Here is a 72089-nt window from a genome sequence, read left to right as displayed (position 1 = left end):
GGCCCCAAATTCTTCCTCCCATCGAGAGGTGGGCTCAGCTGCGTGAATTGTTTTAGCCAACTCAGAACGTGGCAGAAGTGGCACCGTGAGACTTCTGAAGCTGAGTCTTAGGACATCTGTAGCTTCCATTTATGCGGGCTTGGAACGCTCCCTCTAGGAATCCATCAACCATGCTGTGAGAAGCCCAAGCCAAGTGGAGGAGAGTCAAGATGCTCTGGTCAATAGCTCCACTGACAACCAGCACCAAACTCCCACCCACGGGAGGGAACCATCTGGAAGGTCCAGTCCAGTCAATGCTTCACATGACTGTAGCTTCAGCTAACACTTTGTGGCCAGAAGAATTTCCCGCATCAGCCCAGACAAATCATGGGACCATGAAATGTTGGATGGTGGTTGTTTCAAGCTGCCACATTTTGGAGTTTTTTGTTTGCTTGCTTGTTTTTTACATAGCAATTGACAGCAGTAATAATGTTAACAAGCAAAGATAAACAAGTTCTCCTTGGGTACTGTTGGTAGGAAGGTAAATTGGTGCAGCCACTATGGAAAACAGTATGGCGGTTTCTCAAAAAGTTAAAAATAGCACTACCATATGATCCAGCAATTCCGCTTCTGGGTATTTATCTGAAGGAAATGAAAACACTAAATCAAAAAGATATCTGTGGGACTTCCCTGGTGGTGCAGTGGTTAAGAATCCGCCTGCCAATGCAGGGGACATGGGTTCGAGCCCTGGTCGGGGAGATCCCACATGCCGCGGAGCAACTAAGCCCATGCGCCACAACTACTGAGCCTGTGCTCTAGAGCCTGCAGGCCACAACTACTGAGCCCATGTGCCACAACGACTGAAGCCCACGTGCCTAGAGCCCTGCTCCACAACAAAGAGAAGCCACCGCAACGAGATGCCCGTGCACTGCAACGAAGAGTAGCCCCCACTCTCCGCAACTAGAGAAAGCCCACACAGCAACAAAGACCCACCACAGCCACACACACACACACAAAATAAAATAAAATAAAGTGCAAATTTTGTTTAAAAAAAAAGATATCTGCACACCCATGTTCCCTGTAGCATTATTTACAATAGCCAAGATATGGAAGCAACCTAAGTGTCCATCGATGGATGAATGGATAAAGAAAATGTGATATATATATATGTGTGTGTGTGTGTGTGTGTGTGTATACATATATATACATATATATACACATATATATATAATGGAATATTATTCAGCTGTAAAAAGAAGGAAATCTTGCCCTTTGCAACAACATGGATGGATCTTGAGGGCATTATGCTAAGTGAAATAAGTCTGACAGAGAAAGACAAATATCATATGATCTCACTTGTATGTGGAATCTAAAAACAAAACAATAACTCAGAGATACAGAGAACAGATTGATAATTGCCAGAGGCAGGGGGTAAGAGATGGGCAAAATGTGTGAAGGGGATCAAAAGATACAAACTTCCAGTTTTTAAATAAACAAGTCCTGGGAATGTAAAGTACAGCATGGTAACTATAGTTTATAATAATGGATTGTATATTTGAAAGTTGCTAAGAGACTAGATCCTAAAAGTTCTCTTCACAAGAAAAAAAAATTGTAATTATGTGGGGTTATGGGTGTTAGCTAGGCTTACTGTGGTGATCCTTTGCAATATATACAAATATTGAACCTTTATGTTGTACACCTGAAACTAATATAACATGTTAATTATGTTGCAATTAAAACGTAAAAAAAAATAAATTCTTACTCTCAAATATATTCACAGACATTCAGTCTCCTCAACCAAAACACACTTTTCTAACAGATACTCTACACAGGAACCCCCAGCTCCCTGAATGTACACCCACAAATAAGCAACACAAGGAACTGACCCCCAGATACTGAATGACCCCCAGGCAAACCGTAGCATCACTCACCCACTGATCAGCACATAGATTTAACCACAAAGAGGACAGAAGTTTGTATATTGACATATACCAATTCATGGACATGCCCACACTCCCTTAACTACCCATACATATGTACACCAAGATCTTAGTGAGGAGACAAATATACATGAGACCAAGGGCGTTGACAGACAAGCAGGGAATGTTCTGATCCCTCTCAAACTCTAGCCAGGGACACTTCACTCATTCATTTATTTATTCTTTCAACAAATACATATTGAGTGCCTACTGTGTGCCAGGAACTGTTTTAAACATTTAGGAAACATCAACAAGCAAAACAAAGATTCCTGTCTTGGAGGGTATCAAAAGTAAAAAGTCCTGGGATATCTTGTACCAGAAAGTAAGGAAGTGCTCATATATTAATGGGGACATGTTGATAGGACAAAGGAGGCATCCTGGAAGAGCTCCTATTGGCTAAAGCTGAGATCATTTGAGCATCAGCATAAATAATGATAGCAACCAATGATACTCCATTGAATGCACTAAGAATCAAGAGTTTATGCTAACATAAATTAATAATGAATAATATTTACCTAAATGAAGGAAAAGAGAAAGCTTTCCTCACAGTAGAATACCAGCCAATAAATGCAGAAGAAATGGTAGAGCTAGAAAACCAACATGTTGCAACCATCTGTTGAATAACAGATTCAACAAGAATCATCAATGTCTTCTGTGATGGTTAAGTGTATGTGTCAGTTTGACTTAACCACGAATGCCCACATGTTTGGTCAACATGATTCTGGATATTTCTGTTAGGGTGTTTTTGGATGAGATTAACACTTGAAATGGTAGACCAAGTAAAGCAGATTGCCCTCCCTAAAGTGGGTGGGCCTCATCCAATCAGTTGAAAGACTAAAGAGATCAAAAGCCTGACCTTCCCCCAACTAAGACAGAATTCCTCCTGCCTAACTAGCTTTGGAGCGAGACATGAGCTTTTTCCAGCCTTTGCACCCAAACTGAAACATTGGTTGTTCCTGCGTCTCAAGGCTTTCTTACGGGAACCACGTCATTGGCTCTCCTGGTGCTCAGACCTTCAGACTCAGACTGGAACTTATACCATCTGTTCTCCTGGGTCTCCAGCTTCCTGACTCACCCTACAGATTTTGGAACTTGTCAGCTTCAATAACTGTGTGAGTCAATTACTTAAAATCTCTCTTTCATTCTCTCTCTCTCCACTGAGCTCTATTCTCCTGTACCAGACTGCTTGACATCTCTTTGCGGATGCCTACGAGGCATCTCCAACCCTGGATGTGTAGAACAAAACTTCAGTTGAATGTTTGCTTCCACCTAAAATTCATATATTGAAGCTCTAACCCCCAGTGTGGTGGTATTTGGAGATGAGACCTTTGGGATCCATTTAGGATTAGATTAGGTCATGAGGGTGGGGTCCTCATGATGGGATTAATGGTCTTATAGGAAAAGATTCTCTCTCTTTTCTCCACGAAGGCACAGAGGAAAGGCCATATGACAACATAGTGAGAAGCTAAGAAGATAGCCACCTGCAACCCAAGGAGTGAGCTCTCACCAGACACCAACGCTGCTGGCACCTTGATCTTGGACTTCCAACCTCCAGAACTATTAGAAAATAAATTTTGATTGTTTAAGCTACTCAGTCCATTTTGTTCTGGCAGTCTGAGAAGACTAAGACATTCAGATTCTCCACTGCTGCCGAAAATTGTCTCTCTTCTCAGCCAAATTCATCACTGTGTCCTTAGCATCTGAAGCTGTCCTGGAACACCGTGAAGCCATTCCTCCAAGGAGTGGTAATCCCAGGGCTCAGCATAAAGCGTGGCATATAGAAGGTCTTTTAGTGCTCTGAGACTCAAATTCCAATATGGTGAGGGTATGTGGGGGTTTCCTCCCACACCTACAAGCAGTTCTCAGACACCAGCAGATTTCAACTCAATTCAACTCAATTCTGACACTATCTCCCCAGGGGTAGCATCAGGTTAAGCGTTCAGTTCTACAAGACTGCCCGCCTCCCCGCCCCCACCCCCTTCAGAAGCACAGTCGTTACCTGTGCTTCCAGCCAACTGGCTATAAATCAGAGGTTCCCATGACCCCTTTTTGGGGTTTGAGTAATTTGATAGAAATGATGGCACACAAAACTCAAAGAAATAGTTTACTTACTAGATCACCAGTTTATTATAAAAAGATAAAACTTAGGAACAGCCAGATGGAAGAGATGCACAGGCCAATGTATTGCGAAAGGATGCAACTTCTACTCTCTCTCCAGGCTTGCCATTTTCCCCAAATCTCCTCTGACCCAGAAACTCCAAACCCTGTCCTTTTGGGTGTTTATGGACACTTCATTACATAGGCCTGACTGACTAAATCATTGGCCATCGGAGACTGATTCAACCTCCAGCCCCTTACCTCTCCCCCTCTAATCAACAGTTAGGTGTCCTTGGCAACCAGCCCCCATCCTTAGGTGAGGACCAAAAGTCACCTCATTAACGTAACAAAAGACAACTTGATCACTTTCAACACTTCCAAGGGTTTTAGGAGCTCTGTGCCAGAAACTGGATGAAGACCTAATATATACTTCTTATTATAAATTACAATATCACAGAAGGCTAGCTGGGTGGTTGGCTGGTGACAAAGATTCTTTGCTTGACCAAACTTTAATCAGACTTCAGAAACTTCTCATAGCCGCATGTGTGCACTTCCTTGGAAAATTATATTTTAGCAAGAACCTCTCCGCCCTGATCACTTTCAATATCTAATGCCTAATATAGTAATATAATATAATAATATCTATTATCTAGCTGGTTTTGCCAAAATCCTCCTTGCCCCTGATGTTTCCTCTTAGTAATTTTTTATCCATTGACCCTGCCCCACCCCCATCCTGCTCTTTAGCTATAACTTTCCACTGGCCCATGTTGTTTATGGAGTTAAGCCCAATCTCACTCCCCGAGTGGAAAATTCATTCACAGTGGGCCCTATACCTGATAGTCCTCCCCTTGTGTAAAGTCTTTTTTACCACGTTTTAAAAATGTCATTAAGTATTTTTTTTCTTTAACACTGGCAGAATATATGAAGGAAGGAAGGAAGGAATGAGCAACCTTTCAAAAATAGGTGTGCCAGCCATTACCTTTACCTAGGGATGCTAAGCAGACTGGAGAGATAGATTGATGAATGGAAAGAAGAAACTAAAGTTCATAGTCAGCAATGAAAGTAGGTCTGGGAAAATCTGCCCCAGGGTAGGAGGGGAGGATACTGTGCCACCTTCCAATGCAGTGCTCTGCCTTAGAAATATGAGCCCCAAATGCCATATAGATAATTTAAAATTTTCTACTGTTAAAAGAAAAAATATTCCAACACTTGTTAAAATGGTGAGGACTACTTTATTTAATAGAAGAATTCCAGTAGGGGAGAGAGAACAGGGTTAACTCAGAATACAATAGGACAAGTGGGGATTTATAGCCAAGGAGTAGGGTCAGGGGGGTCCATGCACGGAAAAATCACTGAGGAGACTTCAAGGGGAGGGGGATTCCTCCTTAACTGGCCTACCAGGATTCTTGCTAAAGGTAGGTCAAAGATTTGTACAGCAAAGGTGAGGGATGAGGAAACTGATCAGATGTCAGGGATGATCAGATATCAAGGATGGGGGGATTCTTGATAAACTGCCTTAGCCAGATTCTTGCTAAGACTGGGCTAGGCAGCCTTGACAAGGATAGAATGGAAACAGAAAGCCAAGGTCAAGGTCAACTCAAGAAGAGGACTCCGAAGAGCCTGACTAAAGTTTGATCGAGAAGAGGGTTTTTGTCACGATTATGATATTAGTTCAAATGATGTGTTTTATTGAACCTGACATTTCCAAAGTAGTATCGTTTTGACTTAATATCAACGTCAAAAAAAGTGTCAATGAGAAATTTTGCATTCCTTTACTCTGTTTAATTTTTTTAACTAAGCCTTTGTCTCACGCTCGGTTTGGACCAGCCACATATCAAGGGCTCAGTAGCCAGGGGAAGCTAGTGGCTATCTTAGTGGACTGCACAGCTCTGGCAAATGGACTCAGACTGCAGATGCAGCCTAGAAAGAACACAAGAGCCATCAGAGGGAAGCCAGGGGGAGCCAGGCAAACTGGAAAGAGAGGGAGCTGCCCCCAGCAAGCTGAGAACGCTGGGCCAGGGATGGAAAGAAAGGATATTTCAACTCTAGAGACCTCAACGAAGGTACCAGGTGGAGAACAGCCCTCACCCTGAGGACCAGATCTGTTATTACCTCCCTCCAGGAGCTTGAACCCACCAACAGAAGACTTTTAGGCAGGAGATGTCAGAAATCCAATGACTCTGTGATTCTGCTTCCAACACACCCGCCTCAGGTAAATTCCTGGCTGGTTTCATTCCACTTTCCTTCTGTCACTCACTATCCCTTTAGTTCCACCTGTTGTTATATATTTGCATCTTTGTTTAATATCCGTCCCTGCTTCCAGAATTTCAGCTCCAGGAACATGGAAGACTGTGTCTGTTTTGTTGAACCAGAAAGAGGCTATTAATTTGGGTATATTTCCTATGTGCTCTGACTCAGTTTTACTGATCTGGAAAATGGAGATGAGCATGGCTGCCACATTGGAGGGCTGTAGAGGTCATTAAATGAATTAATATCTTCTTTAAATCCCTCTGTGCATGCCCCAACCATAATGAGCGCTGAGTAAAAAGGATCTGTAGTTATCTTTCTTACTTGCCCCTTCCCCAACCTCACACATCTCAACAGATCCAGGATCTCCCAGTTCTTCACCTTCCATACCTACCTGGCCCCAGAGCTTCCTCTCACAGGCCTCTTGGACCATCTGACAAGGATGGAGGACATTTCCCATCACTCAAGAGCAAAGCCACACTTTCCCTGCTTCCATGAACGTGATAAAAAGCGTATGCTTGTTCCTTTTATCTACTGAGGGTTTTCACCCCACAGACCCTTCTGAAAATACTAATTTGTGGCACTGCTTAATTTCTCTTCTCAACCACCTGAATTCCCTGCATGCACGTACCCCATTTCCAGTGACCTGTCCATCAGCAAATCCTTCAAGGTCTTTAAAATCTATTCACAAGTCGACCGCTTCTCACTACCTCCCAAGCCCAGTCATCATCCTCTTTCTCCTGGATGATCACAGTAGCCTCCTAACGGCCTCTCTGCCTTCTACCCTTGCCCCCACCAATCTATTCTCCAGGCAGCAGCCAGAAGAACATTGTTTAAAAATAAGAATCAGAGCACCATGGGCCAAGCTTTATGGCCCTGCATTTCGGTCAGTGTAAAAGCCACATCCCTTACAATGACCTATGAGGACCTATTAATTTATCTCCCCACCCCAACCCCCAGCCTGTGTCCCTCCCCTAATTCCTTCTCTCCCACTCATTCACTGTGCCTTACTCTGATCTCGTTACTGTTTCTTAAACTCAGTCCTGCCTCAGGGCCCTTGCACCTGCTGTTCCCACTGCCTGAAACATCCTTTTGCCAAATACCTACATGAGTCCATTCTCACCCCGGTCAGTCCTCAGCTCAGATGTCACCTCTTCAAGAACCATCCCTACACCCCTGTCACCCACTGTCTCTCTTCTCTTTTTCCCAAAGCATTAGTACCACCAGTCATGATATATTTCCTTGCTCGTTTGTCGACCCCTTCTTCTCTGGAACATCAACTCCAGGACGGCAAAGGCAATGTCCATTTTGCTCACCACTACATTCCCAGTGCAGTGCCTAGCACACAGTATGCTCGATGAATGTTTGTGGAATGAATAAATGATGGAAAAGGGCTTCTACTCAAATTCTTCTCTCCTGTCCTCTTTCTCCCCTTCACCCCAGATCTTTCTCCTCCTCTTAGCCACCCCCAAATGTCCTCCCTTACCTTTCCTCTCCTGCTGAAGACAGATGTGGACCTGGACCCGCCCCACGGACCTAGACCTTCAAACCCCACCTCTGTCACCTGCTGGTTATGTTTCTTGGCAAGTTGTTTAATCCTTCTGAGCCTTGGTTTCTCTGACTACCAAACATACACAAGTGAGCAGTTGCAATAATATTTCTTACCTAAATATGACTAATAATTATAAAGATATACATAATCATTAATCATAATAGTTATACCACCTCTTATATTGACCTCTGAATCTGTACTTAGCATATTATAGATAATCAATAAACATTTATTGAATGAATGAATGAAGGAATGGTTATTGAACTTTTGTGGGGGGAGATTGTGGACCCCAGTGAGAACTAACAGATACACACATAACATTACACACAATTCAAAAGACGTCAGTTTCCTTTCATAATTCCACCCAAAACCCTTTGCCAAAGGTTTTTCCCACCATGGGGAATTGTTTCTATTTTCTCAAGCATCACAAAGATTTCTTAGGCATCAGGGTCCATTCCTCCCTCAAAAGCTGATGTCACAGCCTCTCCATAACCTAAGGCAACGTTTACCACTCTCTCCTCATCTAATCTCCTGAAATTGGGGTCGGTCTTGTTATCTCTGTGTGGACAATGGTAATAATCCAACAGTATTATTATCATCAACAACAGATTTTATTGAGCACTTGCGATGTGATAGTCCCTGTTCTAAGCACTTCTAATCATAGCAATGCATTTATACCTCGAACAAGCCCCTAAGGATTTCTCTAAGTGGATGTTCAGGAGGAGAAGGGAGGCAGAGGGAGAGAGGAGGAGCCAGTCCACTCAGGGGAGAGAGACCAGTTCACATAGGGCCGTGGTCTGACTTTGGTGATGTCACACACCTTTGGAAGCTCTCAGAGGCCAAAGGCATCCTAACATCCTTGTTATACAAATTCTTCTGGAGAAGATGCATTGTCAGCACCAGAAATTGGCACCCATAGTAAGACCTTCCTTGAAGTAAGAGTTTAAGCAAGTCCCTGGCCCAACAGTGCTGCAACGAGGTCAGAAAGAAGGCACTGAGGTGCAATCCTGATTCCACCCTTGGCCAGGTGCGTGGGCTTCTCTGAGCCTCAGTTTTCTCATCTGTAAAGTGGGAATGACAATAATAAAACCTTCCTCCAAAGGTTCTCGTAAGGGCTTTGTGAGAAGGACCATGGGCATTGGTCCCAGCAAATGGTTTTTGCTCAATAGTTGTGGGCTGCTCTTTTGACTGGCATAAACCAAAGGGCAAAGGGCTTTTTAAAAAGCCAAAGGGCTTTTTAAAGAACTATATTGCTCTCTAAATGAAGCCTTCAAATCCTCAGTCTGTTGCTCAATTTGTGGCTGGTTCCAATCACTCCTTATAGCTAAACTTTTACCCCTCCCTTCGGTGCCACCCCCCCTTCACATACCCTGCATTCCAGCAAAATTGGCCAGTGCACCACAGGCCAGACACACCTGGTGATGTCTACCCCAAGACATTTGCTTAGCCTTTCACCTGAAGAGACCTCATGGTAGAGTGAATAGGCAACAGCATCAGAATTTAACAATCTTGGACTTTATCCCAGTTACACCTTGCAGATGCTGTTGATCTTTAGCAAGTGACAAAACCTCTCTGATCTTCAGTTTCTTCATATGTAAGTATAGAGTGGATAATTTACACTCTGTATGAATCTAAATTTGTAAACTTTACAGATTACGAATGAGAGTTAAAAGGGGATGGGAAACTCATCTGGACCAGGGATGTCTATTACTAATCATTATTATTAGTGTAAAATAAATAATAATATTAGATGCTAATTAGTGTTATTACATATAAGTATATAATAGATTATTATAATTATTATAGCATATAATTATACATAATTTATAACAGTAAATAATTATCATAGTAAAATAAATTTAATGTTAATAACTAGATGTTAATTAATGTTATATTATGTTAGAATATAATTATAATAATAGGTTATTATAATTATATATAATAATACATGATTATATAATTACATAACATTTATAATATATAATAATATAATATATTACATTTATTATATATACTAGGTATTTGTTGTATATATTTAATTATATATTATAAATATTACATAATATAATACATAATTATTAAATTATATAATATATTATTATATAAATATATAATAGTATTAATAATAGATATTAATAATTATTTGTATTAATAACTTATAGATATTAAATGCTTTTACAATGTTAATAAGCATTTACCATGTGCCAGGCACTGTTCCAAAAGCTCTACATATATTGTCATGGAATTCTCACAACAACCCTTTGATGTCAGTACTATTGTTAAACAAAGCCATTTTACAGATGAGGAAACTAAGGCAAGGAGAGGTAGAGTACCTAGCCCAAGGTCACACAACTAGGAAGTAGCAAAGCAGGGTTTTAAACCCTGGAAGTCTCACTCCAGAGCATTGCTCTCCAATAGACCACTGGAGATTTCAGCAGCAATAGACATGTTTTGTACCATCGATAGAGTAACCACCAGTCCCACACAGCTACTGAGCTCTTGAGAAGTGTCTACTATGGCTGAGGAACGTAATTTTTATTTTTATCTAATTTTTATTAATTTAAATAAAAACAGCCACATGTGACTAGAGGCTATCGTATTGAGAAGCAGACTTTTGGACCATTTCTCTGAACCACACACTTCACCTCCTGACATATAGTGTCTGTGATTGAACAAGCTGTAAGAAAAGCAAACTTTGTATAAGAAATGTGGAGGAATAAACTTGACTTCTATAAAGAAATACTTCTTGTGTTCCTGGGAATATGAGACTCCCATTTCCCACTTGACTTGGAGATGCTGACTCTAAACAAATATTTCACCTTCTCCTAAACTTTATTCCAAAGAAGAACCAGCAGTGCAACTGTGAAGAGGAGGGAAATTGGGTCCTCCAACTCAGCATCCAGGGGGCAACAGCGAGTGGTGGGAACAGAGGCAACTTGAAAACCTCCTTCTGCTCCAACTAAAGGAACAGGTGCTGCTCTGCTTCTGCTGGGAGGTACACCTATGATGGCTGGAACTTCAAGCTTTTTTAAAAAAAATTGGAAACCTGGAAAGTTTATGGACTACCAGAGTTTGAAATATTGAGGAATACAAATATTTTTAAGACACTGTGCAGCGAAGCAAACACATCATCTTTAGGCCTGAATCAAGGCCTAGGCCATCATTTCAAAACTTTTGATTTTAATTCCCTGGCGGTCCCGTGGTTAGGACTCCACGCTCTCACTGCCAAGGGCCTGGGTTCAATCCCTGGTTGGGTAACTAAAATTCCACAAGCTGCGTGGCATGGCTTTTGATATTAATCAATGGTTCTCCATCCTGGCTGTGCATTAAAATCTCCTGCGAAAGCTTTTTTAAAAGAAGAATACCAGTCTGGGGTGGAGTGCTGATGTAGAACTGTTTTCAACGCTTCCAGGCATTCAGATATGCTTGAGAGACCCTGATTTAAATGCCTCGACTCTTCATCCAATAAACATTTGTTGCATGTCCCTGTGCTGTATTTTGTGACAGGGACAAAATAGGCGCTTGATAAATGGGATAGAAATGTAGAAAATCAGGCACCTCACTTTATCTCTCTCTCTTCTTTTTTTTTTTTCTTGGCGCTACGCGGACCTCTGACTGTTGTGGCCTCTCCCGTTGCGGGGCGCAGGCTCCAGACGCGCAGGCTCAGCGGCCATGGCTCACGGGCCCAGCCGCTCCGCGGCACGTGGGATCTTCCCGGACCGGGGCACGAACCCGTGTCCACTACATCGGCAGGCGGACTTTCAACCACTGCGCCACCAGGGAAGCCCCCTCTCTTCTTTTAAATTTTCCACTCCTCACGTCTGTCACCCCCAGTGGAAAGTGGGAGGAGGAAGACAAAGAGGACAAGCTCTCGTTTACTCCCATCCTTTTCTCTCTGCATTTTCACTGACATTTGAGGCCTGAAACCGCCCGGAGGCCTGGAGTATATGAATGACTTCCTGGCACGCCTTGGGAAGACTTGAGTAGTTCTGACATTCTTTAATCCTCATCAAACAGGATTGGTCAAGAGGCTTACAACACTGTAGAAAGCCTCCAGATAACTTCCTGCTGTGAGACCACAAAAGCAGCCCTGGGGACAAAACAATAAAGCAGTACGGACTGGGGTGTGGGGAGGTTCCCCCTCCTTTGCATGCAGGGAGCATTCATTTTTCTTTCAAAGACTGCAGAGGAGCAAAAAAAAAAAAAACAAAAACAAAAAAAACAACCAAACAAACAAAAAAAATTGTGAGCTGGAACAATAGAAACTTGAAGATAGAAATTTTCTGGCTTTGAGCCAAGGGCTGTGTTCCCCTCGGGCTGCTTAGAGCTGAGTCACCTGGGGCTCCCTTGAAATGAAACTTGGTTTTAAAGATCCCAACTCTTCAAAGGCAGACATGACCACATTTACTTAGATAATTTCTCTCCCATTGGTTTTATCTGATATTTGAGCTCTGAAGTGGGAGCTTGAGGCTGGGGGTATAAGCTAAGAAGCCCCTGGCCACCCCCAGCCAGGCTTTCTGTTTTGTTATAAGCCATGTCCAGAGCTCAGAAAGGTCTCAGTACTGCCCTTCTCTGCTCAAAAATCTGCTACCCATCTGCGTATCCATCCAATAAATATGTACTGAGTGTCTCACATAGGCTAAATTCTATGCTAGAACCTAAGGATTATATCATTATTACTATCGTAACAGCAAAAACAGCAGACGCTTAAACGTATAGTCCCTATTCTGTGTCCCCTACATGTTCTAAGAGTTGTTTATTTAATCCTTATTGAAACTCTTCTATGTTCCTCTTCTTATGGAGGAAGAAACAGAGGTTCAGAGAGGCCCCGTGTCACACATCTGAGCTGGGATTCCAGTCTAGGCTGTGGGGCCTCAGATGGGTGCCACTGTCATGGAACATATAGTCTAGTGAGGGAAGCATAATCATTAAACAAACAAGGTAATTTTAAGTATTTTGGTGCTCTGAGGATTCTAAAACAGAGTATTCCTGATTTATTTTTGTAAAAGAAGCCGGTCACAACTTGGATGATGAGAAGGAGCCGGCCCTGGGGGGAGAGAGAGAACACTCAGGCAGAGCAAAACGACAAGTGCAAAAGCCCTGGTGCCTGGCTCCAAGTTGCAAAATTACCTCCTGGCCCAGTGGTCCAAACTTCTCCAGAAACAGCAAAGGCCAGTGTAGCTGGAGGAAGGGGCTAAGAGGTGGGAGAGGGCTTCCCTGGTGGCGCAGTTGTTGAGAATCTGCCTGCCAATGCAGGGGACACGGGTTCGAGCCCTGGTCTGGGAAGATCCCACATGCCACAGAGCAACTAAGCCCGTGAGCCACAACTACTGATCCTGTGTGTCTGGAGCCTGTGCTCCGCAACAAGAGAGGCCACGACAGTGAGAGGCCCGCGCACGGCGATGAAGAGCGGCCCCCTCTCACCGCAACTAGAGAAAGCCCTCGCACAGAAACGAAGACCCAACACAGCCAAAAATATAAATAAATAAATGAATTAATTTTTTAAAATTTGCTATCTTAATCATTTTTAAGTACACAGTTCAGTGGCATTAAGTACATTCACACTGTCGTGCACCCATCACCACCGTCCATCCCCAAAACGTTTTTCATCTTCCCGAACTGAAACTCTGTCCCCATTAAACACTAATTCCCCATCCCCCTCCCCCAGCCCCTGGCAACCCACCAGCCTACTTTTTGTCTCTGTGAATTCGACTCCTCTAGGCACCTCCTATAAATGGAATTGTACAATATTTGTCCTTTTGTGTCTGGCTTATTTCACTTAGCATACTGTCCTCATGTTGAAGCAGGTGTCAGAAATTCCCTCCTTTTTCAGGACTAATATTCCATTCTGTATTTATACATTTTATATACATCCATTCATCTCATCTGTTAACAGACATTTGGGTTGCTTTCACATTTTGCCTATTACGAATAATGCTGCTATGAACATGGGTGTACAAATATCTGTTCATGACCCTGCTTTCAATTCTTTTGGGTATATATCCAGAAGCAGAATTGCAGGATCTTACGGTAATTCTATTTTTAAATTTTTGAGGAACTGCCATACCATTTTCTGTATCTTACATCCCCACCAACAGTGCACAAAGATTCCAATTTCTCTACATCCTCATGCATACTTGTTTGGGTTTTTTTTTTTTTTGTATTTTATTTATGTATTTATTTTTATAGTAGGCATCTTAATGGGTATGAAGTGGGGGGCTAATTCTTTTCATATCATGTCATTTTGAATAAAGGTGCCCTGGATTCTACCGTTTGAGTCCTGTACTTGATCTTCCTTCCAACACAGACTGCTTTTTGCTCTTAGCCAATTTAGTCCAACAGTTCCCCAGAGCTGCATCTTTAAGCCTGCTTGACCTTTAGAATCCCCGGACGATGCTTCCATTATGAAACTCACAGAGTACCAGGCATTGTTCTGCCAGCCTTTCAGAGCCTTAGCTCAGTGCTTTTCTAAGTGGTCTCCGGACCATCAGCATCACTAGAGATGCTGTAATGTCAGTTCTCCAAACCCACCCCAGACCTACTGAATTAGAAACGTTGGTGGTGGGGCTCAGCCCTCTGTACTGTAAACCTCTGCCCCACAGGTGACGCACCCTACCATTTGAAATCTACTCTGTTAGTTCATCAAATCCCCCAGACAAACTCATTTTAAGGGTGAGAAAACTGAGACTTGCATGGATGGTAAAAGAACTTGCCCAAGGTTTCTTCCCTGGAAATGTTTTTTAACTGACAGATTTACTTTTTTATTTTTTTATTGAAGTGTAGTTGATGCACAATGTTGTGTTAGTTTTAGGTGTGCAGCAAAGTGATTCAGTTATATGTACATATATAATATATGTATTGTTTTTCAGATTCTTTTCCCTTGTAGGTTATTACAAAATATTGAGTATAGTTCCCTGTGTTATATAGTAGGTCCTTGTTGGTTATCTGTTTTATATGTAGTTGTGTGTTTATGTTAATCCCAAACTCCTAATTTATCCCTCTCTTCTCCCTGGAAATTTGAGTTCAGCAAGTGGGAACCAAAAATCTGGATTTCAACACCTCCTTTTCCTATTCTCCACCCCCTTGTACACAGGGGTGATTCTTATGTGGGCAAGACTGGGGCCCCATGTCTCAGAGGAAGGCCTCTATGAGCTTTCTGGCTGGCACAGATTCATACAGGTATTGGTTTTCGTTTTCTGTGTGTGTGTGTGTTACGCGGGCCTCTCACTGCTGTGGCCTCTCCCGTTGCGGAGCACAGGCTCCAGACGCGCAGGCTCAGCGGCCATGGCTCGCGGGCCCAGCGGCTCCGCGGCATGTGGGATCTTCCCGGACCGGGGCATGAACCCGTGTCCCCTGCATCGGCAGGCGGACTCCCAACCACTGCGCCACCAGGGAAGCCCTCATTTTCTGTTTTGTTTGCAGAGTTAAGAGTGCCTCTGTTTATAAAGCAGACATGGACCCAGGCTGCAAAAGAGTGATTCTTGAAGTGTGGTTCCCTGGATGAGCCTGACCAGCCATATCAGCATCACCTGATAACTTGTTAGAAATGCAAATTCCTGGGCCCCATTCCAGACTTGCTCCCAGAAGCTGTGTTTTAATAAGCCCTGTAGGTGGTACTGATGTGCCCTCCATCTGAGAACCACTGGAGTGAAAGTTCCCTCTCACCTCACATCCCTCTGCAACGTGGATCTTGGGGACCATGAGTGGGCAGACCCCAACCTCCCTCAGTTGTTCTTTGACTTAAACCTCACCACCTGGGGCTGGGATTCCCACCCTTTGTCTCAAGCCAAGCTAGTGCAAGACCCTCTCTGACAACAGGGCTCAACTGTAAACCCACCTTCTCGGAGAAGGTTCCCTCCCACCCCACACCCCTAGCTCAGCTATCTTTACTTTCCCAATGCCTCTGTTATGAGTTTGTCTCCCCTTTGACATATGTCAATTTCATACATTGAAGTCCTAACCCTTAGGACCTCTCACAACGTGACCTTGTTTGGAAATATGGTTGGTGCTGATGTAATTAGTTAAGTCACAATGAAGTCATACTGGGGTAGGGTGGGTGTAACCGAGTAGGACCCTATGAAGTCTTCCCAGCATAGACCCCCACCCATGTCCTCCGCCTTCCTTTTTTTTTTTTTAAAACTTCTTTTTTTTCAAATTTATTTTTATTTATTTATTTTTGGCTGTGTTGGGTCTTCCTTGCAGTGCACGGGCTTCTCATTGTCGTAGCTTCTCTTGTTGCGGAGCACGGGCTCTAGGCGCGCAGGCTTCAGTAGTTGTGGCTCATGGGCTCAGTAGTTGTGGCTCACGGGCTCTAGAGCTCAGGCTCAGTAGTTGTGGCGCAGGGGCTTAGTTGCTCCATGGCATGTGGAATCTTCCCGGGCCAGGGCTCGAACCCTTGTCCCTTGCACTAGCAGGCAGATTCTTAACCACTGCGCCACCAGGGAAGACCCCGCCTTCCTTTTGTCTGTAGAAAATCTTTAGTCAAAGAGTAAATTAAAAAAAGAAAAAGTAAATTTAATCAGAGAAGAGAGAAAACGCAAAAAGAAAGGAAAACTGTCAAGCAAGACAAAATAACAATATTTTAGCCATCAAAGTCAAGGACCTTTATTTCCTCCTCCAGGGCTATAGATAATATTCTGTCCATATCCTTTGAGCTGTTTTGCAGATACTGAAACTCCCACCAGGTGGAAGAGGTTTACTGTATGTTGCCCACAGCACGTAGACTGGTTGCAACCAGAAGGTTGATGATGCTGACTCCCCATTACCTCACCACCAACCAATCAGAAGAATGTCCATGAGCTGACCACGCCCTGCTCCCTGAACACTATAAGACTCCTCACTACCCCCTCCAGGGTGGGACACACAGTCTTGAGGGCATTAGCCCAATGTGGCCCCCTTTGCTTGGCAGAGCAATAAAGCGATTTCTTTCTACTTCACCCAAAACCCTGTCTCCAAGATTTAATCCGGCACCGGTGTACAGAGGCCAAATTTTGGCAACGTGGGTCTCTAATCCAGCATGACTGGTGTCCTTATAGAAAAGAGAAATTTGGACACAGACAGGGACACATAGAAAACCATGTGAAGATGAAGACAGAGATGGAGTGAGGCTACCAGAAGCCAGTGAATGCCAAAGGTTGCCAGCAAATCACCAGAAGCTAAGAGAGAGGCATGGAACATTCTTCTTCAAAGCACTCAGAAGAAACCAACCTTGCAGACACCTTGCTCTCAGACTTCTGGCCTCCAGAGCTGTGAGACTACATTTCTGTCATTTAGGCCTCCAGTCAGTGGTACTTTGTTATGGCAGCCCCAGGAAAAGAATACAAACCTCTCATCTCTCTGTACTGTGCTTCTACTTTCCCTGTGCCATGGACCTGCTGTGTCCTCAAAGCCTGCAGGGGTACATGGCAGGGACTCAACAAATAAATGCCCAGTGAGTGACTGAATGACCCTCCCAGGGGAGGCAGAAAGAAGGTAGGACTGTGTTAAGGAAGAGGAATCTTGGACCTGGACCCACCTCCTCTGCTGTGTGGCTCTGGGAAAATCCTGATCCCCTCTGAACCTCAGTTTTCTCCTCAATAAAATGGGGCCTACATGGGCTGCCTCATGCAGCTCAATATCAAAAAAATAAATAATGACCCAATTGAAAAAAGGGCTGAAGATCTAAACAAACAGTTCTCCAAAGAAGACATACAGATGGCCGAAAACACATGAGAATGTGCTCAACATCCCTAATTACTAGAGAAATGCAAATCAGAACTACAATGAGGTATCACCTCACATCGGTCAGAATGGCCATCATCAAAAAATCTACAAAAACAGGGGCTTCCCTGGTGGTGCAGTGGTTGAGAGTCCGCCTGTCGATGCAGGGGACATGGGTTCGTGCCCCGGTCCGGGAAGATCCCACATGCTGCGGAGCAGCTGGGCCCATGAGCCATGGCCACTGAGCCTGTGTGTCCAGAGCTTGTGCTCCGCAATGGGAGAGGCCACAACAGTGAGAGGCCCGCATACCGCAAAAAAAAAAAAAAAAATCTACAAAAATAAATGCTGGAGGGGGTGTGGAGAAAAGGGAACCCTCCTACACTGTTGGTGGGAATGTAAGATGGTACAGCCGCTATGGAGAACAGTATGGAGGTTCCTTAAAAAACTAAAAATAGAACTACCACATGACCCAGCAATCCCACTCCTGGGCATATACCCTGAGAAAACCATAATTCAAAAAAACACATGCACCCTAATGTTCATTCCAGCATTATTCACAATAGCCAGGACATGGAAACAACCTAAGTGTCCATTGACAGAGGAATGGAAGAAGAAGATGTGGTACATATATACAATGGAATATTACTCAGCCATAAAAAAGAACGAAATAATGCCATTTGCAGCAACATGGATGGACCTAGAGATTGTCATACTGAGTGAAGTAAGTCAGACAGAGAAAGACAAATATCATATGATATCAGTTATATGTGGAATCTAAAAAAAAGGGTACAAATGAACTTATTTACAAAACAGAAGTGGAGTCACGGATGTAGAAAACAAAGTTATGGTTTCCAGGGGATAAGCGGGGGAGGGATAATTTGGGAGATTGGGATTGACATATACACACTACTATATATAAAATACATAGCTAATAAGGACCTACTGTATAGCACAGGGAACTCTACTCAATACTCTGTAATGACCTATATGGGAAAAGAATCTAAAAAAGAGTGGATATATGTATATGTATAACTGATTTACTTTGCTGTATACCTGAAACTAACACAATATTGTACATCAACTATACTCCGATAAAAATTTTTTAAAAAAAAGGGTCCATCAGATAAGCTGGTATCTCTAAGCTCCCTGTGTTATCATAAATCCTACTTACTGCCTCCCCTGAAGCCCACATGGAAAATGTGGTTTCTTCTGGGTCCCATGCAGAGATGGTCCTATCCATAACCCTCACCCCACTTGTGTGTGGCCTTTCCACTTCATAACAGTAACAGTCACTGCTCACTGACCTTTCAGCATGCCAGTCATCATCTCCATGACCCCATCAAATCCTCCCAACCTGCCCTGCAAGCCAAGTGCTGCTGTCATCATCATGTCCATTTTGCAGATTGGGAAAACCGAGCCTCAGAAGACCAAGTCAAGTGGCTTCAGGAGTCACAGTGAGTGACTGGTGAAGGTGGGATTCAACCTCCAAACTCAAGTCTTTGGTTGCTGTGTTTTCCACCCCCAGGCAGACTAGACCTAGGTTACAAGATGAATATTTATGGAGGGCCAACGGTGTGCCAAGCACTGTGACAGGCGCTGAGGACAAATCAGTGAACAGTTCAAAACAGTTCACTGTCCTCATGGGGCTCATAAGCTAGAGGGGGATATAGACAAATAAGTGAATCAATAACAGTGGAATGTAAAGTCAGGTGGAGAGAAGGAAAGTAAAGGGGAGAAGGGGAGGGAGAGTGGTCTTTGTTGGTGAGATGTTTGGAAACATGGAAGAAGGGATAGTTGGGTGGAGACCAAGCTGGAAAGGGAAATCCAGTGCGTTGACACTCAAGGCCATCCAAGAATGAGCCTAGGCCTTTGGGCACCTATATCACCTCCCCCACCAGAGGACCAGCACCAAAGGCCCTTACCTATGGGCAGCAGGTATCTCAGTGCCAGCAGCTCCAGGAGCCACTGCCAGCTTCCAGGGGTGCCCTGCCATGGGGCGGCCATTCAAGGCATCAGGAAGATGGGGGGGCCACTCTTGGCCCTTGGTACAGCCCCCCGGCTGAGCCCACAGACTTGTCCGGCACCTCCTCTCCAGGGCCAGGAGGCCAGGTGGCTGAGATCCGGCAGGTATCAAATGTACCCAGTCATTTTAATCCCTGTGAGGCCAGGCAGGGCTGGGAAAGATCCCCTCGCCTGTTCCCAGGCCCCGATTGTCTCCCGGGGCCCTTGGTTCAGCCTACCTGGGTTCTCAGGAAGACAGGGACTCATGCGCTTGGGGGTTGCCTGCCAGGCTTGACCATGGGTGTCAGGGAAAGACCCCCTGGCATGTAGGCGGTACTTCCTCGGCCTGTTCCCCAAACCCAGGGCCACCTCACAATTTTCATGAGCCCCAGGCACTTTTGCTGCCTTATTGAGCCCCCTCATCCATTAAAAAAATATATATATATATTTACAATAGCTTTGGTATAAAGGTAAGCATAATTCACAGTGGAGTTTATTCATTTTTATCCCCTTCTGATTTTAGAAGAAATGAAACATTTTTGTGAGCCCCTGAAAGGATCATGGGCCCCAGGCACTGCATTTTCTGTCCCTAAAGGATGAGTCAGCTCTGCCCAGACCATCAGTCCTGAGAAATGCTTCCTCAGAGGAAAGAAAGGGGTTGGATGCCTTTGAGAAATCCCATGGCCTCTTCTTAGAGGCTCAGAACATACATTAACAGCTCATAAAGGAGTGGACTCCTTAAATCCAGCACTTGCCAAAACTGTTTGACCAAAGACCAGTTTTAAGAACAGAGAGGTTGAGTAAGTTGCTAAGGTCACACAGCCAGTTTGAACATAGGTCCGTTGGGTGCCGCAGAACATGTACTTCATCACTGTCCTGTGCCACTACTTTCTGGCTGGAACAGAGCAGAAGAGTGTAGGCATCCTGTGTGATCTCAGGGCCCCAGGTTTGGAAGGAGAGATCCTGGAGGCAAAAGGGGCCAATAGGGGCAGCGGGCTGCGAGAATGAGTCAGGGAAGCGCAATTTGAGTCATAGTGGTGGGGCAGAGGGACGGGAACAGCCACTTGGTGGGTGGAGCAGAGTGGGCTTGGGGAGTGAGGGATGAGTAGGAGACAGGGGTGGAGCAGGGCTCCAGGATGGGAGTTTTGTTGGGCCGATGGCTGGTGGTAGCCCCCTGCTTCTCCTGGATCCATCCCCACACAACCTGGGATCTGGTCACTTAGTCCAACTCAAAAACTTTCAGTGATTTCTCATGACCCCAGGACAGAGTTTGATTCTTTAATTGGCAAAAAAGACCATGCAGGCATGGTTTAATGCTCTGCTGTCACTGTCTTGTAATTCTTCATCATTTTTGAACAAGGGGTCCCTGTTTTCATTTTGCACTGGGCCCTGTGTATTATGTAGCTGGTGTCTGTAAGAGGTGGTCTCTGCTACCTTGGCAGCCCAAAGTCCCCCTCCAAGCACTATTTCTCTCTCTCTCTTTTCACACACAGCTTATGTTCCTACGGTTCTGAACCTCTTGTCTTCCCCAAAGCTCAACATACTAATCCTTTCTATTCCTTCTGCCTCACATGCTGTTCCCTCCACCCACTAAGTAACTGGCTGCTTGTCCTACAAGATCCTATGATACTCCCTTGACCCTCTAAGGAAGTTGCTCAGACTGTCTCTTGTGTCAGCACCTCGCTGCTACTTCCCTCTCTGACCACCTGAGCTCATTTTTGCCACTGATGTGTTCTTAAGACTGCTCTGTTTCAAGCCTATGAGTTCCATCTACCCGTCCATCCATCCGTCCATCCATGTAACATGTAAGTATTGAGTGCCTACCGTGTGGGGGTCATTGTTCCAGGTACAAAAGACACAGCAACCAATGGACAAAACAGACAGACATCCCTGCCTCGTGGGCAAATAAATTTAAGTAAGGTCATTTCAGATATCAGTAACTCTTAGGAAGGGGGGAAAAAGGGGGAGAAGACAGTGATTAATCAAAGCAGCAGGTTGCAGAGGGGATACTTCAAGCAGGATACTTCAAAGCAGGAGGTTGCAGAGGGGATACTGAGGATGTGATGTGTACACATGACAAAGATCCAAAATGCCTGGGGAAGAGCATTGTTTGCAGCAGTAAGTGCAAAGGCGCTGCGGTGGGAATGTTCCTGAGGCCAGTGTGGGTATAGAACAGGGAGTAAGGGGGAGAGACACAGAGAAATGGATGGGGGGAATAAGATCTAATGGACAGGGCTCAGTCCTATTGCTTATGTCCAGCACCTATTTATTTATTCATTTGTTTGTTTGTTTGTTTATTTTTATTGAAGTATACTTGAATTACAATGTTGTGTTAATTACTGCTGTACAGCAAAGTGACTCAGTTTTACATGTATATACATTTTTTTTCATATTCTTTTCCATTATGGTTTATCACGAGATATCGAATATAGTTCCCTGTGCTACACAGTAGGATCTTGTTGTTTATCCATCCTATATATGCCAGTTTGCATCTGCCAATCCCAAACTCCCAACCCGTCTCTCCCCCAACCCCCTCCCCCTTGACAACCACCAGTCTGTTCTCTATATCTGTGAGTCTGTTTCTGTTTCATAGATAGCTTGATTTATGTCATATTTTAGATTCCACATATAAGTGGTATCATATGGTATTTGTCTTTCTCTTTCTGACTTACTTCACTTAGTCTGATAATCTCTAGTTGCATGCATCCATGTTGCTGCACATGGCATTATTTCATTCTTTTTTATGGCTGAGTAATATTCCATTGTATATTTGTACCACATCTTCTTTATCCATTCATCTGTTGATGGACATTTAGGTTGTTTCCGTGTCTTGGCTATTGCAGGACCTCACCTAGTAGTTTAGAATATGCTTGCTGAATGAATAAATACACAAATGAATTAATGAATAGATGGGTGAATGAATGGATGAATGAATGAAAATATTTGCTAAAAATGGAGTTGACATGAATGGCGGGAAATCAGAGAAGGCCACCCTGAGGAGGCACTTGATTCCTTTTGGCTGCAAATTGTCCCAGAGGCTCCTCTTTTCAAACACAGTACTTGGGGCAGGGGTGACTGGTGTTCCTTAACATGGATGACTTTTTTTAGCTAAAGCAGACCCAGAGCCCAGGAGGTCTGAGCAGAGGTTATGGCTCCTGGGTCCTCCAACTCCCTTGAGCCCACCAGGAAGCTGTACCTCCTTCTCCCCGCCTTGGAAATGCAGAAACCTTGCCCAGAAGTGGAATTAGTAACTGAGCTGTCCCATTGTCCTTGAAAGGCAGCTCCATTTTCTCCTCCCAGGTGACTAAGGAAAATGCCCAGGAGGATGGGGGAGGGGGCCTGACACTGCTCAGCTCCTCAAGATATAAATGCAGGATCTGGGTTTAGGTCCAAGAGAAACCAGCACCCCAAGGTCAGGCTAAGAAAGAATGGATTCCCTGGGTTTGGGTCTGTCTCCCCAAATTACGGTTTATTTGCCACACACATCAACCCCCAAATAAGCAAGTGGTTACGTGTACGGGCTCTGGAGCCTGATGCCGAAGTTCGAATTTTGACCTGTCTCCCTGCTAGCTGTGCGACTTTGTGCAAGTCACTCAACTTCTCTGAGCCTCCAGTCTCTTCACTTGTCAGTGGATATAAAGAAACCACCTCCTAGGGGAGCTGTGTAAAGAGGTTAGGACTGCCTGATGCACAGTAGGCCCGCTCTGTGAGTGAGTTTTAATAAATAAAATCAGTAAATGAGAAACTTGAACCTGCCCTTCCTGTCCTCATTCCGGGGAATACAGTTTGATGCTCATCACACGCAAAGGAATTCAGGGTCTAGTGCAACCTCATTTTGCACATAAGGAAACGAATGCTCGGAGGTCATGGGCACATGGCCAGTGAATGCTGGTGCCTCACGGGGCCAGGCCGGGAGCCCAGAGGAGAACTTGGTGTATGACACTCACCCTGGTGAGTTGCTCTAGCCAAAGCACAGTGGTGTGCAGCGCCCAGGGCAACCCTCCTTTGTGACCTTGGGTAAGTCACTTAACCCCTCTGAACCCGTTTCCTATCTGCAAGGTGGAGATAATTCCTACCCCAGAAGTCAAGACTTCAGTGAGATAAGGCACTCAGCTTAGCCTAGCATAATGGTTCTCAATGGGGTGTATGTGACTCTTGGCAATGTCAGGAGACATTTGGCAATGTCTAGAGGGGATATTTTGCAATGTCTGTAGACATTTCTGGTTGTCACAGCTGGAGGAGAGAGTGTCACTGGCATGGGACACTGTTCAACATCCTATAGTGCACAGGATGGCCCCACAACCAAGGATGATCTGGCCTCAAATGTCAAGAGTGTTGAGGCAGAGTAATTAACGACTCAGTGCATACTCTTATTACTATTATTAATAAATAAAAATCTTTTTCCTGATGTGTAGTACATTTTATATGTTCATGACAAATTGACCCCTGTATTTCCAGAACAACAAACCTTCTTCACCAAACAGATCTGGAACGTCTGACCCAGTGTTGTCCAATAGAAATATTAATTTTATTTTTTTTTTGACCACACAGCTTGCAGGATCTTAGTTCCCTGACCAGGGATTGAACCTGTGCCCTCGGCAGTGAAAGCATGGAGTCCTAACCACTGGACTGCCAGGGAATTCCCTTCCAGTAGAAATATAATGTGAACCATATATGTAATTTAAAACTTTCCAGTAGCTACAGTTTGAAAAGTAAAAAGAAACAGGTAAAATTAATTTGGATCATGAATTTTATGGAACTCAACCTATCTAAAAATATGGTTGTGTCAACACATAATCAACAAATTATTAATGAGATAGTTTACATTTTTTTCATACTAAGTTCTTCAAACTTCAGTGTGTATTTTACATGTTCAACACATCTTAATTAAGATGCTAGATTCTCATCAGAGTGTGAGTGAAAAATATTGTCTGCCATATCAGTAATCAAAGGATGTTGTAACCATCAAGCCATCACATTACAGCTGCCCAGATGGTGAGCCCTGAGGGGACTCAGGATGGAGACAAATGCGCTGCCCACTGCCAAGCCCTCGGCCATTGCTGTCCCCCTAATTGTGTACCCTGAGGGGATTCAGGATAGAGAAAAGCAGGATACTGGCCCCAGATAGCTGAGGTGCATTTCAAAGGAATGATTTCACTGAGCCCATACTCTTGCATGTTCCCATACATAGAAAAACGCTAAATTCCTTAACTTGAGATATCTAGTTTTCTTTAATTAGCAGTAATATTCTGATGCTCTGAATACCTGGTCTTTGTTGCAAAAACTCCTGTATTTCCTGGCACTCCCTTGCCTCTTCAGAGCAGTCCCTCAGAGTTATCTGAGATGCTATGTCCCGGGCTTGAAGTCCTCAGAATGCCTGCTGAGTAAAATATAATTCTCAACTTTTAGGTTGTGCTTTTTTTTTTTTTCAGTTGACAAGAGTCACTCGATTTGTATTTAAATTTCATAAAATTTACAGTTTAAAAATGTAGATTCCTGGGCTTCCCTGGTGGCGCAGTGGTTGGGAGTCTGCCTGCCGATGCAGGGGACGCGGGTTCGTGCCCCGGTCTGGGAAGATCCCACGTGCCGCAGAGCGGCTGGGTCCGTGAGCCGTGGCCGCTGGGCCTGCGCGTCCGGAGCAACGGGAGAGGCCACAACAGTGAGAGGCCCGCGTACCGCAAAAAAAAAAAAAAAAAAAAAGTAGATTCCTATACCCACGTTGTTTCCAAATGTACTTACGAGTCTTCCAATCACTGAATGGAGACTCCGTTTTCAAATTTAAGTTTAAATTAAACAAAACTATAAATTTAGTTATGCAGGCCTAGTATCCACATTTCAAGGGCCCAGTGGCCACATGTAGCTACTGGCTGCTGTCCTGGACAACAGAACTCTGATCCATTCAGGGAAGATTTTGGAAGGAGCCAATTAGAAGACAGGATAGCTCTTGATGGGCCAAGAGAACTAATTTCCAGAGTGCATTGTTGAATAAATAAGTAAAAATTTTAAATAAAAATTTAAAAATAGAATAAAAAATAAAAATAGAATTAGAAAGGGAGAGGAGATCAACATGTTTGATAAGATTCCTTTGAAACAAAAGAAAAACATCTTCCTCTGACCTTTATTTATATGTGTGTGTACAGAAAATATTCAGAAAGACACACAGAAAAGTGTGGTTACCCCACTATATGAGGAAATAAAAGGAGGGCTTTCACATCTTCCTAAAAATACTTCAATATTGTCTGGATGCTTTCAGCAAGCATGTGCTATTTGATAAATTAATTCATCCATTCAACAGATATTCATTGAATGTCTGCTATGAGCAAGGTCACTGCTGTGCTGCAGACAGCTCATCCCATCTCACAAGAGCCAGTTATCAAATTGTCAGGAGTTCTGTGAGCAAGTTTTTAAACATAGGCATCATTAAAAATTAAATTATATAAACTTAGGATTAAATATATTATATTACAAACAAAGGGAATAAATAAATATGCAAAACTCATCACTTCCTAATTGTGTGCTGCATTTTACCATTATAGGGTCTTGATGTTAAGTCTATTGTATGTTTATGATGAGAATTCTGGGCTACTGCCAATCCCTTCCCAACTTCAAGCTCAACGATGTCACACTGATTCTTGAAATCAGCCAATGAGGGAAATGTTTACACCACAGGAATTGGCAAACACTACAAATCAGGATCTCCGCTGCCACCCCAAGAGCTGGTTGTTAAACATTTACCAACACACCTGGACTCGGTCCTTCTGTAGATGTTGGTGTCACAGTAGAAAACAAGACACACGAGATCCTGCCCTTGTGAAATTTGGGGAGAGTTTAAAACACACCAATAATTATATTCTTTATAATTTTTAAGCTAAACACTTCATTTTTCTAAGAAAACTTTAAGTCATCTGCCTTGTAGACCCTGTTGGTGCTTTTAACCAACTTCCCAGACAATACAATTGTAATTTCTGGCCTCCATATGCACTTCTACCTGGAACGCTCTTTTTGCTTACCCACCCCCCACCCCCACCCCCCACTTTACCTGGCTAACTCAGCTCAGGGGATAATCTTCCAGAAAACCTTCTCTGTTTCCCCCACCCCCACATCTGGGCTGGGTTGAGAGGCCCTACTGTGCAGGACCTGCCCTGAGCACAACTCCAATCAAGGCCTTATTCATCTTTGGCACTTTCTCTGGAACCTCAAAGATGCTCCGTAAAAGAATGAATGAGGCTTATGACAGGGAAGGCAGTTACCAGAAGATACACCATACTCTCCGTTTGCTCTGGCCCAGGCAGACATCACCAATCAATCTTGCTGATTTTATTCCCACAGGAGGAGAAAATTTATTAACCACATGGTATTTGCTGGGGACTTCAGGTCTCCAAAGCCCTTTGACCCAGGGGTCCCCAGAACTGCTTCCCCCACCAGTGAGTTGTTCAGAGGTCTCCTCCTTCCCCAATAACCCCCTGCCCTGGTCCCCAAAGCCCACAGATTACCTTTCCTGCTGCCACCAAGGCTCAGACACCTGGTGTCCTTAACTTCCTGCTTTGAGACACTTAAAGCAGCACCTTTTGGATTTACCTCTGGTCTCTGTGGGAATCATCCTTGAGACTGAAGGATGGAAAAAACATAGATTCTTAGGATTGCCTTCCCCTGCTACTTACCATCCAGCCCTGGCTGCTGAGAAATGGAATATTTCCTGCCACATCAAGAAACAAAGGATGTTACAGTTGTCAACGAATGCAGCTACCGCAGATGGTGAGCTGGTGAGCCCTGAGGGAACTCAGGAAGGAAAGAATACCTGCCATCTACCAGCCATCAGACTGCAACCACTCGGTACAGTGAGCCCTGAGGAAACTCAGGATGTGAAAACACAGGATACTGGCCCCAGATAGCTGAGGTGCTTATCAAAGGAATGATTTCTCTAATGATTAATGATGTTGAGCATTCTTTCATGTGTTTGTTGGCAACCTGTATATCTGCTTTGGAGAAATGTCTATTTAGGTCTTCTGCCCATTTTTGGATTGGGTTGTTTGTTTTTTCGTTATTGAGCTGCATGAGCTGCTTGTAAATTTTGGAGAGTAATCCTTTGTCAGTTGCTTCATTTGCAAATATTTTCTCCCATTCTGAGGGTGGTCTTTTGGTCTTGGTTATGGTTTCCTTTGCTGTGCAAAAGCTTTAAAGTTTCATTAGGTCCCATTTGTTTATTTTTGTTTTTATTTCCATTTCTCTAGGAGGTGGGTCAAAAAGGATCTTGCTGTGATTTATGTCATAGAGTGTTCTGCCTATGTTTCCCTCTAGGAGTTTGATAGTTTCTGGCCTTACATTTAGGTCTTTAATCCATTTTGAGCTTATTTTTGTGCATGGTGTTAGGGAGTGATCTAATCTCATACTTTTACATGCACCTGTCCAGTTTTCCCAGCACCACTTATTGAAGAGGCTCTCTTTTCTCCACTGTATATTCTTGCCTCCTTTATCAAAGATAAGGTGACCATATGTGCGTGGGTTTATCTCTGGGCTTTCTATCCTGTTCCATTGATCTATATTTCTGTTTTTGTGCCAATACCATACTGTCTTGATTACTGTAGATTTGTAGTATAGTCTGAAGTCAGGGAGCCTGATTCCTCCAGCTCTATTTTTCATTCTCAAACTACAATGAGATATCATCTCACGCCGGTCAGAATGGCCATCATCAAAAAATCTAAAAGCAATAAATGCTGGAGAGGGTGTGGAGAAAAGGGAACACTCCTGCACTGTTGGTGGGAATGTAAATTGATACAGCCACTATGGAGAACAGTATGGAGGTTCCTTAAAAAACTAAATATAGAGCTACCATACGACCCAGCATTCCCACTACTGGGCATATACCCTGAGCAAACCATAATTCAAAAAGAGTCATGGGCTTCCCTGGTGGCGCAGTGGTTGAGAGTCTGCCTGCCAATGCAGGGGACACGGGTTTGTGCCCTGGTCCAGGAAGATCCCACATGCCGCGGAGCGGCTGGGCCCATGAACAATGGCCACTGAGCCTGCGTGTCCGGAGCCTGTGCTCCGCAACGGGAGAGGCCACAACAGTGAGAGGTCCGCGTACCGCAAAAAAAAAAAAAAGTCATGTACCAAAATGTTCATTGCAGCTCTATTTACAATAGCCAGGACATGGAAGCAACCTAAGTGTCCATCAACAGATGAATGGGTAAAGAAGATGTGGCACATATATACAATGGAATATTACTCAGTCATAAAAAGAAACGAAATTGAGTTATTTGTAGTGAGGTGGATGGACCTAGAGTCTGTCATATAGAGTGCAGTAAGTCAGAAAGAGAAAAACAAATACTGTATGCTAACACATATATATGGAATCTAAAAAAAAAAAAAAAGGTCACGAAGAACCTAGGGGTAAGACAGGAATAAAGACACAGACCTACTAGAGAATGGACTTGAGGATATGGGGTGGGGGAAGGGTAAGCCGTGACAAAGTGAGAGAGTGGCATGGACATATATACACTACCAAACATAAAATAGATAGCTAGTGGGAAGCAGCCGCATAGCACAGGGAGATCAGCTCGGTGGTTTGTGACCACCTAGAGGGGTGGGATAGGGAGGGTGGGAGGGAGGGAGACGCAAGAGGGAAGAGATATGGGAACATATGTATATGTATAACTGATTCACTTTGTTATAAAGTAGAAACTAACACACCACTGTAAAGCAATTATACTCCAATAAAGATGTTAAAAAAGAAATGACAAAGGAAAAAAAAAAAGGAATGATTTCAATGAGCCCAGACTCTTGCATCTTCCTATACACAGAAAAGTGCTAAATTCCTTAACTTGAGATATCTGGTTTTCTTTAATTAACGATAGTCTTTTGATGTTCCCAACCACCTGCCCTTTGTCACAAAACGCCTATATAACCTGGCTTACCACGCTTGCCTCCTTGGAGCAGTTCTCTCAGGATTACTTGAGATGCTGCCTCTTGGGCTTGAAGTCCTAAAAATTCCCACCAAATAAAACATAACTCTCAACTTTTAGGTTGTGAATAATTTTTTAGGTCCACACTGCAAACTTGTGCATCTTCCCCCCGACCCTAAAACAGGATATAAACAGCTCCATGTGCCCCTAGGAAACCAACAATGGGGTTCATCAGTAATAATAATAGTTATTATTTGCCACATGTGGTCTGAAACTCTCCACCACCTTATCGTGTTTAATCATCCAATAACCTAACCAAGTGGGTATGATTATTTTTTTTTTAAAGATGTTTTTGATGTGGACCATTTTATTTTAAAGTCTTCGTCGAATTTGTAACAATACTGCTTCTGTTTTATGTTTTGGTTTTTTGGCCACGAGGCATGTGGGATCTTAGCTCCCTGACCAGGGATCGAACCCACACTCTCTGCATTGGAAGGTGAGGTTTATTATTACAATTGCCCCCATTTTACAGAGGTATAGAGGTATAGAGGAAATTAGGGCTTTACCTAAGCTGACCCAGCTGGCTAGCGGTAGATCCAGGATTTCAGACCAGGCAGCCTAACCCCGGAGTCTGTGCTCTGAATCACTAAAACCACTGCAATTATGGGAGTGACCACGAATGTGCATTTCTCCAGGGAGGAGGCTCCCAGCTCCTGTCTGATTCTCAGTAGGGTCTGGGACCCCCCCCCCAAGAGGGTATGGGCACCTGCTTTAAGATGTCTTATTTCTCAAGAAGACCTACCATGTCCTTCTCTCTCAAAGACTGGGGAGGGGGCTACACGTCTTACTGCTAGTCCGCTCAGCTGGCACCCTCTGCACTATGTCCTAGGGACGCCCCTTGTTAATGCAAGTTCGTGTACCCGAGGCACAGCGAGGCCAAACAAACCAAAAAGTCAGAGTTTGGAGCAGGGAAAGTTTTACTGCAGGAGCCGGGTGGCTCACGCCCCAGAAAACCCCAAGCTCCCTGAAGGGTTTCAGCAAAGCATTTTTTAAAAAAATGCTTATTTATTTGGTTGCACTGGGTCTTAGTTGTGGCAGGTGGGCTCTTTAGTTGAGAGATGCATGCGGGATCTAGTTCCCTGACCAGGGATCGAACCTGGGCCCCCTGCATTAGGAGCACAGAGTCCCAACCACTGCGCCACTAGAGAAGTCCCCAGCAAAGAATTTTTAACAGCCAGGTGAGGACGGGGGTTCGTAGGGTATGTGATCTGCTTGTGCACAATTCTCTGATTGGCTGATGGTGAGGTAACAGGGCGGAGTCACAGGGGTTAACATTATCGATCCTTGGGCTCCAGGAGGCCTTGGGGACTATGTACTCTTGGTCATCAAGTAGTTAACATCTTCCACTTGGTGGGGGATTTTTACGTCTGCAAAACAACTCAGGAAATGTACATCAGATACTGTTATCCGGGTGGTTCAGAGAGGAGCTAAAGCAGAGGATATAGGGGGAGGGCCTGTCCCAGGAAGGCCCCATAGGGTCCTGCTCGGTTACACCCTCTCTATCCTAAAGGGAAATGCTTCTTCTCTTTCCCCTCACTTTGTTTTTGGGTACTCCCTGGAGTATAGTCCTTAGATTTGCCGAAACCTGATAGTTCAGACTTATTCCTGGACTCTTTGGACTCTCCCAGTTCCTTCCCGGCCCCACGGTGCTGAGAGTGAAAGCCTGTTCATAGTGAACCCTGACTGTTCTCTAGATTTTGTGGGCACTGGGAACAAAGAAATGAGGAGGACAGACTGTGGGGTTCATGTCTCAAGGATATTGGGTCTAGCAGGGAAATCTGACATCTTTCAGCAAATCCTCAGGTGGTTTGTTAATGACACCTGAGCCCTGCCTTCTGCCCAGATGGGGATAGGGCATTGTCAGGGATGCAGGACTTTTCAGCTCAGGTCTGAGTTGCTAGAGACTTTGAGGAGGAGGGTGGGTGGGATTCCAACTCACCAGGGGGAGTTCCAGGCCTTTGCAGCACTGGTGTCAGTTTCTAAAGCCCAGGTCTGCCCCTTTCATGGGCTCTGACCCCAGGGTAACACTTCCACCTGGCCATTTACCCTCCAATTGCTGAAGACTCACACTTCCTTCACCTCCACCCCCTTTCATTTTTCTCCATCCCTCTGCTCTCCACACCCTCCCCTGCACTTTTTCTTCATCATCTCTGGGAACTGCTCCGATTGTCTTACAGTAACAAAAACAAAAACAACTGTTCGTGGAATAGAGACACGGATGTAGGGAATGGCCGTACGGATACAGGAGTGGGTGGGGAACGGGGGGTGGGACGAATTGGGAGATTGGGATTGACATATATACACTACTATGTATAAAATAGATAACTAATGAGAACCTACTGTATAGCACAGGGAACTCTACTCGATGCTCTGTGGTGACCTAAATTGGAAGGAAATACAAAAAAGAGGGGATATATGTATACGTATAGCTGATTCACTTTGAAACTGAAACTAACACAGCATTGTAAAGCAACTATACTCCAATAAAAATTAATTTTAAAAAAAGACCAAAGAGGACTTCCCTGGTGGCGCAGTGGTTGAGAGTCCGCCTGCCGATGCAGGGGACACGGGTTCGTGCCCCGGTCCAGGAAGATCCCACATGCCGCGGAGCGGCTGTGCCCGTGAGCCATGGCCGCTGAGCCTGCACATCCGGAGCCTGTGCTCCGCAACGGGAGAGGCCACAGCAGTGAGAGGTCCGCGTACCGCAAAAAAAAAAGACCAAAGACCCCTGCTCATTATTTAGCTCTATTAATATGACCCAATCTTATTCTCAGAGTGATTCCTTGTACATGCCAGTGTGCTCACTCTCACCTCAGGGCCTTTGCACTGGTTGTTCTCTGTGTCCTCTGTATCCTCCTTCACCTTTTTTAAAAAATTAAATTAAAAAATTTTTTAAACATCTTTATTGGAGTATAATTTCTTTACAATGGTATGTTAGTTTCTGCTTTATAACAAAGTGAATCAGCTATACATATACACATATCGCCATATCTCCTCCCTCCCTCTTGCATCTCCCTCCCACCCTCCCTATCCCACCCCTCTAGGTGGTTACAAAGCACCGAGCTGATCTCTCTGTGCTAAGTGGCTGCTTCCCACTAGCTACCTATTTTACATCTGGTAGTATTATTAGTCCATGCCACTCTCTCACTTTGTCCCAACTTACCCTTCTACCTCCCCATGTCCTCAAGTCCATTCTCTACATCCACATCTTTATTCCTGTCCTGCCCCTAGCTTCTTCATAACCTGATTTAATTAAAAAAAATTTTATTGGAGTATAGTTGAATTACAATGCTGTGTTAGTTTCTGCTGTACAGCAAAGTGAGTCAGTTATACATATACATATATCCACTCTTTTTTAGATTCTTTTCCCATATAGGTCATTACAGAGTATTGAGTAGAGTTCCCTGTACTATATGGTAGGTCCTTATTAGTTATCTATTTTATATAGGAATGGATAAAGAAGATGTAGTACATATACACAATGGAATATTACTCAGCCATAAAAAAGAAAAGAACAAAATAATGCCATTTGCAGCAACATGGATGGACCTAGAGCTTGTCATAATGAGTGAAGTGAGACACAGAAAGACAAATATGATATTGCTTATATGTGGAATCTAAAAAAATGGTACAAATGAACTTATTTACAAAACAGAGAGTCACAGGTATAAAAAACAAACTTATGTTTACCAGGGGGGAAAGGGAGGGGGAGGGATAATTGTGAGACTGGGATTAACATATACACCTCCTTCACTTTTTAAGGTCCTTAAACCAAATGTCCCCTTCTCAGAGAGATCTTCCCTAACTACTTAATTTAAAACTGCCGTCCTATATACAGCATAGTGACTATAGTTAATCATACAGTATTGCATATTTGAAAGTTGCTTAGAAGTTCTCATCACAAGAAAAAATTTTGTAACTATGTATGGTGACAGATGTGAACTAGACTTACTATGATCCTTTTGCAGTATATTCAAACATTGAATCATTATGTTGTATCCTTGAAACTAATATAATGTTATAATATAGTCAATTATACCTCAATAAAGATAATAATAATATAAATCGAAAATCTTGTTTGTACAAAAACTTGTATGTAAATGTTCATAGCAGCATTATTCATGACATCCAGAAAGTGGAAACAATCCAAATGTCCTTCAACTGATGAATGGATAAACAAAACGTGGTATCTCGACACATGTATCCAAAATATAATGGAGTAGTATTTGGTTATATAAAGGAATGAAGTATAAACCTTGAAAACATTATGCTAGGTGAAAAAGGCCAGTCACAAAGACCATATATTGTGTATTCCACTTATGAAAAATGCCCAGAATCAGCAAATCTATAGAGACAGAAAATAGATTAGTGGTTGCCCAGGGCAGCGGGTTGTGGAGTTTGGGTGAAATTGGGTCTAAGGACTGTCATTGAGTATGGGGTTTCTTTTTGGGGTAAAGGAAATGCTTTAAATTTGATTGTGGTGTTGGTTGCACAGCTCTGTGAATAGATTAAAAACCATTGAATTGTATACTTTAAATGAGTGAATGTTATATGAATTATATCTCAATAAAGCTGTTAAAAAGAAAACTAGAATATACCCCTCCACCTTCATCCCTACTTTGTTCCTCAAAAGTGGGATCTTATATCTTTCTTAATTTGCTTATTGAGGGAATTCCTGATGGTCTAGTGGTTAGTACTCCGAGCTTTCACTGCTGAGGGCACTGTCGGGGAACTAAGATCCCGCATGCCCCGCAGCGCAGCCAAAAAAGAAAAAAATTTTTTGCTTACTGATTATGTTCATGGACTCCGACACTAGAATGTTAGCTCCTGGAGGACAGATTTTTTTGGGTTGTTTCACCAATGAGTCCATTGTATTCCCAGGCATTAAGACTTAGGAACATCGTAGGCGCCCAATGAATATCTGCTGTGGGAATGCTGAGTGTCCCAAAAGTCTAATTACTCTGTCAGTCTTGTCTCTCCACCTTCACCCTGGCCTCCTTCTCCAAATCCTGCCTTGATCCCCACCGCTCAGATGAAGTGGACACGACAATCAATCTTGTTCCAAGTTGGCCTCTGGGCTCCATACACGTTTGTTGTTGTATTTTTGATCAGGATCGCAGTATCTTCCTCTCTCTCTCTCTCTGTCTCTGTCTCTGTCTCTGTCTCTCTCTGTGTGTCTCTCTCTCTGTCTCTCTGTCTCTCTCTCTACCTCAGAAAGAACAAGAACCCTCTGTGCCTTCCCTGTTTGGACCCCAGACAGTGCTGGTCCTGGGTGCGGTGGGGAAAAGGGGGCAGAGATTTGGTAAATCCTGAGGATGGGATGGCTGGGAAACTCAGAACACTTAAGGTCACTTTCCTAATGTGCCCCAATTTGGGAAGCCTTTGGGAAGCTGAGTCTGTGGCTCCCCTGTGGTGAATGGGCTGAGGTGGGGGTGCGGTAAGGAACCAAGATCAGCAAGTCTGTGCCTGGTACCACTGAGACCCTTCCTGGAAACTTCGGTTCCAAGGACTTGAGGGGCATGAGACATCCTAGCTATGTGTTTCTGCTGTCCCCGTGTGTCTCAACTTGGAACTGCATGAATTCAGAGTGTCAATACCAGCACCTAAGCCCAGCTTTGAGAATGCCACCCTCAATCTCCCATGACACTGAGGGTCAATCCGCCTGAAAAGATGCCTCTAGGAGGATGTCGGTGCATCAGACAGCCTCTAAGGTGGCTAAGATCCCAAAGATCCCTGCCCGCTGGTATTTACTCCGTGTGTAATGGCATCTCCTTGAATATGGGCGGGACATGTGACTTGCTTCCAACAAATGGAATACGGCAAAAATGATAAAAACTCCTTCTGATACTGGATTGTAGAGATTGTGATTTCATCTTGTTGTACCCTCCTCCTTCTCATCTTCGCTCATCCCTTCCTCCCTCCCCCTCCTCCCTTTTCCCCTCCCTCCCTACCTCTCTCTCTCTGTCTCAGTCTCTTTCCCTTTCTGTCTCTGTCTTTCTGCCCTATAAAAAGGTCCATATGTCCAGGAACTGTCACCAATCAGCAGAGAACTGAGATCTGAGGTTAGAAACGGATCTCCTATCGTTGGTCAAGATATTAGATGACCACAGTCTCTGCTAGCATCTTTTTTTTAAACTTTTTATTTTATATTGGAGTATAGCCAATTAACAATGTTGTGATAGTTTCAGGTGCACAGCAAAGGGACTCAGCCATACATATACATGTATCCATTCTCCCCCAAACTCCCTTCCCATCTAGGCTGTCACATAACATAGAGCAGAGTTCCCTGTGCTATACAGTAGGTCCTTGTTGGTTATCCATTTTAAATATAGCAGTGTGTACATGTCATTCCCAAACTCCCTAACTATCCCTTCCCCCCAGCCTTTCTCCCTGGTAACTATTATAAGTTTGTTCTCGAAGTCTGTGAGTCTGTTTCTGTTTGTAAATAAGTTCCTTTGTATCATTTCTTTTTAGATTCTGCATGTAAGTGATATCATAGGATATTTCTCTTTCTCTGTCTGACTTACTTCACTCAATATGACAATTTTTAGGTCCATCCATGTTGCTGCAAACGGAATTATTTCATTCTTTTTAATGGCTGAGTAATAATCCATTGTATATATGCACCACAGCTTTACCCATTTCTCTGTGGATGGACATGTAGGTTGCTTCCATGTCTTGGCTATTGTAAACAGTGCTACAATGAATTTTGGGGTGCATGTATCCTTTTGGACCATGTATTTCTCTGGATATATGCCCAGGAGCGGGATTGCTGGGTCATATGGTAGCTCTATTTTTAGTTTTTTAGGGAACCTCCGTACTGTTCTCCACAGTGGCTGTACCAGTTTACATTCCCACCAACAGTGTAAGAGGGTTCCCTTCTCTCCACACTGTCTCCAGCATTTGTCGTTTGTGGATTTTTTTTTTTTTTTCCTTCGGTACGCAGGCCTCTCACTGTTGTGGCCTCTCCCGTTGTGGAGCACAGGCTCCGGCCGCGCAGGCTCCGGCCGCGCAGCTCAGCGGCCATGGCTCACGGGCCTGGCAGCTCCGTGGCATGTGGGATCTTCCCGGACCAGGGCACGAACCCGCGTCCCCTGCATCGGCAGGTGGACTCTCAACCACTGCGCCACCAGGAAAGCCCCACTATAACCACTTTTATTCAACATAGTTTTGGAAGTCCTAGCTATGGCAATCAGAGAAGAAAAAGAAATAAAGGGAATCCAAATTGTAAAAGGAGTTAAACTGTCACTGTTTGCAGATGACATGATACTATACATAGAAAATCCTAAAGATGCTACCAGAAAACTACTAGAGATCATCAATGAATTTGGTAAAGTGAGCCATGGCCTCTGAGCCTGCGCGTCCGGAGCCTGTGCTCCGCAACGGGAGAGGCCACACGGTGAGAGGCCCGCGTACCGCAAAAAAAAAGAAAAAAAAATTTTTGAAAAGAGGAAAATCTATTAATTGCAGAGACCTAAATACAAGAGTGATAAGACATGACATTTAATCCTATTACCAGTTTTACAGTGCAAATATGACCAAATAATGACAAATTCATAGGAGTTAAACTAATAGAAGAACATCAAAGAAAAGGATCAGTAAAAAAAATTCAGGATTCTGTTTGTCCCTGGAGGGGAGGGGGTGATGCAAGTGGGAGAACAGTTGCATTCTAGAATGTCGGCAGTGCTTTAACTTCAGGATAGGTATGTGCATGTTTATTATGTTACTATTCCTGCAGAACTACACATAGGTTTTAAGTTCTCCTTTGTATATGATATTTTAACAAGTAAAATTGAGGAAAGGCCCTTCCATATTCTTAATTCTAAATATATTTCCCATGTTCTTCTAATATGGGTCATGCAGCTTAGAATTTAGAGGTCATCAGAATCTCCAAAAGTATTCATTAAGAGTTCTATAATCCCTTACATGTCTCCCCAGAGGTTCAAAGTCAGTTGTTCTTGCTGGAGGTCAGGGAAACCTCAGTATGAACGAAGGTCTCAGGTGATTCATCTCTGCAGCTGTTCTGTGGACATCAATGGAGGAAGCTCTGCACTAGAGTGAACAGGAATGCCAGGCAGGGAGCTGTTTCCCATGTTGGAGCTGAAAATAAAACCACCCCTCAACCACCAGTGAACAGAAAGTTCTTCACCCACTCTTGACTCTCCCTTGACAGCTCCACTGTTTTCACCTCACCCACAGAGATGATTCTGACTGGTGGCCTCTTGTTTCTGTGCTTCTGGGGAAAGTGATCCTGCTTATTTTGCCAGCTTCCCTTTCTCCTCTTCCTAAGGAACGGCACCAAGAAACGGGGGAGAGCTTAAACAAGCTTTATTTAGGAACGCTCCCGGGCGAGGTTCACTGGTCCGAGAGAAAGGGGCCAGAGAAGTCGCGCCCGGGCGAGGGTTGGGCAAGATTTTATAGGGGAAGAAGGGAAAGGGGTGTGGCGAATCCGGGAGGGCGCAGGGTATTCCTTATTTGGTGGTCTTTTCGGGTATCGTGGCAATATCTGGTCCGGTCGCATCAGTCTTGGGAACGTTAGTCCCGCCCCGCGAAAGGCGGGAAGGCTGGGCCGGGTGGAAAGTCCCCAGGTCAGTTCCTGGAACTGGGTACTCCGGACAGTCTCCAGATCAGTGTCTGGAACTGGGTGGTCCGGAGAGTTTCGGTCTGATGCAACCTGTGAGTCTGATTGCGTTCCCCTGCCTCGGGCCAGTTGGCCTTACACTCTTGTCTTATTCTCAACATCTCCTTGTCAAAGGAAAGTAGTTCTCCATAGAATAAGACACATTTAATAATTTTCCATGAAGGCCCTAAGTCTGCACCCAATCTGCTAAGACATCAATGATACAATTAATTTTATTCAAGGATGTTTCTCTATGTGGACTCCACTAGAGATGTGTAAGAAACAAAGCAATAGGGACTTCCCTGGTGGTGCAGTGGTTAAGAATCTGCCTGCCAGTGCAGGCGACGCGGGTTCGAGCCCTGATCCGGGAAGATCCCACATGCCGTGGAGCAGCTAAGCCCGTGGGCCACAACTACTGAGCCTGCGCTCTAGAGCCCAGAAGCCACAACTACTGAGCCCACATGTCACAACTACTGAAGCCCACGTGCCTAGAGCCCATGCTCCACAATAAGGCAAGCCCCCGCGCTCCACAACTAGAGAAAGCCCGCACAGCAACAAAGACCCAATGCAGCCAAAAAATAAATTAATTTTTTAAAATGCTTAACTTAAATTAAAAAAAAAAGAAACAAAGCAATATAAGATGACTGAGGAGGGACTTCCCTGGTGGTGCAGTGGATAAGACTACGTGATCCCAATGCAGGGGGCCTGGGTTTGATCCCTGATCAAAGAACTAGATCCCACATGCGTGCCACCACTAAGGAGCTCACGTGTTGCAACTAAGACCCAGTGCAACTAAATAAATATTAAAAAAAAGTTGAGGAAAATAATATGACTAAGGAGAGAAGTAAAAGCTCAGATACAGTCTTACAAATAAGCCAGTGAAGCCCATCAACAGACAAATGGATAAAGAGGATGTGGCACATATATACAATGGAATATTACTCAGCCATAAAAAGGAATGAAATTGGGTCATTTGTAGAGACTTGGATGGACCTAGAGGCTGTCATACAGAGTGAAGTAAGTCAGAAAGAGAAAAACAAATACTGTATGCTAACATATATATATGGAATCTAAAACAACAACAACAAAAAGTTATGAAGAACCTCGGGGCAGGACAGGAATAAAGACACAGACGTAGAGAATGGACTTGAGGACACCGAGAGGGGGAAGGGTAAGCTGGGACAAAGTGAGAGAGTGGCATGGACTTATATATACTACCAAATGTAAAATAGATAGTGAGTGGGAAGCCACCGCATAGCACAGGGAGATCAGCTCGGTGCTTTGTGACCACCTAGAGGGGTGGGATAGGGAGTGTGGGAGGGAGATGCAAGAGGGAGGAGATATGGGGATATATGTATACGTATAGCTGATTCACTTTGTTATACAGCAGAAACTAACACACCATTGTAAAGCAATTATACTCCAATAAAGATGTTAAAAAAAAAAGAATGAGAAAAACAAATATCGTATAGTAATGTGTATATGTGGAATCTAGAAAAATGGTACAGATGAACTGGTTTGCAAGGCAGAAATAGAGACACAGATGTAGAGAACCAACATATGGACACCAAGGGGGGAAAGTGGGGGTGGTGATGGCGGTGGTGGGATGAATTGGAGATTGGGATTGACATATATACACTTATATGTATAAAATAGATAACTAATAAGAACCTGCTGTATAAAAAAGATAAAATAAAATTCAAAAAAAAGCCAATGAGAAGATTTCAAAGGAAAAACGATGCCAGAAGATTACCAAACTTTGCCCTGCTTACCTAACAAATATTTATTTTATCATATTATTCACACCAACGGAAAAGCCTGATAAATATAACAGTAAATGAAAACAAATCTAACTGCTGAAGCAAGTGATAAAGTTATGTGAAGACAATAGGATTATAAGAGTTAAGAAGATATGCAAGATATGGAACACAGCAATACTAGTTAAATTTTATTGAAGCATTGTCCTGTTTTTGTCCAGTAATTACACTACATATGATAAGAGTAAGGTTCTCATAGTAATCATTTCCCCTATACCAGGAATTAGATTAAGTAGGTGGCGTATGATCCTGTTCTCAGTGATAAGATTGAAGGTAATACCTTATGGATGATGCCACGGAAATATCCGTTATAAATAGTCCCTCAATTAACCTCAGACCCAGGGAAGGTCAGTCAGGGTTTTTTGTTATTTGGGTTTTTTTCCTCTGGGAATCATATCTAGATATGATACCTGCATCTGTGAAGCCATCTGGGTCCATGAGGGGAATCAGCCCTAGCACGAAGCCACTTCCTGGAGGAATGAATGAATCTCTACTTTCCTGCTCCTGCGCAATTTTCTACCTCTGAGATCCTTGTAATGAAGATATCTTTATTGTTTGCACATATTAGACTCAGGATTAATTTCTCTCATTAGGAAGAAAGTCTTCCTCACTGATCAGTTTCAAACATCACACAATCATTTCAAACTACTGAGATAATCTAATCACAAAAAATTGTATACAAAATAAAGCTGAGTGTTCTGGGTGCTAATGTTGCCCCACACATGTACAATTTACCAGTGACCAGTCTCAAGGATTCCTGATCTGGGGTATGAAAGATCAACCACTACGTCCCACAGTAGGCTTAACTCTGGGGTGCAATTCACACGGTGCTACCCATAGAATCGAGCAGAATCTACTTCTGCATGACCACAGACTTCTTTAAATCATTTCCTTGACCTATCCACCTTTTCCCACTTCCCTTGTGCTCAGAACATTCCCCACAAAATTACTATACCATGAACCTCTGCCTCAGATTCAGCTTCCATAGACCTTAACTGAAGAAACTTTTCTTAGAGAATGGAAATCACAGTGCTAAAAAAAAAAAAAAAAAAGAGCACTTCAGGTTTTAACCCTAAGTTAAAATGCACTTAGCGATCATGGTATCTATTTACCAAAGAACCTACTGCTGAAAGAGTCAGGCATTCTAGCTCATCCGTATTCCTTTTACTTTGATTCATTCTAGTGAACCCATCCCAAATCGGATGACACAATCACAGAAAAGAAATACTCTACCAATAAGTTTCCTCAAAACTCCCTTCATGTCTCTGTTCCTCAGGCTGTAGATGAAGGGGTGCATCACAGGAGCGACCACAGTGTACATCAGTGAAGCCACTGCAGTCTTCCTGGAAGAGTCAGTAACTGCCGAACTAATGTACACCCCAAAAGCTGTCCCATAGAAAAAGGAAACCACTGAGAGGTGAGACCCACAGGTAGAAAAAGCTTTCTACTTTCTGCCTGATGAGGGCATTTTCAAAATGGAGGAAACAATTTGAATATACGAGAAAATGATTCCAGAAAGAGGAACACCAGCAAATATGCCAGCTGCAAAATATACCAGGATGTTATTGATGAGGGTATCAGAACATGCAAGTTTGATGACCTGAACAACTTCACAGAAGAGGGAGATTTCCAGGTCTGTGCAAAAGGACAGTTGCAGCACCATCAGACTATGGAACAGGGCATCTGCAATGCTAATGAACAAGGAGAGTAGAATCAGCTGAACACAGAGGCGGGGGTTCATGCTGACTGTGTATCTCAGTGGGTGACAAATAGCCACATAACGATCGTAGGCCATTATTACTAAAAGGAGAAAATTTTCCCAGCAAACAAAAGTCGGAACAAAGCTGATCTGGGTGAGGCAGCCTCTATACGTGATGCTCTGATTCTGTGCTTGGATGTTCTCCAGGATCTTTGGGATCATGGTGGTGCTGAAACAGATGTCAGTAAAGGACAGATTGGAGAGAAAGAAGTACATGGGAGTGTGGAGTTGGAAGTCAGAGATGACAGCCTAGATGATGAGAAGGTTTCCCAGGATGGTGATCAGGTACACGGACAGGAACAGTTTGAAGAAAGTGGTCTTCGGTTCTGGATCCTCTGTCAGTCTCACGAGAAGAAATTCTGCAACATCTGTTTGGTTTCTGGGTTCCATATTGTTGATAAATCTGATGGAAAAGATGTGGTCCCTAGTCCAGCAGCAGGAGTATCACCAGAGGCAAACACCAGTTTGGGAAGGGAAGTAATAGAATGGGGGGATGCTTTCCATATGCTTGTTATTTTGTTATTTTGAAAAAAGACCTGAAGTTAATAAAGCAGTGTGTCAACATTTGTTAATTCTCGAAAGGATCTAGGAATGGTCATTTTAAAAATTACACTATGATGTTCTGATTATTTATAACATTTGGTAACTTTATTAGGAGAAACAGGTAGTCAGGCTGATGAGTCTAACTGGATTGCCACCTCCTTTCTCAGAGACCTCACAGCCTGGCAACAGAGATAACACAGAGCTGTGTTAAAAACACAGAACTGGAAGATACAGTAAAACTGCCCAAGCCTCCTCCCCGAAACCACTACAGAAATGAAGTTAAATGCCCGCCAAGTTGAAAACAATCACCATGTTTGTAAATGAGCGTGTTCTTTGCCATTGTGGAGAGAGAGTAGGAGACTGACAGAATGAGAGCTCTTTGAGGATTTCAGGAAAGGTACGAGGGAACATGTCAAGATGGGAGACAGGCATGAGGCAAATGAATGCCTTGGTTCTAATCATTTTATGCATGTCCTTTCCTCACAGTTTCCCCTGGATAAACTTGTAGTAAAACACCTGCCCTGATTTCCAAACATTAACAAAGGGACATTTTGCTACCTGGATGACTTCACCGTGCAATGATGGAATCTCTCCTAGAGGTGCAATGATGGAATCTCTCCTAGAGATGCAATGATGCATCTCTGCTAGATGTTCAGTGATGGAGACTAAAGTTCTATAAGAGGAGAGGGACTGAGTGAAGCTCCAGGCTCCTGGGCAAGAAGGCTTATCTCCAGGAGGAGGTACAGGTGTGCTGTTTCTTTACCGGGGAAATGCTGTTGAGTGCGTTTTTCACAATTTGTAGTCTCTGTACCTTTGGAGGACCAATATCCAAAGCTCCTCATTAGCCAAACAATTTCATCATCACGCTGATGCCAGTGCAGTGCAAATCCTTAAAGGCCAAGAAGATCTAATGGAACAATTCAGGGTGGTTGATTCCCTGATGCTATGAAGCCAGGTGTTCATCATTCACTGCTCCACCTCTCTCTGTTCACACGTATTTCACATACAATGCAAATGTGGACAAACCATTCTTCTCTAACTGGACTCTAGTATTCTTTTTTTAGATACAACCAATGGCATATCTATGCAATCAATGATATCAGGAAGCCTGGTTATAATTGTAGGTTATGAAGTTATTTATTTATTCATTCATTTCAGCCATATAAGAAGGAATGAAATTCTGACACATTACAACATGGATAAACCCTAAAAACATGATGCTCTGCGAAATCAGCCAGACAAAAAAGGACAAATATTGTATGATTTCAGTTATAAGGTACATAGAATAGGCAACTTCATAAGGGCAGAAAGTAGACTGGGGGCTACAGGGGAGAGGGTGAGAAGGATTGATTTTTGAGAGTGCCGGAATATATTAAAAGTTGTTTATTTCCGTACTGAGTAATCAAATCATGTTGATATCGATGGAGTGAATAAGGTCACATGTGGAGATATTTCATTGGAAGTTTATTTGCCCTGCTTTTTTCATTATATTGAAAGAACAATTCTGAATTTTCATTCTCGAAAATTGTTTGTGGCTTTTTTTTTCTGTATTAACTTTTTTATTAGTGGCTTTTTTTTTTTTTTTTTTTTTTTTTTTGCGGTACGAGGGCCTCTCACTGTTGTGGCCTCTCCCGTTGCGGAGCAACAGGCTCTGGACGCGCAGGCTCAGTGGCCATGGCTCATGGGCCCAGCCGCTCCGCGGCATGTGGGATCTTCCTGCACCAGGGCACGAACCCGTGTCCCCTGCATCGGCAGACGGACTCTCAACCACTGCGCCACCAGGGAAGCCCTAGTGGCTTATTTTTAAAGTGCTTAAATTCCTCAGTCTTTACCTTTTGGATTGTATTAGTCTCTCAGGTGCTCAACTCCTCTGAGGTTATAAAAATATCTTTGTATATGGTCTTCCAAAATATTTAATCACTTTGACTTTTGCTTAACATTGGAATGATTTTTGTTTGTTTTTGTCTAGAGAGAACGATGTTATTTATCAGTTTCAATTCCCTTTTTTTGACTTTTTAAAATTGTGGCGAAATAGATATAAAATTTATCATTTCAGCCATTTAAAGTGTTCAGTTCCATGGCACTAAGAACATTCACAATGTTGTGGGACCACCACCATTAACCATCTCCTGAACTTTTTCATCACCCTGAACAGAAATTCTTTACGCATTCAACAATAACTCCGGGGAATACCCTGGCAGTCCAGTGATTAGGACTCAGCACTTTCACCGCCTTGGCCTGGGTTCAATCCCTGGTCACAGAATTAAAATCCCACAAGCCATGATGTAAACAGCCAAAAACAAACAAACAAACAAAAAACAATAACTCCACATTTCATTCTTTTCTTAGAGCTTTCAAAAGGAGCCCAACACTTTGACTTTAGCCCAATGTAGCTGATTTCAGGCTTCTGACTTCCAGGACTGCAAGAGAATACATTTGTGTTGTTTTAGGATACTAAGCTTGTGGTAATGTGTCACAATGACAATAGGAAACTAATACAGGACATATGTCCCAAATCAGGCTGATAAGAAAAACAATGTCTTTTGGGTGTCTCCTTGGAAAGATTCTTTCTGCATTGCAAAGAGACCTAAGGAGAGGCAGCCAGTTTTCTGTTTCTGGTTATTGTGTCTGTAATGTCCCTGCACAGCTATAGGCATTGATGACCATCATGGGAACAGCCTTAGGAGGAAGGCTTAGGCAGAAAGAAATGCAGCCCTGTGTTTTTGTGCCTAGACCTATCTGACCTCTAAAGTCATTGTTAGAAAAGATGATAAAGTGATCGTTTATCATTTCCCTATGAGAGTTGAGACTTTTGCCTCATTATTGCTGAAAGCACGCATGTATTCTCTCTGAGAGTATCAAAGTCTCTCAAATCTTCCACAATTGTAAATATAATTATGCCAATTTTGTAGATGAGGAAACTGAGCTTAGAGGGTTCAAGTAAACTGTCAAAGGTCACATAGCTACTGTTTAGCAGAGGTAGGATTCAAATCCAGGTGGTCTGATTCCAAAATTCTCACCCCCCAGAAATATAAAAATAAAAAAGAAACACCAAAAAAATTTCTTTAATTAAAAACAAATTCTCACCCTTAACCATCTGATATCTGGTCTTAAGTATTTCAAGAAGGTGGTCAGACTTGCTGGACCTCTCCTTAATTTATTTCTCTGTGTTATATTCCAGCAGTGTAAGCCTAAAGCAACTGGAAATCAATGGAAAGATGATATTCTAGAGATGAGTTTCCTCAAAGCCCCTATCATAGCCTTGCTCCTCAGACTACAGATAAAGGGGTTCATCATAGGGGTGACCACAGTGTACATCACTGATACTACTGCACTCTTCTTGGAGGAGTGAGTGGCTGCAGAACTAAAGTACACCCCAAAACCTGTCCCGTAAAACAAGGAAACAACTATTATGTGTGACCCACAGATGGAAAATGCCTTATCCTGACGGGATTTTCAGGACAGAGGAGACAATTCGAGTATAAGAGAAAATTATCCCAGAGAGAGGAATAACGTCCAACAGGCTGGTCACTAAATACAGGAGGACGTTATTAATGAGGATATCAGAACAGGCGAGATTGAGAATATGAGCTAGTTCACAGAAAAAGAGGGGACTTTTTAATTCTGTGCAAAAGGACAGCCGCAGTGCCATCAAAGTGTGGAGCAGGGCATCCACAACACTAACAAAGGAGGAGATCAGAACCAGCAGCCTGCAGAGCTTGCGGTTCATGATGACACTGTACCTCAGTGGGTGACAGATGGCCACAAATCGATCATAGGCCATCGTGGCCAGAATTCCAGTTTTCAGTCCAGCAAAAGTCAAGACAAAGCAGATTTGGGTGAGGAATCCTGTGTAACTGGCGGATTTGCTCTGTGTCTGGATGTTCACTAGCATCTTTGGGATTGTGGTGGTGGTGAAACAGATGTCAATGAAAGACAGATTAGAGGGGAAGAAGTACATGGGAGTGTGCAGGTGGGAGTTATAGATACTGGCTAGGATGATGAGCAAGTTACCAAGCACAGTGACCACGTATATGGACAGGAAGAGGCAGAATAGGAGGGGCTGCAGTTCTGGATCCCCTGACAGTCCCAGAAGGAGGAATTCTGCAGTATCAGAGAGGTTTCAGGGTTTCACGTTGTCAATGGGTCTGTTAGAAAGATGGTGACAAGGAAACAAAACTTCAGAGAAACTTCCTTAATATTGTCCATATTTTGAAACCAATCAGTTACAGGTCTTTTCTCCTTCCTTGTCTCCCCTCTTCTTTCCTCGCTTTACATTCCCATAAAGCTTCGCCCCACACCACCCCCTGTCCCAAGCTTTTTTTTTTTTTTTTTTTGCGGTACGCGAGCCTCTCACTGCTGCGGCCTCTCCCGTTGCAGGGCACAGGCTCCGGACGCGCAGGCCCAGCGGCCATGGCTTACGGGCCCAGCCGCTCCGCGGCACGTGGGATCCTCCAATCCTTTCAGTTATTGGCTGAAATACTTCCATAAAGATGAAATTTCCCGAATTAAATAGGTGGATTTCTGGGAGTTCCCTGGTCGTCTAGTGGCTAAGACTCCACTCTCCCAACACAGGATGCCCGGGTTCAATCCCTGGTCAGGAAACTAGATCCCACATGCCACAGCTAAAGATCCCGCACTGACAATGAAGATCCCTCGTGCTGTATCTAAGACCAGGCGTAGCCAAATAACTAAATAAATATTTTGTAAAAAATAGATTTATTTCTTATAAGAAATTGAGTTCTTATAAGAAAGAATACTTCTTGATTCTTGTGTTCATCACTTTTTAAAATAATTGGTTTTCAGCATTATCCAACGATAAATGCTGTCATCATGAACTCCTGGATTTTAAATGCATTCGATATATTTCAATACACTGCAGTTGTTATTTATATTCTCAAATTGTCTTTTGGCCAGTGAAAGTCTTCTCAGCTTGCCTCTGCAGTCCTTCTGAAATGAACTCAGCAGCCTCGTATCTCCCTCAACTTTGACATGAAAGCTGTTCTTTGCCCATCATCTTGCAATAGATACATATATCAAATCATTATATTGTACACCTAAAACTAATACAATGTTCTATGTCAATTATATCTCAATTTTTTAAAAAAGAAAGAAAATGTCAAGAGTAAGCTACAGGGACTTCCCTGGTGGTGCACTGGTTAAGAATCCGCCTTCCAATGCAGGGGACAGGGGTTCGAGCCCTGGTCCGGGAAGATTCCACATGCCGCGGGAGCAACTAAGCCCGTGCACCACAACTAGTGAGCCCGCACACCGCAGCTACTGAAGTCCGCATGCCTAGAAGCCGTGCTCTGCAGTAAGAGAAGCCACCACAATGAGAAGCCTGCGCACTGCAACAAAGAGTAGCCCCCGCTAGCCACAACTAGAGAAAGCCCACGCTCAGCAAAAAAGACCCAACGCAGCCAAAAGAAAAAGAAATACTTGACCTACACCTACATTTCATACAACTTATAGTTGAAAAGGCAGGTTCACATGCCCATGTGCTCCAACACACATGTAAGTTTTCCTGTGACTGCACTGAGACCCTGCTTACTCTGTAAGCTTGTGGCTCTGGACTTCTGTCCTGGTGGTTTTCTTCTGAGCACCTAGCATGCCCTGTAATGATGTCTGCCTTCGTCACAATCTTTTAAAGGTGGCTGAAGCTAATATGGCAAAAGCTTGGCATTAATTCTGGAAGGTGGTTGCATGGCTGTTTATTTTACTGCTTGCTGTGCAGTTCTCATGGTTTAAAATATTTTGTAATGTTTTGTTTGGAGGTTTTCAAAGAAAGACTAAACAGTAGACTCAACGTCCTCTCTCAGAGTCCTCAGAAGCAAGAGATAAGGACAAGACTTGATTGAGTTCTCTAAAGACGAAATCTGGAATGAGGACTGGGAAAATTGAGAAGCCAAACTCACGTCACTCCAGCCCCACTCACTACCAAATAGATGAGGGAAACCAGAGAATTGTAAAAACATCTGCCAGATTTCTGAAGAGGCTAATTCATACTCAGCTGGGGAAGGAATCCCTTGGATTTAGAAGACAGAATAGGAGCCAGAAATGATGAAAGCTGATTGCAAATAGGATGAATGTGGAAAAGTAAATATACCAAGAACGTCAAAAACTTGTCATCTCACTGGTAATTCCACTGAACTTTATCTTACCTCTTGGATGTCCTCCAGATAGGCTGGTTAAAAAAATAAACTGTTCCATTTCTCACTGCATTTATTGGGCACTTCAGATTACCTTGGAGCCATCAATGTACTCATTCACCTTTCCTCTGGATATTGAAGGATGGGGATGGAAGATCTGTCTCCAGGAAGGGCAGATGGACCAAGTAAGGCAACTGGATGCTGGGCAAGAGGGATCACCTCAGGAGACTACAGTACGCTCTTTCCTGACCTGAGTAGGGCTGTTGAGTAGAGTGGTCACAGACAGACTATACGCAGTCTCTGTGGCCCTGGGGGCTCAGTTTCCAAAGCTCCTCATTAGCCACATGTGTACTGTCATTACTTCCCCCAGGCAGCTTATATCCTTAAGGAACACAGATGCTAGAAGGGAGAGCTCCTGCATTGCTGACTTCCTGACCCTGAGAGGACAGACAGGTATATGCCATTTTCTTCCCACGTCTCCTCTCACATCCAGGGTATCGCATTATTGGATTCTCAGGTCTAACCTTAAGGGACCTGATGGCCTCCTCCTAAGACCAACTCCCAGCCTTCTCTGAGCCAGAGATTATCACTAAAGGACTAGGGAAGAGTGGTTTAAGTCTCCATAGGGACAGAGACTCAGGGATGCAGGGAATGTATCATGGGATCATTGTCACACTGTCACTTAAGAAAATTTTCTCCTTTCTTAATTAAAGTCCCTACATGAATGAAGTTAGTAGGAAAGAGGTAGCAAGGAAACCAATTTACTAGTTACTTGGGCAGGCTTTTCGAGGTTGCCTGAAAAATAGACATAAACCAACAAACTTAAAGAAAGCACAAAAAAGCACTAATCATAAAGGAAGTGACTGATAAACTGATTGCATTAATACTGAGAAACACTGAGGGATATACAGCAACTCCCTATTATTGCAACTTTTCTCTAAGTGTAAAAGTAGTTCAATATAAAATTTTAAAAAATCAAAATATGGCACTCCATACTCAGCAAAATGGCCAAACTGAAAAGACAATGTGAAATATTGGCAAGAGACTGGGAATGTAAATTGGTGCAACTACTTTGGAAAATTGTTTGGTAGTTTTGAATAAATACGCACTCCTAAACACATACCCAACAAAATTATGTACAATTGTGAATCAAAAAACATGTACAATAATGTTTGTGGCAGAGCCATTTGTAAAATATCCCAGCTATAAACAGATAAAATGTTCAAAACAGTTGAATGATAAAGTGTGCATATTCATTCTATAGAAAACTATGCAACAATCAAAATAAACTCCTGCTAAATGCAACAGCAAAAATCAATCTTGAAAATGTAATGTTGAGCAGAAGCAGCCAGGCACAAATGATAACATATGGTATCAGGCACAGAGTGCACATAACCTTAAATACACTAAAAATCATTGAATTTTACACTTCGAATGGGTGAACTTTTGTGGTATGTGAATTATATCTCAATAAAGTTGTTTTTAAAATACATGACTCCAGGGAATTCCCTGGCAGTCCAGTGGTTAGCACTCAGCACTCACTGCCAGGGCCCAGGTTCGATCCCTGGTTGGGGAACTAAGATTCCACAAGCCTCGCAGCGTGGCCAAAAAAAAAGACACACATGAACTTATTTAGGTAACATAAACGGACTCACAGACATAGAAAACAAACTCATGGTTACCAAAGGGAAAAGGGGTGAGGAAGGGATAAATTAGGAGTTTGGGATTAGCAGATACAAACTACTATATATAAAATAGATAAACAACAAAGTCCCACATCTACTGTCTAGCACAGGGAACTATATTCAATATCCTATAATAAACCATAATGGAAAAGAATATGAAAAGAATATGTATACCTATAACTGTATCACTTTACTGTACACCAGAAACGAACACAACGTTGTAAATCAACTATAGTTTGACTTAAAAAATTAAAAAGACATGATTCCATAGAGTACCTACATTCTGGTGGTAGGAATCAGAGTGATTAGTAATGGAAAGAGCGTTAAAGAATGATTCTCAGGTGCCTATAATATTCTATACCTTTTTTTTTTTTTGCTGTACACGGACCTCTCACTGTCATGGCCTCTCCCGTTGCGGAGCACAGGCTCCGGACGTGCAGGCTCAGCGGCCATGGTTCACGGGCCCAGCCGCTCCGCAGCATGTGGGATCTTCCTGGACCGGGGCACGAACCCATGTCCCCTGCATTGGCAGGCAGACTCTCAACCACTGCGCCACCAGGGAAGCCCTAATATTCTATATCTTAACCGGAGTGTACAGCAGTTAATATAGAAGTGTTCTACCTTGTAAAAATTCATGCAGTTGTACATTCTTCTACATGTTAAATGTAAACAAAATGTGTTGGAAAAAGTTCAGAATTCCAAGGAGAATTTCACCATCTGCAATCTTCATGGGAAGGTTCATTACAGACTTTGTGCAGGCAATGGTAGGTTAGGACACATGAAATATAGAGGTACACAGATGATTTGTAAGCACAACTTAAGAGCTTTATCCAATAGGTAAACTTCTATTAAACATACATCCCTGTACCAAATAATTTTTCACTTTTGTTACCATATATAAAACTTTATTTTTAAAAACTGACCATCTGTGGACTCTGTTGATTAGTGACTAGTCAATTAGGAGTGAAAAAAGAAAAACAAAAACCTCCCTACCACCACCACACACACAAAACAAAGGAACAAACACGTGGAAAACATGTTGGCTTAAAACATTAGGTGTTTATTTTTCTCAAGTAACAAGTCTTTTTTTTTTTTTTTTTTTTTGCGGTACTTGGGCCTCTCACTGTTGTGGCCTCTCCCGTTGCAGAGCACAGGCTCCGGACGCGCAGGCTCAGTGGCCATGGCTCACGGGCCCAGCTGCTCTGCGGCATGTGGGATCTTCCCGGACTGGGGCATGAACCTGTGTCCCCTGCATCGGCAGGCAGACTCTCAACCACTGCGCCACCAGGGAAGCCCAAGTAACAAGTCTTGAAGATATTAAAACATTTTCCCTTCAGCGTTATCACATATCTTCTAAGGGATAATGAATGAATAAAGGATTTCTCACAGTCATTGCATAACTTAGGTTTCTTCCATATATGCATTACTTAGAGGCTTTCTCACATTCTTCACAACCAGTTCTTTTCACTTAGCATTTGGTTGTATGCCTTAAAGATTGAGAGTTCACTGAAAGCTACTTTACATGGATATCATTAAAAGGGGATTTATTGAGCATGAGTTCTCTCATGACGCCGAAGGGGAAAGGATTTACTGAAACCTTGCCCACAGACATTGCATTTATAGGGCTTTTCTTTAGTATGTATTCTTTTGTGCACATTGAGATTACACTTTACACTAAAGGATTTTCCGCAATGATTACACTCGTAGGGTTTCTCTCCAGTGTGAATTCTCATGTGTACTGTAAGGGACACATGCCTGCTAAAAGCTTTTCCACACTCACTGCACTTAAAAGGTTTCTTGTCCCTGGTATGGATTTTCATATGCCTCCCATAAGATAAGAGACCATGGAAGGTTTTCCCACATTCCTTACATTCATGTTTCATTTTCATGTGAATTTTCTTGTGCAAAATAAGGAAAGATTTCACTCTGAAGTCTTTTCCACATTGATTACATGTAAAGGGTTTTTCTCCAGTGTGAATTCTCACATGTTCTTTAAGACATGAACGATCCCTGAAAGCCTTCCCACAGTCATTGCACTTACAGGGTTTCTCTCCAGTATGAATTTTCTTGTGCGTGATAAGGTTGGAGCTCAGCCTAAAAGCTTTCCCACATTGATCACACTTGAAAGGTTTCTCTCCAGTATGTATCCGCAGGTGTACCTTAAGAGATGACTGACTACTCAGGGCTTTACCACAATGGCTACATTCAACGGATTTCTCTCCGGTGTGGATTCTCTCATGTCTTTTAAAATATGGGAGAATACTGAAAGTTTTCCCACAGTCATTGCACGTATAGGGTTTCTCTCCAGTATGTATTATCTGGTGTATGGCAAGCCTATAGCTTCTACTGAAGGTTTTGGTGCATTGATCACATTTGTAGGGTTTTTCTTCTGAATGAGTCCCTGAATGTTGTCTGAGAAGTGAGCTATCTCGGAAGGTTTTTCCACAGTCACGGCACTCATAGGGCTTCTCCCCGGTATGAATTCTCTTGTGACGCGTAAGGTAAGAGCTTGAGCTGTAGGCTTTCCCACACTGATCACACTTATACGGTTTTTCTCCAGTGTGGATTCTCATGTGCAACTTAATGGATGAATGGCTCTGTAATACTTTACCACACTGATTACACTCAAAAGGTTTCTCTCTAGAGTGAGTTTTTTCATCCTTCTTAAGGTGTGAGATTGAATTTACGACTTTCCCCAAGTCACTGCGTTCATGGGATGTCTCTTCTGTATGTTGTCTCTTGTGCCCAGCTAAGTTAGAACTCCTGAGGAAGGCATTCTCGTCCTTTTTACATTCATAAGATTTTTCCCGAGGAAGAATTCCCTCAGATGGCTTAAGACGTGAAGAATCTCTAAGGGCTTTTGCAGAGTCAAGGTATCGATGGGCTTTCTTGCTAGGGTAAATTTTATTCTGAGTAATGTTAAATTTCACACTCAAGGCTTCAACAATTTCACTGCATTGAATGGGATTGCCTCCAAGACTTTGTTCCTATTGATTAAAATATGAGTTACAATCACAGGATTTATCATGTTCATGACTGAGAATCTCCCCTGACATAAATTCTGATACATCTCATGAGCACTTTATTAGCATGAGAGTTTCACATTTTCTTAGTGAATATGCAGTTTCTGACTGAGTTTATCAGCTTGAATAAGCTGATTGCTCTACCAGATGGCACTGGAGTCTCTTCAACAGATTTAAGATAAAATTGCCTTAGAGTGAGTATCTTAAACATTTAACAACTAATCCCATTATGCAATTATTTACCTTGGGGATTCTCTGTAACCATTTTTGGAACTAAGTTATGAGTTTCCTTCAAATGAATACTTAGAGAATCTTCTGCTTTCTATTGGTGAAATGAGTGTGATATCACTCATATTACCCTCTAGTCCTTTTCTATCTTATAGAATTCTGGACTTCTAATGTGAGGACAAGAAATTATCCCATGTGACTCTTACCTTCTTGCCATTGAGCGTATATTTCTCCAAAATACCTTGTTTTTGCTGTTGTTGTTTGGTTTTAAGGAGAATCAGCTCATCTGAACAAAGTGGGAAAAAGTTTTGGAAAAGACATGGTGACAATATGCTGACAAAAAGCAGGTAGTGCCCCAACCCAATCTGAAACAAATGGGAAACATAACCTCAAGTTCCTAGAGTATAAAATGGTGGGATGTTTAGCACAGGGAACAGATCTTGTAGGCAAGACATTCATATATGCCTGGTGCTCACCCGAACAGGTGTCTTGGTGAATTCTTCTCTCTACTATGTCCATTTCATCTTCCTGCTCCATCTGGGTGATGAGAGGAGGCTTGCTGAGTTGATGTCCTATTATGGGGAAAGATACATATGAGAGGACCATGCAGTATACAACAAAAACTACCATCAAACTGTGACAACAACTTGTTCTTTGAGGTTCTGAAGATAGGCAGTTGTGACTTTATAAGCAGCAAAATGACAAAATTCTAACAGAGAAAGCAAAAGTAAAGCATTTCAGAGATCAACTTTCCATAAATGGAAAATTGTCTTTCCAAGAGAAATTACTGAACCTTGGTAAGTGAACAGGATCTGTGACATTTTAATTTAAGAATATTCCCATCCCGGGCTTCCCTGGTGGTGCAGTGGTTGAGAGTCCGCCTGCCAATGCAGGGGACACGGGTTCGTGCCCCGGTCCGGGAAGATCCCACGTGCTGCAGAGCGGCTGGGCCCGTGAGCCATGGCCGCCAAGCCTGCATGTCCGGAGCCTGCGCGTCCGGAGCCTGCGCGTCCAGAGCCTGTGCTCCGCAACGGGAGGCCACAACAGTGAGAGACCCGTGTACCGCAAAAAAAAAAAGACGGGAAATAAGTGTTGGTAAGAATGTGGAGAATTTGGAACCTGCATACGTTGCTGAAGGGAATGTAAAATGATACAGCCAGTTTGGAAAACAGTTTGGCAGCTCCTCAAAATGTTAAGTATAAAGTTACCAAATGACCCAACAATTTTACTCTTAGGCATATATCCAAGATAAAGGACAACATATGTCCACACAAAAACTTGTGAGTGTTTGTAGCAGCACTGTTCGTAACAGCAAGTGTCAAAAGCCAAATGTCCATCAACTGATGAATGGATAAACAAAATGTTGTATATCTATGCAAGAGAATATTATTCAGCAATGAATAGGACAGAAGTACTGACATATGCTACAACAAGGATGAACCTTGAAAACATTACACTAAGTGAAAAAATAAGTCACAAAAGACCACATTTGGTATGATTCCATTAATATGAAATGCTGAATAGGGAAACCTGTAGAAAAGGAAAGTAGATTAGTTGTTGCCAGGGGCTGCACGCAGGGAGGAATCAAACACCCTGTAGGTGGAGCAACAAAAATGTTATGGAATTAGACAGTGGTGACGGTTGCACAGCTATATGAAGGTACTAGAAAAAAAAAACCATTGTACTGTACACTTCAAATGAGTAAATTATGGTATGTGAATTAGGTCTCAATATGGCAATTTTTCTTAAAAGTAAAAGCCTACAAAAAAAACCTCCTATAGTCTGTATCACAAGTCGATTGGGTCTTACTCACCCAAGAAATCCATGCTCAAATTCAGTAAATAAATCAAGGGATTCTGTTAGTCTTACCCAGTGAAACCACGTTTCTATAGTTCTCTAGCATCACATCTCTGTGCAGTTTTCTCTGAGATGAATTCAGCAATGCCCACTCCTCCTGGGTGAAGTCCACGGCCACATCCTCAAAGGTTATTGAGTTCTAAAATGACAACACATCCTGTCTCAACCAGCCACCAACCCCACCAATGTTGCTGGGGAGAGGATCATGCACCATAGCACTGGAAATGAAACACCTGTTTCACAGTAAATTCAAGATTCTGATGAGGGCTCTTCATTTAACCCAGGATTTAGTTCTCAGAATCTTTCCTTCTCTATTCATGCTCACGCCTTAAGGAATTTCAACCAGCCTCAAGAATTTAAGGCCTCTCTAACACATGATGAAATGTATCTCTCCACTCCTAGCCTGAAAGCTTTCATAATCGTACTCTCTTCTATCTGCAGGGTTAATCAGAGACCTGAACACGTTGCAAGAATGAGAGAAATACTTCCTAAATGAAAAAATTATTTCCCATAGAGTGGCCATACATTTTTAAGGCTAAGACAGTCTTATATCCTTCTTTTACTTTTTACTTCTTTTACTAACAGCACTAAGCAGGAGAGATGCCTGAAAAAAAACTGTAAGTAGTAAGGTAATAGAAGAATTTTTTTTTGGAAGTCCCTTAACCACCATCAGAAGTTTCAAAATGCAGGAGGGGTTATGAGGTTCCAGAGTACTGGAAGGAGATGCATTCACCCCAGGGGACAGGAATGTATTTTAGGAGAAAGAAAAAAAATTATGACTCACTTGTAACCCAGAGTGCAAGTTTTCCATCTCTGTGATCCTCTCATGGGCACAGGAAGGGTCTAGGACAGGCAGAGCTAGAGGAGAGGGTGACATGAGTTTCTAGGCACATACATAGTCTCAACTTTCCTAGCAAGGGAAGTTGAAAGTCAGAAAGGTTGAGTTGTTACCCTTCCCAGCTTTATAAAACAAATGGATGGGATAAGGAGATGCCACCCCGAAATTTTCTTCCCTCTCCCCACCACGCACATACGCCCTTCCTCTAGAATCCCAAAGGGCACTGAATCCGACATGAGCAAATTCTGGGGCACCAAGTGTTCACAGAGCTCCATACCCACCTCCTTTCATTTCAGCCCCTTCTTCCCAGTCCCCTGTGGCTACTCAACTCCCTTATTCTGTGCCCACTTAATCCTGGTAAAGTGAATCTACCCTAGGAACTCACCACATATAGTGGACAGATGTGGGGCTGCCATTCTGCAAGTCCGTAAGTAGTAAATATGATCAGACAGCAACCAGGAGAACAAGGATGCTCCTCTTACTGCTTCTATGATCCACTCCAGGCAGGGCTCTGAAATAAAGAAATACTAACAAGAGAATTCACAAGCTTTCTGTTTCTCCTTTGCACTTAGGACAGTTACATCACCATGCATCCAATATGTGTTCCTTTCAGATTCAAGCTGTCTGTGATCCTGGGTCATTGTTTTGCACGCCATGTACAACCTCAAAGCAATATAGTGGGTATTCTTGACCTTCTCCATTCCTAATGTACATTCTCCACATTATGAAACCACATTACCCACCACTTATCAAAAATTCCATCTCCACTGAGGCACCTCACTGGCTTCTCCCCTGAATTAGCACCAACATATAGACCTGACCCATTAAAGTCACTGTCACCTGACTCCCATTCTTCATTTTAACTCCCATCCCTGCTCGGATTGAAGATGATTCCATGTTCTTGGGCATAAACTAGCAAACGTCCATGGCTTCCACATCTCAACCAAACACCTTAAATTTATCATCACCTGAGACTCTTGCTCTCTATGAAGGCAAAAAGTCAGACATCCCACTTTCTGAACACAGTAGGTATACTTCCATCTTGTTCACTTTTTTGCCTGTATTGCATCTGCTTTCCTACCTCATAGAAGCTTCCAAGCCATCCATACTTCCACCATATTGCTATTTATAATCCTCATTTCCTTGGCACTACATATGAAATGCCATGACCCATCCCTTCAATAATATATTTTCTAAAACCTCAAATTCCTCTCTGAGGAATCATAACACCTGCCTTAGATAATTCCAACCATCTGTCTATCCTGCCTGGGTAGTTCCTATCCAATAAATTATACGGGAAGCACTAAAAATTTGAGTCCATATACTCTAAATGGGGCTTCAACACTAAAGGAAAAGCCCAACAGGCAATTTAAACTCCTAGTTATCCAAAGACCTTTTCACAATTCCTCCAAGATTTTGAATCTCATATGGTCTCAACCTTATCTCTTCAATAAATGATCTTACATCTTACTTTGCAAAGAAACTCTTAACAATGAAAGAAGGATTCCTCATTTTCTTGCCACTAGTACAAAAGTGTTCCACAACATCATGGTTTCTTTCACTTTGCAAACAAGATGTGTCTGCCTTCTTATCTAACGTCAATATCTGCTACTTTGCTATGTCATGTTTCCCACCTTTGGCACATTTTGAGCTGGATACTTCTTTGTTATGGGGGTACCATCCTATCACTGTAGGATGCTTAGTAGCATCCCTGGACTCTATCCAGTAGTATCCCCTCTAGTTGTGAAAGGGATATTGCCAAATGTCCCCTAGAGGGCAAAATTTCCCCTTTAAGAACCACTGGTCTAATCCCTTCCTACCTTCTCAGAGAGCTTGCTTTATTAATTATTCCTTTGCTCTTTTCCATCACCATCAACTTCTACTCCACTGTACTCATACTTCTAACATTGAAACATAATCAAAGATGTCCCATCTTACAACAAAGTCCTACTGTATAGCACAGAGAACTGTATTCAATATCCTATGATAAACCCTAATGCAAAAGATTAAAAAAAAAAAAAGGAATGTTAAAAAAAAATGAAGAGAAAGTGCATGGGCTTGGAGACAGGTATTTTCCTTACTAATTTTTTTTTCCTTTTTCCTTGGTAATTTTTCTAAAGTTTGAGAGTTATCTTAAAATAAGTGATTGCATAGTTTTACATCTTCTAAATATTGCCTTGTATTTTCTAATACATATTGCCTTGCATCTCTTCTTTGTAAATAAATGTTCTTGTTCATCTGAAAAAAATTAAAAATCTCCCCTTTTTTTTTTTTTTTTGCAGTACACGGGTCTCTCACTGCTGTGGCCTCTCCCGTTGCGGAGCACAGGCTCCGGACGCGCAGGCTCAGCGGCCATGGCTCACGGGCCCAGCCGCTCCGCGGCACATGGGATCTTCCCGGACTGGGGCACGAACCCGTGTCCCCTGCATCGGCAGGCGGACTCTCAACCACTGCGCCACCAGGGAAGCCCAAAATCTCCAATCTTGAAACAAATTCATGCCTTTGGGTCCCCCTTAGCCCTACAGTTACTGCTCAGTCCCTCTTCCTTTTCTCCATCCAGCTTCTGGAAAGACTGGTCTACCCTCTCATTCTCCCCATTTCCTCACCTCCCTTAATTACACTCCAAACTGGTTTCTGTCTCACCACCACCTCACTGACACTGCTCTGCCAAGACTGCCAAGGATTTAAGAGGATTAATCCAGTGAATGCCATCCTGTCTTTGACTTAGTTCATCAGAAAAATTCTATCACTATTTTCTTCTATAAATCAGCCTCTGTTCTGGGCTTTTGTTACCATAATCTCCCGGTTGGCATCCGTAAGGCCAGCAGGTCCGGGGAAGGGCCCAGGGAGTCAGACGGATCCCCCGCCAGGGTGGTTAATGCAGCCGGACACACGAGCAGCATCAACCCGGGACTTTGCCCTCGGCCCCGGTCTTCCCGCTCCCCGAGGGGCGGAACCAACGGCTCTGAGGCTGATGCAACCGCCCGCTCCCCGAGGGGCGGGACCAACGGCTCTGACGCTGATGCAACCGTCCGCTCCCCGAGGGGCGGGACCAACGGCTCTGAGGCTGATGCAACCGCCCAGCTCCCCGAGGGGCGGGACCAACGGCTCTGAGGCTGATGCAACCGCCCGCTCCCCGAGGGGCGGAACCAACGGCTCTGAAGCTGATGCAACCGACAAACGACATTGCCACAACATCCAAAAGATTACCAAAAAAGGGGGTTGCTTCACACAGCAAGCGTCTCCCCTGCGTCCACCCCTATAAATCTTGTTCGCGCCCGCACCCAGGCGCGACTTCTCTGGCCCCTTTCTCTCGGACCAGTGAACCTCGCCCGGGAGCGTTCCCAAATAAAGCTTGTTTAAGCTCTCCTCCGTTTTTGGTGCCGTTCCTTACAGCATCTTATTTCTCTGGCCACTGTCTTTCAGGATCATTGGCCAGCTCCTCTCCCACTGTTAACTGTCCTCAAGGCTCAGTCGTGGCCCTTATCTCTCACCTTATTCTGTGTATTCCACATCTATGCATTCCCTTGAAATTGAATTCCATCTCGGGACTTCCCTGGTGGCGCAGCGGAAGACTCCGCTCCCAATGCAGAGGGCCCGGGTTAGATTCCCTGGTCAGGGAACTAGATCCCACATGCATGCCACAACTAAGAGTTCGTCTGCCACACTAAGGAGCCCAGGTGCCGCAACTAAGACCCGGTGCAACCAAATAAATATTAAAAATAAATAAATTCCATCTCTATGCTCATAACACCCAAATCTCCAGTTTGAGAACTCAAATCTGAGCTTAAGACCCATGTATCCTGCTGCCTTTTCAACCATGGCCATCTAAACGTTCTGCAGGCACCTTGGATGAAGCTTATCAGACTGAACTTATCTCTTCCCCAAAACTTTTCACTTCAAGCATCTGCACTCTCAGTAAGGAGTACTAATGCTCTAGGTATTCAGAGCAGGCAGAAGGCATCACTGGTATCACACCCTTTACCCCACCCCACAGCTGTAATTAATTAAAACTGAAGATTAATTATTTGATAAGCCCTTCTCCCCTCCTGTGGGCTGGACTCAACTAAAACCCACAGAATCCTTGACTCCTCTCCCCTCAGCCAGAAACAGCCATTGAAATTTTAAAATATGGGCACACTTCCTCCCCCATCCCCCAAAGGCAGAAATCACCTGAAACCTAAAACTATTCCTTTGTAGACTTCACCCTACCCCACAGCAGAAACTGACAGGGACTAATGCAAGCCACACCCTCTCTCCACCCAACTCCAATCATTTCAATGGTGCTCTCTCCAGAGAAAATCTCAACTACTAAATTCTTCCCCGTTCCCTGCCACACATGGATAATTTTTCCTTTGTCATTTTTCTGTCCATTTAAATGTCATTTCCTCAGAATCACCTTTATTGTGAGCCCCATATTTAATATAAAGCCAATCTTATTGTCTGAGTCTCCCTATGTAGCCCTCAGAATTTGTAATTATATATTTATTTCTTTGCTTATATTTTTCTCTTCCACTAGATTGTAATGTCCAAGAGAATGGCCTTTTCTTATTAAAACCCTATACCCAGTCACTAGCACATCACTAGCCACATCGTAAAGTGTACAGCATTCTGGGTGCAGAAATGAATGAGTATGGATTCCACCTTCAATCTATCCCCCCAGATCATCACTTTGTTCTACTTTGTAGCCACCAAGAGTCTAGATTACCATCACTCATTCCTAAATCCTACTACTAACCCTTAATCTTTTCTCCACCAGTCAAGCTTGTCCTCTGTACTCCATCCTCACCCAGCATCCTCATGGTGCAGCTAGCTCTGCTAAACACAAATCTAATTGTTGATGCCCCGGCTCACAATGGCTTCCAACCAGCATTAAATTAAATTAAACCCTGAACTTGCTTTCCAGATTACAAGTCATGTGGCTGAGACTCTTGCAATCTAGTTCACTTTCCTCCTCTCTTGCTTCTTTTCTCAGCCATGTCCTGTCTTGCTCACACCCTGGTACAATCCAGGGATTTTAGCTGCTTCAGGGATTTTACATGTGCAGAGAGTCCCGCTAAAATGTTCTCCCCATTCCTGGCCCCATCACTGCCTAGCCCACTGCCTGTCTGTATCCTAGTCATTTCTAAGACTGGATTTTGGCTTCAATAACTTTTTTTTTTCCAAGAGGCTTTATGAGCCCATAGACTGAGTCCTCCATTGACATGCTCTCATTTAAAATAACTCAGGGACTTCTCTGGTGGTCCAATGGTTAACACTCTCTGCTCCCAATGCAGGGGGCATGGATTCCACCCCTGGTCAGGGAACTACGATCCCACATGCCATGGGCAGGGCCAAACAATAATTTAAAAAATAAAATAACTCAAAACCAGCTATCATTTACAAGTAGGCTTGATGGTTGGACTGTAAACTCCAGGGGACCTAACCCTTATAAATTTTGTTTGCCATTGTACCCGTGGGCCTGAGCAAACAGGAACAGGCTCCATGTAGGCATGTAATAAATATTTGTGGACCACTGACAGGAGACAAAAACTCACCCGGGGAATTTTTCAGTGTGCACTCACTAAATGATAAGAATAGGGGATTTCCCTCGTGGCGCAGTGGTTAAGAGTCCGCCTGCCAATGCAGGGGACACAGGTTCAAGCACTGGTCCAGGAAGATCCCACGTGTGGCAGAGCAACTAAGCCCGTGCGCCACAACTACTGAGCCTGTGCTCTAGAGAGCCCATGAGCCACAACTACTGAAGCCTGTGCACTTAAAGCCCGGCTCTGCAAAAAGAGAAGCCACCACAATGAGAAGCCTGCACACCGCCACGAAGACCCAACGCAGCCAAAATAATAATAATAAATAAATAATAAATTTTTAAAAATAAATGATAATCACTAAAATATATGTAATACATGATAAAAACAAGAAGCTTGGGCTTCCCTGGTGGCGCAGTGGTTGAGAGTCCACCTGCCGATGCAGGGGACACGGGTTCGTGCCCCGGTCCGGGAAGATCCCACATGCCGCGGAGCGGCTGGGCCCGTGAGCCATGGCCACTGAGCCTGCGCGTCCGGAGACTGTGCTCCACAACAGAAGAGGCCACAACAGTGAGAGGCCCGCGTACCACAAAAAAACAAAAAAAAACCAAGAAGCTTGTTAGTGAGTTTTTAAAATAATGTGAATTCTATTTAAGGAAGCATCAAATTCTGTAAGAGAATACTCTTTTATAACCAAATTGCTTGCACTTAAAAGTTGATGACTAATTTGCTTTTATGTTTTATATGGTTTGGGGAAAAACAAATATTTAATTAACACAGCACGAGGTAAAACTCATTCCATACAAAGTCAATTGAACTCTCATTTCAGGTAGTACCTTAATGAAATTTGCATCACTTTTTAAAGAATGTCTTGACTTTCAAGCGTTGGGGGTTGTCAGGTTAGCTGAGCTCGCTTGAAAAGAACAAAGCTGACCTTAATAGTAGAACTCATAATTAAAAGGTAATAAATTGCCCATCCTGACACCCTGTGAACAAAGCCTTTGTGGCTGAAAAACTGCAGTCTGCCTCTACAAGGATGAAGTAACTAGCCACTGCAGTGGCTGACCTTCAATACACCCTGAAAGGAGTTCGGGGCAGAGCTGGGGAATGAGCGCTCTGTGCTCTGGGAAAAACAGGCAGAACAGGTCTTCAGACAGTTAGATATTCTTCAGGAGAAGATTTTATGAGACCAATTCCTTGCATCTTCTTATATCTAGAAAAGGACTAAAATCATTGACAGAGACATCTGTTCCTCATGACTAGTAGCAACCCTCTGCCAACCTGTGTGCTTCATTGCACGTGTCCCCCTTCACCCAAATCACATGTATACTGACCTCCCCCTTACCTTTATGGGACCAGTTCCTCAGAGCTATCTGAGAGGCTGTCTCCTAGGCTATAGTCCTCATTTTACCCCAAATAAAACCTAACTCACAACTCGCACGTTGTGCACTTTTTTCAGTCGACGCTTACCCAACATAAATAACTGAAAAATTTCATTTCACAAGATACCTCAATCTCAAATGCACCCGAATGCCCACAGTCAAGAGAAAATGTTCTGCAGGGTAAAAATTATCTTACAACGTGAAGGGCAGTGGGGAGCCCCTGCCACAAGCTCTTATTCGTTACTCACCGAAAGACACAGAAATCCACAGTCAGCGAGGTAAGAGCTTGGACCAGGCTGATGTCCACATACTTCTCAGCTACAGCAAGCTTTCTGTCTGGAGAAATGCACAAGGTCACTGACTTTTATCTATGATAACTATGACAACTGAAAGGACTAAAGGCTTAAAAGACACACCCTATTCTCCCTGACTAGATTTACACAGTCATCTAGCCCAAACAGTAACAGGCTCAGTGTTACTGATTTATATAGGATTATTGTTAAACCAAAGAATACACACCCTGTTTACACTAGTTCCTTTTAATTGTACAAGTAAAGATACAAGTTCAGTCGTCCCTCAGTATCCGCAGAGGATTGGTTCCAGGACCACCGCCCCACGCATACCAAAAGCCAAAGATGTTCAAGTCCCTTATGTAACGTGATGTAGTATTACATTCTGCCCTCCCATTCAGCGGGTCCCGCGTCTGCGGATTCAGCCAATCGCGGATCTACCGACCCCCAGGGTCGACTGTATTCAGTGGTATCAATAGAGTGGTTCGCTGCCTACGGAAGTCTAAATCGTTGCGTATTTTTACAAGGTAATTATTCATTCATTGAATTGATGTTTATTGAGTACTTACTGTATACCATGCACTATTCTAAATACCAGGAATGTAAAATAAACAACACAACATATACACAGAAAAATCAAATAAGGAAGAAAGCAAATGACGGGACTTCCCTGGTGGTCCAGTGGCTAAGACTCCGCGCTTCCAATGCAGGGAGCCCAGGTTGCATCCCTGGTCAGGAAACTAGATCCCACATGCCGCGAGGAAGATCCCGCACGTGGCAACGAAGATCTGGCGCAGCCAAATAAATAAATATTAAAAACAAAAAAGAGGGCTTCCCTGGTGGCGCAGTGGTTGAGAGTCCGCCTGCCGATGCAGGGGACACGGGTTCGTGCCCCGGTCCGGGAAGACCCCACATGCCGCGGAGCGGCTGGGCCCGTGAGCCATGGCCGCTGGGCCTGCGCGTCCGGAGCCTGTGCTCCGCAACGGGAGAGGCCACAGCAGTGAGAGGCCCGCGTACCGCCAAAAAAAAAAAAAAAAAAGAAAGAAAAAAAGAAAAAGCAAATGGCAAATGCTAGAAGAAAAGTAAATGGTAACGGGGTACCTGAATGACTAGTAGTAGTTGAACACAGGCACTCGTTGGGGAGCCGATGTTCCAGCGGAGACCTTGACAAGGCTGATTAAAACGTTGCTTGACATAACCGAGGCTGGATTGACTTAGGAGAGCGAGACCGTTTATTTGTGAGAACTTCCTGCCCTATAACTTTTTAGCTCTGCGTCAGTCCCAGATCCCCACCCCTCCTCCACGTGCCTGACAACAAACATTTCCTGCCTCCTCTTTTCCTGTTGTTGCAATTATTTAAAACACTTTAAGTTTAAAGACACTTCCCCACTCCTCCACCATCCTGCACTTTACCCCCAGCCCCCGCTCACCTTCACCCCCACTATCATCCCAGCCCCACCCACAAAGCAGTTTTTTATGAGTCCCTCCTTCCCTCTCCAGCCACTGGCCTCCGCATATTAAAGCTTTGTTCCTACATTCCCTCCCCGAAATGATTCTGGCTAACAATAGGCGTTTCTGCCTGCTGCAATAGTCCCTCTTAATAAAGTCATTCCTTACTGACATTCGAAGTGGCATTTTTCTTTTTTTTTTTAATTTGACAATCTGAATTACAAAGGCCAACTGTAGGAAGATCTGGGAGAGGACATTTCAAAGGAGAGAAATGCCAGAAACGCTGATATAAAAGCCTTGAGGCATGAATAAAGCTTGGGGAGTTGAAGAATAGAGAACCCCTCTCAGTGGTGCGCTGAAAGTCCACACTGCAGAGCTGATCATACAGCTCTTCCCAACTCTGCCTTCAATGACTGAGAGCTCGAATTTGTGGTGGGAGAATTTACACCTCAGAAATCGACCAGTGCTACAAATCAGATCTTTTTCCTGACTTCCCAGCAAACCATTGCCTCTAATCGTTGGTTCCCATTCTGGGTATAATAATGGCACCTAACTCATGGGTTGCCACGATTTCCTGGCTCGCATAGTAATATTTTATCAGCTCCTATTTGGGTCGGGCACTGTGTTAAGCCATGGTGAGCAAAAACTGTTCTCTTGTAGCTGCATTTTACAGGGCCTTTCATCAGATAATTTTCAGAGTCTTGGATCTCAGTACAGTCATAGGTGAGTACCGTCAATGACTAGAGCCCCAAATTAAGAACCCTGGCCGAGGGGGAGAGTCAGAGGAGGCTACCTGAGCAGGCGCTCCTGATGCAAAAAATCTAGACGCTATAGAGATGCACTCGTTAGTGTTTCCAAAATGGGATGCAGACAGTATTTTAAAGACTGTGTATTTTAACATGTATTAGAAAATATCACCAGCACCAAAAAACAAACAAACTTTGCTGAGTTTAAAAGAAGAGCCAGGGGCTTCCCTGGTGGCGCAGTGGTTGAGAGTCCGCCTGCCGATGCAGGACACGGGTTCGTGCCCCGGTCCGGGAGGATCCCGCGTGCCGCGGAGCGGCTGAGCCGCTGGGCCTGCGCGTCCGGAGCCTGTGCTCTGCAACGGGAGAGGCCACAGCGGTGAGAGGCCCGCGTACCGCAAAAATAATAATAATAATAATAAAAGAAAAGAAGAGCCAGGGCTTCCCTGGTGGCGCATGGTTGAGAGTCCGCCTGCCGATGCTGGGGACACGGGTTCGTGCCCTGGTGCAGGAAGATCCCACATGCCGCGGAGCGGCTGGGTCCGTGAGCCATGGCCGCTGAGCCTGTTGTGCATCTTGATCATCCCAGACTGTGAGCTTTGGTACAAGAGGCAGGAGAGAGGAAAGGCCACATGCTTACCCCAGCTCAGGGGATTAGCAAGCCAGTAGTTTCCTTCCGTCTGCTGCAGGATTGGAGTGAAGATAGAACACTTTCGCTAATGAGGAGCTTTGGAGACAAGGCCCCTAGGGCCAGAGAAAAACTGTAAATATACTGAGTGTCCCCTATCAACACAATCTCACACCAACCAACCAGAAAGCTTTGCTACCTTGTTGCTTCTTAGAGAATGTGTATTGTCCAGAAACTGCACACATGACTGTCTCCTTGAAATTCTCAAGCATCCGTTTATCTTCAACATCTACATCCTGGGGAGAAACTCAGCCCCTGTGGTCTCCTGTGGGGCCATCCTGGAGACACAGAAATCCTTGTAAGTTCTAGAGGAAAGGTGGCAACATTATTATTGTTATCATTATTTTTCCTATTTGGAGGTAGTCCTAGGTTAATTAAGTAGGAAGTCTAAACCAATTGTTCTCACAATGTGTCCCTAGACCAGCAGCCAGGGCTGGGTTCATGGGTGTGCAACCAGGAGAGCCACAGAGGACCCCACTCTTGGTTGAATGCTCTGCTATCACTGTCTTGACATTGTTTCAACATGGGGTCCCACATTTTCATTTTGCACTGGGACCCAAAAAATTATGCAGCAGGTTCTACCAGTCATATCAGCATTACCTGGGGAGTTCTCTGAAATGCAATTTCTCAGACTTCATCTAGACATGCTGAAACTCTGGGGTGGTGCCCAGCAACCTGTGTTTTAAGAAACCCTTTAGGTGACTCTGACACCTGGTCAAGAGTGAGAATCACTGTCTAACTGCCCTCCCGATTTTTCTGGCCTATTTCCAAGTCCCCTGGCACTAGATTTGCAATTGCTTGTGGCTCTCCTGACCCCTTTCTCTCACCTTAAAATTGCATGGGCCAATTCACTACTCAAAGGAATCAATACTTCTCAAAATTTTCTGAGAATTCCAGGCTGCTCCAATGCATCCCTTTATGTCCCGGGAAGGGAAGGAGGAGAACTGTGCTGTTGAATCCTCACACTGCTGGTTTTGGATCCAACCCTTTAAGGAAGACACTGAGATTCAAGGAAAGGGGGTCAGTCTCCCCAGACAACTTGCTCCTTGCTGTGATTAAGGATCCTCATGGAATATTCAAGATGGTCCTCCTTCTTCACAACTCATAAGTGTTGTCCCTGGATGTTCTCTCTCTTCTGCCTCTTCCTCTTCCTCCTTTACATTCCTGTCCTTTCCGCCCTAAACCCTCCAACACACGCCGCTCAAAGGGAGGAATCAGGTCGCGATCTCCTCAAGTCCTGGTAATCGTAATATAAATAATATGAATAATTGCAGCAACAGGGATGGACCTAGAGATTATCATAATAAGTCAAGTAAGTCAGACAGAGAAAGATAAATACCATATGATATGACTCATATGTGGAATCTATTTTTTAAAAAAATGATATAAATAAATTTATTTACAAAACAGAAACAGACTCACAGATTTCAAAAACAAACCTATGGTTACCCAAGGGGAAACGTGGTGGGGAGGGATAAATTAGGAGCTTGAGATTAACATACACACAGTACTATATATAAAATAGGTAAACAACAAGGACCTACTGTATGGCACAGGGAACTCTACTCAATATTAGGTAATAACCTATATGGGTAAAGAATCTGAAAAAGAATGAATATACGTATATGTATAATTGAATCATTTTGCTGTACACCTGAAACTAACACAACATTGTAAATCAACTATACTCCAATAAAATTTAAAAATAATAAGGATATGAATAATGAACGTGTTGGGGAGGGGAAATATCCCCTCCTCCTTCTTGAGTTCTTCTGGGCGATCTAATAATTAAATTGACACAAGACAGATTAAAAGGAGAAACAAAAATTAAGTCATACATACAGAAGTCTCATAGAAATAGGATCTAAGAAGTGACCAAGGCAGGCAGCTTTTATACTTTTTAGACAAAAGAACAATAAATTTGTGAGGAGTTGACCATACAAAGAAAAATAGGCTTGGATGGCTAATTAATGAAGAAGTAACAAGATCTGTTTATATAGCCTTCTTGGCCCTGGGCTCCCTATCTCTGGTGATAAGGATTTTTCCATCCTCCTGGTACAGGGAGGGTACCTTTTCACAGGGGAGATTTATTTTCTGCTTTCAAGGAGACAGAGGGGAGGGTCAAAGTGTCCCTCTTGCATTGGACATTTTTGTGAAGTTTTTTTTCTTTTGGCTGAGCTGTGTGGCTTGCAGGATCTTAGTTCCCTGACCAGGGATTGAACCCAGGCCCCCTGCATTGGGAGCGTAGACTCTTAACCACTGGACCACCAGGGAAGTCCCTAAAGTAACTTTAATTCAAAATAATCCTTATGACACTTTGGCATATTTGGGGGTGGCCTGGTCTGAGCCCCAATAAATGCATACTCTGCTGTGGGCTTTATTTTTTTCCTTTTCACATGTACTCCTGAAAATGTAGGGTACTCCTACATTCTCACTCCCATTATCCAGATGGGAAACAAAAGCTCAAACATGTTCAAGGATTTTCCTCCTTGGCTTTATACAGAATTTGAATCCAGATGTGGCTGATTCCACACCACGCTTTAGGAATTTCTACAGCAGTAATTCTTGAAGTGTGACCCCCTGACCAGCAGTATCAGCATCAACATCACCTGGGGACTTGTTAGAAATGCAAATTCTTGGACTCCACCCCAGACCTAGTCAATCAGAAACTCTAGGGTAGGACCCAGAGATCTGTTTAACAAACACTTTGGGTGATTCTGATGCACACTAAAGTTTAAAAACCCTAGTGCCATCGTAAGTACTATCTTCCTTGAGAATAACCAACTTATCAGTGTCCTTATTTTGTCCCCTGGTAGGTGGAGCATGGAGGCTGGGTGTTGAAAGCTCTGTAATTCTCATTATCCTTTTAGCTTCTGATCCCTGGGGACTCATTATGGATGGCTCCTTCCCCCTCATTCCTAAGAACAATTGGTAGACACTTGGAGAACCGCCTAGTCAGTCCTTTCTTGCCTCTTTGGAAAGGTCCAAAGATCCTGAAGTAGACTGAGGGGACAGAGTTGGTAAGGATCTAAGTCTGTCTCCTGCCGTGGATTCTTCCAGGAGACAGCACTCACCCAGTTACTTCTAAGCCGGACTTGGATGTGATCCTACCAAGAACAGGAGGAGGTAAGATCTGAGTCTCCATGAATGGTGTTAAGTATTCCCTGATCTGCAGGATTCTCTGGCTGAGGGAGAAGCATAAAACAGAAGCGAGGGTGGGGTTTTGTTCCCTAAGAACATCTATGAAGTTCGAGAAATGAGGGGCAACTGATTTCTCGCAGCACAGTGGGCCGGAGCATGAGTAAAGCAAACCAGAAAGAGTTCCTTCGGGATTTTTTATTAATTCATTTATTTTTTTAACCATGACAAAATATATCAAATAAAATGTACCCTTTAAGCTATTTTAAGTATGCAGTTCAGTAGCATTAAGTTCAATCCCATTGTTGTGCAACCATCACCACCATCCATCCCCAGAACAGTTTTCATGTTGCAAAACTGAAACTCTGTCCTCATGAAACGCTACCCCTCCCCATTCTGCCATCCCCCCAGCCCCTGGCAACCACCCTTCTGCCTTCTACTCTCTGTATGAATTTGACTACTCTAAGTACTTCATATAAGTGGACTCTTACCGCATTTTTCTTTTTGTGACTGGTTTTTTTCACTTAGCATTATGTCCTCAAGGTTCATCCATGTTGTAGCATGTGTCAGAATGCCCTTCCTTTTTAAGGCTGAATAATATTTAATATTCCACTGTATGTATATTCCACATTTTGCTTATTCATTCATCTGTCACTGGAGACATGGGCTGCTTCCACCTTTCAGTTATTGTAAATAATGCTGCTAAGAACATGGGTGTATAAATAGCTCTTGGAGATCCTACTATCAGATCTTTTGGATGCAGACCCAGAAGTGGAATTGCTGGATCATATGGTAATTCTATTTTTAATTTTTTGAGAAGGTCTTCAACATTTTCTTTAAGAAAAACAGAAAACAACAAGGTCCTACTGTATAGCACAGAGAACTATATTCAATATCCTATGATAAACCATAATGGAAAAGAATATGAAAAAGAGTATATATATATTATATATATAATATATAACATATATATTATATATATTATATATAACGGTGACTTTGCTGTTCAGCAGACATTGGCACAACATTGTAAATCAACTATACTTCAATAAAAAATTAAATTAAATTAAAAAACATAAATAATCAATAACAGAAAGGAAACCTAAATACACTGAAAAAATATGAAAAGGATTATGCCAATATATGTGTTATGGTCTAAAAGTTTGTGTACCCCCAGAATATATGTGCGGAAATCCTAACCCCCACATATGATGGTATTATGAAGTGGGGCCTTTGGGAGGTGCTTAAGTCATGAAGGTAGAGCCCTCATGAATGGGATTAGTGTCTTATAAAAGAGATCCCTCACCCCTTCTGCCAGGTAAAGATGTAAGAAGTCTCTAGCCTCCAGGCCGAACCTCTCTCCATCACTCAACATGCTGGCACCCTGATCTCAGACTTTCATTCCAGCCTCCAGAATTATGAGAAATAAACTCCTATTGTTTATAAGCTAAAAAAAAAAAGAACGAAAAAGAAAAACAGAAAAATTACAAAATCTCTTTCTTGCCTTTTTAAACTTTCCAAATATTGAAATTTCATTCATGTTTCTGGAATTGTGACAGTTAAACAGATCAGTCTGTGCATCAGAAAATTAAGCGGAAGAGGAGCATCCTTAAGTAAGCTCAATATTTTCTCTTCCATAAAGACTAATATAACAATAACTATTCTGTTATTAATAAAAAACAATAATGGCAATGAGAGCCAATATTTCTGGAGTATTCCCTATGTCCCTAGTACTCAGAACGTTTCCTATCTAATGCATATGTCTTATTAATTTGAAGGACACAAATGTCCTTTGAACTTTGTTCAACTTCTTTTCCTTTGTGACTAGACACCTGACCTTCCTCCTTTGCTTCATAAACCATTGCCTGGGTTCTGATCCTGTCAAGGGGTCTGGATGTTAGCATTGGCTAGTTCATGAGTTCCCTCCCACATGCCAGCCAGTGTGAAGGCAGAGCTTAAAAATGCTCACTTGTTTCCTTTGCTCTCTCAAGACTCTATGCATTCCATCCTCCCTTCACTTCTGTTACAAATATGTGTCCTTCCAAAGCTCGTATTCTAAGATGAATAATTTGCTTCTGATTAGAGCAGGAAATGACACATCTTCATCAGTTATGTGTCCTGCTGGTATTTGCACACCAGCTCCTAGAATTATTCACTCTTGAAGCTTTCTCAATGAAACCACATGGAGTGTCAGTTTTACAAGGTAAATTCATTGCTGAGAGTACCTTGCCCCATGTGTAATTATTACAGGGCCCAGATGTTGGAAGAACTTGAATGCCAAAGTGAAGACTTGGGGGTTTATTGGGTAGAATGCCATTGAAGTGTTCCAGAAGGATGTGCTGGACCTTCCCTGGCACGCTTGGGAAGAAGATTGCTCTGCAAAAATGCACAGGGTTAAATGCATTCAAGAGTACTTGGAGGGGCTTCCCTGGTGGCGCAGTGGTTAAGAATCCGCCTGCCAATGCAGGTAACACGAGTTCGAGCCCTGGTCCAGAAAGTTACCACACGCCACGGAGCAACTAAGCCCATGCACCACAACTACTGAGACTGAGCTCTAGAGCTCACGAGCCACAACTACTGAGCCCACGTGCCACAACTACTGAAGCCCGTGCGCCTAGAGCCCGTGCTCCGCAATGAGAAGTCACTGCAATGAGAAGCTCGCGCCCCGCAACGAAGAGTAGCCGCCACTCGCCGTAGCTAGAGAAAGCCTGCAAGCAGAAACGAAGACCCAACGCAGTCAAAAATAAATAAATAAATTTTTAAAAGAAAGAGTACTTGGAGGGTAGGGGATAATTACAAAGCCATTGCCATATAGACATGTCCAAAAAGGTAGCTACCAAGG

The 72089-nt window shown here is 43.4% G+C and overlaps 3 protein-coding genes across 3 annotated transcripts; all 3 read right to left on the bottom strand.

The window, feature by feature from the left end:
• Nucleotides 1-41127: 41127 nt before the first annotated feature.
• Nucleotides 41128-42102, bottom strand: LOC115865541 (olfactory receptor 7G1-like). Its single transcript, XM_030880423.2, is given in 1 exon segment — nucleotides 41128-42102. A coding segment is annotated over 1 exon segment (975 nt).
• Nucleotides 42103-45462: 3360 nt separating this feature from the next.
• Nucleotides 45463-47865, bottom strand: LOC115865542 (olfactory receptor 7G3-like). The gene is given in 4 exon segments (XM_030880424.2): nucleotides 45463-45697; nucleotides 45699-46359; nucleotides 47217-47254; nucleotides 47807-47865. Coding segments are annotated over 4 exon segments (993 nt in total).
• A 3768-nt stretch (nucleotides 47866-51633) lies between these two features.
• Nucleotides 51634-56451, bottom strand: LOC115865318 (zinc finger protein 726-like). Its single transcript, XM_070045106.1, has 6 exons — nucleotides 56421-56451; nucleotides 55982-56055; nucleotides 55210-55336; nucleotides 53817-53912; nucleotides 53547-53626; nucleotides 51634-53076 (listed from the first exon to the last, which is right to left on the bottom strand). Exons 1-6 carry the CDS (start codon nucleotides 56449-56451, stop codon nucleotides 51634-51636), a joined length of 1851 nt encoding a protein of 616 aa, XP_069901207.1.
• Between the last annotated feature and the right edge of the window lie 15638 nt (nucleotides 56452-72089).

Source organism: Globicephala melas, chromosome 3 (genome assembly GCF_963455315.2).
Source record: "Globicephala melas chromosome 3, mGloMel1.2, whole genome shotgun sequence".
In the NCBI taxonomy this organism is placed as follows: Eukaryota; Metazoa; Chordata; class Mammalia; order Artiodactyla; family Delphinidae; genus Globicephala; species Globicephala melas.
The sequence above is the reverse complement of the archived record's forward strand: the minus strand, read 5'-3'. Positions and strand labels throughout refer to the sequence as shown.

Excerpts from the sequence above, each read along its gene's own strand:
- LOC115865318 (XM_070045106.1), bottom strand. The coding sequence starts at position 56,451 with ATGGCAGCCCCACATCTGTCCACTATATGTG. Across the intron at positions 56,056-56,420 it reads ACATCTGTCCACTATATGTG|CTCTGCCTGTCCTAGACCCT; the intron begins GTGAGTTCCTAG and ends CCTCTCCTCTAG. Across the intron at positions 53,077-53,546 it reads ATACGCTCAATGGCAAGAAG|GAACAAAGTCTTGGAGGCAA; the intron begins GTAAGAGTCACA and ends TTTAATCAATAG.